The following is a 72,089-nucleotide window of genomic DNA, read 5'->3' on the forward strand; positions in this document are numbered from 1 at the left end:
CAGAGACCTGTCACTCACAGCCATGTCTGTCAATTCACTTGAGTACTGCATTAAAAGAAATACAACTTGTTACATGCCCCAAAACATAATAACAAATACCAAACTTATAATTATTATCCTAATTTAATAGCCACTATAAATAATAATTATACTTAAGCAAATAACAAATAATCAAAAGGACCGTGGTCCGTAACACCATCTTACCAGCCAAAAGTAGGGCTTAAATACATGAATCCAACAATATGTAGTACTAGAGCGGTGTCCCTTGGGCACTGGCCTATTTGAAATGATGCAAGTTGGAAATACATGCCCCACCCAGATATTTATGTCTGTGTCCCTTTCATGCCCATATATGGAATTCTTTGTCTATGCAGACGTCAGAATGATGTCAGAACAGGCCAGCTCCATATATGGAGGCGGTTCTGGACACTGCACCTGTGGTGAGGTGGAACGCGTGTGTCGAATTTGAAGTCGGTGGTTAAACGGTTATCGAGTTAGGTGTATATGATGAGCAAAGTGTGCCTGGAGGGTGAAGGGAGTCAAAAATAGAGCAGAAGAATGCTAATCTTTTGCTAACCTTGGCCTGAGAGTGGACGAGTGGACAGGGCGAGTTGGAGCCACTGCCTGGAGGAATGTTGGTGGCCAGCTACACACACACACACACACACACACACACACACACACACACACACACACACACACACACACACACACACACACACACACACACACACACACACACACACACACACACACACACACACACACACACACACACAATGAAACCCATAGACTTTCTTGCAAGCCAATAAATTACATTTAAATACTTTTTTGGTCAGTGTGTGTTACATTTCTGCTCACCCTCTTTTTAGGCCTTGGGAGGCTGTATATGGGCTCCAGCAACCCCTGCAGCAAGGCTGTGGCCTCGTCGGTCCAGTGAGCGAAGCGCATAGGCGGAGCTTGAACTTGACGCCAGGGGGTGCGACTGCTTGGCCAACGACACCCGCGCGCACGGGCACGCGCATTTTAGCGTTTTTACAATGCCCTAACCCCTAAAAATGAGTTATTTAGTTAGTACAGCAGCTCACACACATACACACATGCACTACAGCCATATAGCGAGTCATCATATCATGATAAGAGAGATGATTACAAACTACAGTCAGAATTTAGGTTTAAAAAAAAAAAAAAAAAAAAAAAAAAAACGTTTTTCTTTTTTTGCCAGGGGGTGCAGTGCACCCCCTGAACCCCCTCAAGCTCCGCCCATGGCGAAGCGCTGTCCATGGCTTTTGAATGAGACATTGGTATCACAATTAAAAGTAAACTAAAGCCCTAACAAATGGTGTTTAGGAAGTACAGCACATTTACATTTGTCTCACCCTTCAATCTGGAACCGTTCCATGAGTCCAACACACCACCATTTCCGGACATGTGGCATGGGGAGGCATACTTTGGTTAGACATAGCATTGGTTAGACATGGGTTACGGTTAGGTTTAGGTGTGCTGCCTCGTGGGAGGTTAGGGTTAGGGTGAGGGTTTGAGATAGGTTGTAGATGTAGGACTAATGACTGGTCTAACCAATGACTAGTCTAAACCAAAAACTGTCTAAACTAAGTACTGCACCCGTGGCATGTCCCCCTAAATGAAAGGGAAGATTTAAGTTGAGTTCATTTTAAGTCACAAATCAGTAGTTTACCATTTTGTCTATATTTAAAAATGTCAGTATTATATGCACGTCAATGTCTGCAATGCAGAAAGAAGAGTTATAAATCCATGTTAAATAGACAAACACAATATAGTGGTGTGTGGTTAACACTAGAGTTTAATACACTTCTAAATTCTTCTTACTTTCTTATGAATATTTTAATTACCGAAATTTAGAAAAGAAACACTACTGTAACGGTGGATTTTATTTTGAAAGATACTGACCTCAGAATGCCAAAACGGGACGCCTACTATCTTTAAAATAATAACACTTTATATATAGACAAAAGAAAGTTATTTACCATCAGCATGAAGATGCCACAACTATTTCCACTCGTCTGGTGAGGGAAACCCTGTAAAATAATTGGGAACAGCAATGCAGCATTAGTTCTTTTTACTGTGATATTGAAATGTATTTCTTTTAAAAAAGATTTATATAATTTGTCTCCCACGATTTTGCAAGCCAGTTTTTTCACCCAGTGCCAATTATCTAATGTAATCCTGGGCGCTACACTTCCTCTGCCAACCTGGGGGGGCAGCGGACTGACCTCATGCCTCCTATGTATGAGGAGTCCACTCCAAGCTGCTTCTTTTAACCTGACAAGGGGGAATTTCCTTGGCCGGACGTAGCGCGTGGAAAGAACACGTTATTCCGACCAGTTCCTTTCCCCTCCATCAGGCGCCCTGGAGGCAGTTTAGAGACCAGGATTACTGCATGTTTTTGTGAGGGTACCTACCCTAGGGGACACGGGGAGAACATGTGAGGGTACCTACCCTAGGGGACACGGGGAGAACATGCAAACTCCACACAGAAAGGCGCTTTCGCCAACCCCACCTCGGGTATGGGCACTGATGACGCGGAGGAGGGAACACGCCCACAGCATCCCCAGCGGGAATCAAACCCAGGACCTTCTAGCTGTGAGGCGACTACCGACTGTACCACCGTGCCCCTATTCTTTTATTTATTTACCTGTGCATTTTGTCGTGTCTATGCAAGACATTGATTGCATAGGGCCTAAATGTAAGACAGCAAGGACTTTTTTGGTGCTATCCCTTTTGGAGTGTTTGACTGTACCCTGTTGCCCTTTGTACATTTCTGTCTAAAAAACAGATAGACAATTTAAAGTGGACAAGAAAGACGTGCATGCGAGATGCAAGAGAAATGTACCTGAATGTCTGTCCCGAACATGGTCGTCCATTTGCCTGGAGCAATTCGTTGAGCTAGGTCACTGTTAAAAATAAATCAGAAAATACAAATTACCCACTGCAGTGGTTTCTGAAAAAAAGGTGTAAGGAAACCGAATGAAATCCACTATCTATAGGCTGATTGATATGTCATTTATCACTCTGGCAATATAATTTGCAAGACTACAGTACTACTACTGCACAAGAGATTTCATAATATTTGGTTCCCTTACATTCAGAAAATAGTAGTTACAACTATAGGGATGCACTGATGTATCGAACAGGTATTGGCCGATATGTGCCGTTATCAGTCAATATCTGTATCTGCAAATAACCTGACATTAACCGATGGCAGTAGCCAATATTAATCTGTTGTTGATAAGCATACATTTTGTTATTTGTTTTGTTACATTCCCCTTGTATGTCTAGGGGTATAAGAAGAGGATGCAACACTGCTGGCACGAAGAATTGTTGTTTATTCAACGTTGGAATGATAAAGGTATATAGATATAAACAATAGTGATTACAAATTCACTCCAAAACAAAGGGGCAACTAATAAGACAATCAAAACTATCTAGCCCTATGCTAAAGTCACACAACACTCTGACCTAACTCTAACCAATAAAAAGGAAAAGAGGGGTTACACAAGTTCAAACTATCTAAGCTGTCTACCCTAGCTACTGCCTAACAAAGATTTACAATAAACACGCTCCCATACTCCGTACATTACATTATATTATATTATATAATCTATATCTCTACATATAGACATATAATTATAATCAGTTGTATCTTTAGCACCATGTCACAGAATCAGCTCAGGGGCTCCACACAGAGATTGCCCCTGGCCTACGGAATCACAGAATCACAGAAACATAGTCAGCTCAGGGGCTCCACACAGATATAGCCCCTGGCCTACGGTTACACACAGTTTCATGATGTTGAGCTTTCCCTAGCTCCTCTGGACAGCGTGCTCTCAGTATGGGGAAACTGAGAGACACTGCCAATGACTGCGTGTCACAGGTGCTGCTAAGTAGTCTTCCCAGGTCCGTCCTCCGAGCACGGATTGGCTCCTGGTGACGAGGGGGTGGGCAGACAGGTTGATGGGTCTCCGCCTCCACGCACCACAGCAGATCAGACCTGTGACTGAAAGTGTTGATCAGCACTCTGTACAATGTAACCTATTCACGATATATTATAAGTATATATATATATATAAGCATAACCATGTTATCATATAATATATATATATAAATACAATCATCACGTTACCATCTCATAAACACATATATATAATCCCCGATTATGTAACACCCCCACACCCAAAACCAAACACAGTTTGAACAACATTTCCGTTCTGGGCACAACCCTCCCAAACGCATAAAATACAGAGTACACCAGAATTACCTTGGTTTACATTTCTTTCTTGAGGTAGCCTCAACCACACTCTAGTGAGGAGCACGCCTATCAAGACACCCCCTGCACTCTATAGTGAAGTTCTACATAATATTTACCATTCAAACATAACCAAACCGCATTTAGGTTAAGTTATCGGAACCAATCTCATAGGGAGATAATACAACCTGCAAACTGTGCATACTGACAAATCACTTCATGAAAAATAACAGAGAGGGAAGATTGAATAATGACTCTCACAACCGATCTCAAGCTAGAGTAGCTATTCTGTAACAACCACCTCATGAAACTATCCAGTCGTTCCCACGGCAGGTTCCCACGCAAGCGCTGCCGTCTGCCAGAACAGAACCAAACTGAACATACAAGGTCAGGGACCTATACGAGTACGCTTGCATTTTTATCTTACACGAATCCACCTCGGACTCACGAACAATGGGAACTAACCCAAAGTACCGTGGCGTTTCAAAATGAGTGCGATACCAGCACAACTAAACAGAGAGCGACAGTAAATATATTACTCGATTTTCTGCACCCTCATTTAGCATACAAGCTCCTCACGGGTTAGGCCAATCTTCCCGTGGCAGCAACACATTCAACACATACGGCAAAGACATACGGATCGCTGAACTTGAAGCTCAGCTAGAGATGAAGGTATGTATACTTTATCTCCAAATGTTTCAGAAGCTTCATTAATGCAAAATGCTTTCTCCTATTTTGCCATAACCATTCACTCATAACCATTCACTATTCCTCTTTCAGAATACGATGCTTGGCCTGGTCTTCAACACTGACCAAATTCAGAGCCTTGAAAACAGGTGAGATAATCACTACATCACTACTTACAGTACTACAGGGCAAGGTGGTAGCAGAAGCAGTTTTACCCAACACATTCTTGGGTCAAATGCAGTGTATGTCAGAGTATGACTAACATCAATAAAGTTCACTTATAAAGTTCAGAAAACTAGTAAACATGATGTAATATCACTTTTACATCATGATCAGGTTGTGGACAGTAGTGCATTCTAGTTGAACATTTCGACCTGTCTGGGCCAAGCAACAAGCTACATGTGGTGTACTGTGTGACTTACATTGAATTTCCAATACTTGAAATCGTAATGCTGAAATCGTAAGATCATGGATGGATCAAGTTGAGATATCAGGGGTCTGAACATAGGGGAAGATTGGGAGATGGGATTACAATTTTTAAACCATACAACCATACCAATACAGTCAACAAACAGTCGCTGCCAGTGCTTGCCTGTTCATGTCTCTCTCAATTCCTTTTTCTGTTATACTGTAGATTTCAACCAGCAGAGTCTGCAGACAGGGTTAACAAATGGTCATCTGCAACCATAGCTAAATGCTTAAAAGTCCGAGTTGCCACCGGGATCAGTGGCTATGAATATTTAAGAAAAGGTATGAGCCCTAGACTTGTTAGAACATATTTGCATTTTTCTAATAACGAAGAGAGTAAGAGACTACAAAGTACAAACTTCGCTAATATATCTTTACACACTATAGAGATGAATTTGCCCATGCCATGCTACCGGACACTCAGCGCGCGCCTGGAGGCCATAACATTCTCACCAGGAATCCAACAGGAAATCTTGAATTTAATGGCACTGAAACGGCAGGATCTTCCTCCCAGTGCCCGTCTTGCTGTCCTTAAGGTGCCTTAAAATGAAAATGTTTGTTTGTATAGTTTCATTAGTGTGATAACAACAAATGCATACAGTATAGAATATACAGTATAGTATTTCCCAAAAGACACTTACAGAACAGACATACTCATGAGTCATGACTGCACACTGTTGAACTTACACTCGTGTTGCTTATTGACAAGAGTTTGTTTCACTCCCATATCCTATACCGTATTGTTTCATCTGCACATTTGATCTTTTAATGGAAAATATCTTTTTTGTAATAGATTGATGAAATGGCCATCAAAAAGGAAATCCAGTATGACCCAGGGAGCAAAGCTATTTTGGGTACAGTGACCTTGCCTCTCTGAAAGGAGATGACAGCAACAAAGGTGCTGACCACCATTCTGGCCTCCTTAACAAAAGACTTCAAACAGGTTGTGGCGTACGACTACACTGGGCCTTTGGTGTCAGGGAAGGATCTTTGGGCCGACATGAAGTCCATTATTGTGGCATGTGGAGAGCGGGGCATACAGGTCGTTGCTGTGGTACGTTCAGGCTTTGGCCTTTCATTTACCACCACTGTATAATGAACAAACCGGTTAACCCATTCTGACCTGAGATCAGATTCATAACGAGGTTTCCGCTGGACACACACTGGTCTGATGAACCCATTCTGACCTGAGATCAGATTCTAAAAAAAAAAAAAAACGTTTTTTTTTTTTTTTTCAAAAATAGCAGACCTACAAGCTCGTATCGCGCCACTCGGTGGCGCGATATGAGCTTGTAGATCTGCTATTTTTCAATAGGTAAAGCATAACATGATGCCAACACCAAAATGGGTGCCCGGTCAGAATGGGTTAATGGCTTTGTAAAGATTAATTCTCAGCTTTGCTATTACAATCATGTCAATGAACGTTCTTACCTTCTATATCGCCTTCTAGTGTTCTGATATGGACTCGTCCAACCAGGCGATGTGGCGGGAGGCTGGCATTCACGTTGGTCAATCAATGGACAGGACGTATATATATCCCATCCATATTTTGAGGGAGCATACCTTTTCTTTTGTCCCGACACCCCCCACCTGCTAAAAGCCATGAAAACGGCACTCTGTAAGCATGATTTTGTCATACCAGATGACATTGTCAGGAACAATAGTTTGCCTGGTGATACAGTGAGTACATTTACTGATTGGATGCTACTCTGATCAATTACCAAATACCAAAAAGCAAATGGCAAATTAATGATAATTTTGACATGCAACATCATTCATAAATGTTCACCCAAAATGAGATATACTTACTGAATTATTGAAAAGTGTAATTTTTACTAAATCTACCTACTTCTGCTTGAAATGTTTTCCAGGTGTCCATATGTGCAGTTGAGAAGGTGATCTCTGTGCAGGCTGACACTGCAGAGAAACTGGTGCCTGGTCTGACACAAAGAGCCATATCGACAGGCAACAGCTTTGAGAAAATGAAAGTATGTTGCACTAACAACACACATTTACGCTTTGGTTACTTTGGTATACTGTAAACACTGACGGTCATATTCATGAACAAAGGCCTTACATTCAATGATTCATGTTTAAGTGCAGACAGTATCTAAAATGAGGTAAATCTGGCCTTGAGTGTATCAAATACTACAAGTGTCTTCTCTTTCTCTGACATACAATGACCAGGTAGATCTAGATACAGACAGACAGGGTATGTGCAGTAATTTCCATACTTAACATTTATGTTCTCTTCAGGTCCTACCTGCATGTAAGGTCTATTCACACAGCACTGCAAGTGCCATCCGTATGCTGGTGCACTGTGATAAACTCCCAAATGAGGCCTTGACCACAGCCTGGTTTATCGATATGGTGAATGACTGGTTCGACCTGATGACATCGAGAGGTCCCCTTTATGGTCCACACACACACACACACACACACACACACACACACACACACACACCTTGTGTCGCCAGGTGTGGCAATAATTCTATCCTCAAGTTTGCAGATGACACCACAGTTATAGGACTAATATCCAACGATGATGAGAGGGCCTATAGGAGGGAAACTGAAGAGCTAACCCTATGGTGCCAGAATAACAATCTCTCTCTAAATGTCAGTAAGACTAAGGAAATCATCGTTGACTTTAGGAAGTCTAAAGTTAATCATAGTCCCTTATCCATCAATGGTTCATCTGTAGATATAGTGGACAGTTTCAAATTCCTGGGTGTACACATCACAAACACACTCACATGGTCTCTAAACACCAAAGGTATCCTTAAGAAAGCGCAGCAGCGATTGTACTTTCTGAGGCGCCTCAGGAGATTTGGCCTGAGCACCAAGGCTCTTGTTAATTTCTATCGCTGTACCATAGAAAGTGTTTTGACAGGATGCATCACAGTGTGGTTTGGTAACGTGACTGTTCAAGATAGTAAACAGTTACAGAGAATTGTGAAGAGAGCTGCCAAAATTATTGGCACTGAATTGCCACAGCTACACTCAATTTATACCACACGCTGTAAGAAAAAGGCAGAAAACATCTTAAAAGACAGCAGTCATCCCGCCCACTCCCTGTTCTATCTCCTCCCATCCAAAAAACGCTACCAGAGCATCTCATCGCGCACCACCCGTCTCAGTAATAGTTTTTATGCTCAAGCAATCAGGTTGCTTAACGAAGAGATGAAAGCGAGACGTAGGTAGTCATGTGCACTGTACGCAGTTTTTAAACTGTACACTGTTACACTGTATGGTTTTTTGTTGTTGTGGGGTTGTTTGGGTGATTTGTTGTCTTGTTGTGTTGGGTTGATGTTTTTGTGTGTAATAAGGCTAAGAGTGCTCCTGGCACAAGCATTTCATTGTATGTCTGTACCTGTATGGATATGCATGTGACTAATAAACCTGAACCTGAACCTGAACCTGAACACACACACACACACACCCCTTCTTATCTTGAACTTTGGGGATTTATAAATATACAGTATACCTACCCGTTTCACTGAAGAACACCTGTTTGAGAAATCAACTGAGCCCAGGCAGTGCTTGCTCCTTCTGTTTGACACTAATGACATGTGTTTGATTTATGCAGCACTTTATCCACCTAACGCCACTGCCGGGCCAAAGGGGAAGTTGGAGAGGCTCCAGGAGTTCATGGGAACATACAATGCAATCTTGTTTCACAACAAAAGAAAGGGGACGCAGCGTAAGTGCCTGAAACAAACAACCAAAAGCAGAATTAATGGCAGCAGTTATGGGACTTACAATACTAAATTAATCTGTTTTTTTCACAGCCTGGAAGCCATCTCAGACTGGGGTGAGAATGGCAACCACCACCATGCTGGTGATGGGGTAGTGGCAGCATGTAGGAATGGAGAGTGAACACCCTGGTGATGGCAGGTGCTGCTCTCTTCCCAGAGGAACTGGAGCAGCAACTGCCATCTATTCCCCCGTCATTTCTGCCATCAAACAGGGTCTGGATGGTGCAGATGACAGGACAAGGATCAGCCCTCGACCGATTCGAAAGACAGGCAGTGTCATACAACATCACTGCAGCTGTCGGCAACATCACTGCAGTGTCATACAACATCACTGCAGTGTCATACAACATCACTGCAGTGCCATACAACATCACTGCAGTGTCATACAACATCACTGCAGTGTCATACGACATCACTGCAGTGTCATACAACATCACTGCAGTGTCATACGACATCACTGCAGTGTCATACGACATCACTGCAGCTGTCGGCAACATGCTCCTGTCTGCATTACCTGGAGGTGTCCAGGATGGAGATCATGTGACCATTGTCCAGCGGTTGGAGGAACTGGAACATAGAGTTGATGACCAAGGAACCCCTCGAGTACCCACCTTTTTTTTTAATAATTTCATTTGATTGATCCTGTTACATCCTGTAAGTTCACTTGAAATAAAACTAGTGTTGACTAAAAAATAAAGAAAAAATAAAGAAAGAAAGACAGCTGTATCTGTGCATGGTGACTTTGATATATATTTCTTCCGACTGTTTAAGAAAACAACTTAAGAAGGGGGATGTAGTGCATTGGGCTACTGGGGTACCCCGTACTGGGAGCGTGCATGCGTCACGTGAGACCGGATGCCATGCCGCTCAGTTGTTACTTGTCATGTTACCTGAAATACTACATAAATGATTGACTCGTTGTTCTCCTAAAGTCTGGTGATCCTGTCAACGTATTCATACATTACAGTAACTCAGGTTGATCCTCTCTGACTGAGAGGCCAGATAAGCATTGGCACCTATTTTTATATAAAGCCATTGCTGGGATTCTCCCCTGACTACATTTGTTCCATGTTGTAATTGAACAATAGCACATATCAGACCCGCTCTGGTGATTTCATAAGGCTCAAGGTTCCTCAGGCCCAGACAGAGTTGGGCAGCTTTCTCTGTCAGAGGCCCAACTTCATGGAATGAACTCCACAACTCTTTAAAACTGAGCCATCCTTCGGTCGGTTCAAAGGAACGCTCCAGAACATTTTTCACCGTGATTTCTCCTGCTTCAATTGATTTATTTTACTGACTGGTTGTTCTGCATTAAGTTCTTTTGTAATTTGTCCTGATTTATAATGTGTTTGATGTATTGTTTTTTTATTGGGTTATTTTTTTTTGTGTATTTTGTGTGTTGTAACCTCGGCTACATTGTAAATGAGGGCTAATTGCCCTCAACTGTATTTCCGAGTATAAATCACTAGAAGTGAAAGCCCTTAGTGTACAATCCATGTTCTGCATAAGGCAGCAATGACTACAATCCATTTTAGGAACGGTAGCCTCACATCATGCACTGTCCACTTCCCTTAATTGTGACATTTAGGTAAATGTTGTGTCTTGGCGCCTTCGACATATTTGTGTACTTTATGTGCTCACAAAGTGCGTGGTCGTGTAAGTTCATCACTGGATTTTCACTGCACAAATTTAGGACCGACGGGTAGCCTACAAATCTCCTTTCATTTGTTCAAAGTTTCCTGCAACTCTACATGGTATTTAATTTGGGGGATTTATTTTCCTTTGGATTCAAGTTGTGTCCAATATGAGGATCGGACGTTCACAGATCTGGGCATGGCTTCTATAATAACATTACATAGTCCACACATTTAGGTCCCTCGACACATCCACTAATGTGGATGTTGGTGATTTTGAAGAATTGTGTGCAGGCAGTGGATATGGGCAGTGTGAAGCCCACTATGTACATTATTGCTTATTTCTAACCTGAAATGTTTTCAGATAGGCCTACATGTTTTAGTATACAGATTAAAGGTTTTATGACATTCAAGTTTTCTTTGGGATTTTTTGGGCCTTTTGAGCTACAATGAAAACAGGCAACACAGTGAAAACAGTGACATCTGCTGGCAAATCCCATTGACATAATATGTCAGTAAGTGACATCACTTACTGCAAATCCCATATATTATATGGGATTTGCAGTAAGTGATGTCACTTACTGCCGGCAAATCAGAGCACCTGTTTGAGCCAGAAAACCCCAGATCACAGAAAATCTACTGAATGTTAAAAGTTCATGTTTTTTGGGTGCAATTGAGATTAGAAAACCTAAAAAAAACAAGAACAATTCCAAAACCTTTTTTTTTAATGTCACAATCCCTTTAAGTTTAACATGAGTAATACGCAGTCTGGACAGGGACACGCCCCCACATGTACCTACTGCACACAACACCTCAAACGTGGACTCTAGAAAAGTGACATTTTCATGCCTATAGGACCCCCAGATTGATGTTTGGCCACAGGCCCATAACATGTACCAGGGACCCCCAGATCGATGTTTGGCCACAGGCCCATAACATGTACCAGGGACCCCCAGATTGATGTTTGGCCACAGGCCCATAACATGTACCAGGGACCCCCAGATTGATGTTTGGCCACAGGCCCGTAGAGAACATGTACCAGGGACCCCCAGATCGATGTTTGGCCACAGGCCCGTAGAGAACATGTACCAGGGACCCCCAGATCGATGTTTGGCCACAGGCCCATAACATGTACCAGGGACCCCCAGATCGATGTTTGGCCACAGGCCCATAACATGTACCAGGGACCCCCAGATCGATGTTTGGCCACAGGCCCATAACATGTACCAGGGACCCCCAGATCGATGTTTGGCCACAGACCCATAACATGTACCAGGGACCCCCAGATCGATGTTTGGCCACAGACCCATAACATGTACCAGGGACCCCCAGATCGATGTTTGGCCACAGACCCATAACATGTACCAGGGACCCCCAGATTGATGTTTGGCCACAGGCCCATAACATGTACCAGGGACCCCCAGATTGATGTTTGGCCACAGGCCCGTAGCAGAGAACATGTACCAGGGACCCCCATGAACGAACACTCGTGTTGATTGTCTTTTGTGTTTTAAGTAATGTGACACATTGTTTTTTTGTGAGCTTGTAGATCGGCCATTTTAGCAGCCAATACAAACTAAAGGTATGTTTAGTTTAAGTAAAAAAAAAATAGCAGATCTACACCCTCATAGCACGTCACATAACGTGCTATGATCTTGTATAGCTGCTATTCATTTTCTTTTCTTTTTTAAGTAAACGCCCTTTGAGAAGCACCGTTCACGGACCTGACAACCTGCCACACCAACTCAGGTCACATTCTCAGTAATACTTCGGTAGACTCAGATCCGTATGGGCGGGGAAAGGGGATACTTGCATATTTAATTGGCTGCGGTTTGCCTTCACACTGTCATTCGCAGCAATTGGAAACGCAGCAGGGGGGACCTTTATCAATGTGTTCCGTTCATAAACTATAGCCTACACAGTGAAATCTATGGTGATAAAATTACACTCATAACGTGCATGTGTCGTGCCGTCTGGGACCCCCCCCCCCCTCTCTCTCTCTCTACGCACGCAGCCGCCACACACTGTTCTTTTGGGCATGGAGGCACAGCGCTGCATGAGCGCACTGATATAACTCCCCAGTCCCACACAGTGACAGCACTCCATGTTTACGGCACGCACAGACAGACAGACAGACAGAATATTATGTAGGCTATAATGCACTGCAGTGTTTTTATGTGTTTTCTTAAGCAATTGATTAATGTACACGTCCTCATTTCGATCAGGGCTTCAGTCTCCTTATTCGACCACGTCTATCCACAGTAACGGGACATCTTTGCGCTGCGTAAAATATGCCTTAACCGTCTCCAACTGTGTTCAGCTCCTCACCCGCCACATTATGTTTGCTTCATTTCCTTTATTTACTGCGGATTGCATTCACACCTGCACCGAATCGTAGTCAAGTGCGATTCGAAGCGAAGCGAAACCCACGTTTTTGGGCGGAGTAAAATGCGGTTATTTCCTGCGCATTAGGATTCGAATGAGCCTTCACACCTGCCAAACGAAGCGCACTTTCTGACAATGCGCAGCAGGATTCGTTTTAATCGCAGCAAAGCTCTCTGGTATGAATGCGACCTCAAACTCAAGAAGGACAAAAGGCTTCCCAACACAACACAGAGTTTATACATATATATACATATTAGAACGATGGGACATAGTTCTACTCCTTTGTGGTTTTAATGTCACTGTAGTTTAGATACCTCTCACTCCATATTAGAACGATGGGACATAGTTCTACTCCTTTGTGGTTTTAATGTCACTGTAGTTTAGATACCTCTCACTCCATATTAGAACGATGGGACATAGTTCTACATATTAGAACGATGGGACATAGTTCTACTCCTTTGTGGTTTTAATGTCACTGTAGTTTAGATACCTCTCACTCCATATTAGAACGATGGGACATAGTTCTACTCCTTTGTGGTTTTAATGTCACTGTAGTTTAGATACCTCTCACTCCATATTAGAACGATGGGACATAGTTCTACATATTAGAACGATGGGACATAGTTCTACTCCTTTGTGGTTTTAATGTCACTGTAGTTTAGATACCTCTCACTCCATATTAGAACGATGGGACATAGTTCTACATATTAGAACGATGGGACATAGTTCTACTCCTTTATGGTTTTAGTGTCACTGTAGTTTAGATACCTCTCACTCAGGGGTGGCTCGTATCTATGGGCAAGGGGGGCTGAGCCCCCCCTATCTTATGGAGTAAAGATGAGAAATTATTATTAAAATGTTTTAGAATAGATACTTTTATATTCTGGTATAATCTAAAGCAGCAACAGCATCAAATAGTTACAAGAAAAACACAAAATAGCCCAAAATGGGCTGATTTATTACAGCCCAAAATGCTTCCATTGGCTTTCATTGCGTTGAATGATTGACAGCTGCCAAGACACGCCTGCTTGGTTTACTTGCCATTGGGGCTACAATCTCTCAGCCCCAGAGCCAATAGAGGGCTGTGCTCAGCCCTAAGGCCCGCCTCAGACCGTGAGGTCATTGGCTATTGACCAATCACAGCACGTGGCCACCTGCTCGTGTGTGGTTGTTTATGATGTGAAAGAAGTAGCCTATTTTAAATGAAATAAGTTTATTATTTACTTTATAATCCGTTTTGTCCCGTGTCCGTGGAGGGGAAAATGAAGTTAAGAGACTGGGAGCATATCGTCCATTTTGGATATAACAAAAGGAAAGGAGACAAAATACGTTTTGTGAGTTTGAAATGCTTGCTTGGGGCAGACAGCTGAGTGAGCTGAGCGCACACCGGACCCACAGAAAGGTAGAGTGGTCTGCTTCATTCATCTCACAAAGTTAAGAAACATAATCGCTGGTTTAATCACATTGAAAGTGGCTCGAGCTCTCATTGAGTTGGGAAGAGAGAGAGAGAGAGGCTGTGTTTGTGTGCGTGTGTTAGTGTTGTTTCGGTGCCGTGTGCGTGCGCACGTACGTGCATGTGTGTGTGCCTTGCAAGTTGCTTGTTTCGAAACGGCACCGACGCGCGCGCGCAACGCAACTGGCGCAAACGGCCCGTTTGCGCCAGTTGCGCGCGCGCGCGTGTGTGCGTGCATGCGTGCGTGCATGCGTACTGTTATTATTAATGACAGTATAAGAGCAGCTATCTGTACATACAAATACAAACAATGTTCAGTGGAGTGTTTGTTGTGGGCATGCACTTCTGTTGTTGTGGAGCATTTGCTGTAACAAAGTATAGGCCTGTAGTAGTGTCATTGCTGTACTTTGATATCTGGAATATGATGCTATTGCTGCAGGTTGAACTAGTTGGGTAGCATAGTGTAATAGATTTTCTGAGTAGCACTGCATGGGTATACTGGCTGGGTTGTTGTGGAATGTGATGTTGATGCTGTTGTTGCTGTAGACCAGTATTCTGTGAACATGCTGTAGTATAGGGTGAACAATGGATAGCATGTTTTTGTATTGAGTTGTACTTGAAATGTACTGTAATTCTGCAAACTGTTAATAAATCAATCAGCATATACTATCGTATATTGGCCCGTAGCATAAGATTTCTTCAGCCCCTCCAACCAACATCAGCTAGAGCCGCCACTGCTCTCACTCCATATTAGAACGATGGGACATAGTTCTAATCCTTTGTGGTTTTAATGTCACTGTAGTTTAGATACCTCTCACTCCATATTAGAACGATGGGACATAGTTCTAATCCTTTGTGGTTTTAATGTCACTGTAGTTTAGATACCTCTCACTCCATATTAGAACGATGGGACATAGATCTACTCCTTTGTGGTTTTAGTGTCTGTAGTTTAGATACCTCTCACTCCATATTAGAACGATGGGACATAGTTCTACTCCTTTGTGGTTTTAATGTCACTGTAGTTTAGATACCTCTCACTCCATATTAGAACGATGGGACATAGTTCTACTCCTTTGTGGTTTTAATGTCACTGTAGTTTAGATACCTCTCACTCCATATTAGAACGATGGGACATAGTTCTACTCCTTTGTGGTTTTAATGTCACGGTAGTTTAGATACCTCTCACTCCATATTAGAACGATGGGACATAGTTCTACATATTAGAACGATGGGACATAGTTCTACTCCTTTGTGGTTTTAATGTCACTGTAGTTTAGATACCTCTCACTCCATATTAGAACGATGGGACATAGTTCTACTCCTTTATGGTTTTAATGTCACTGTAGTTTAGATACCTCTCACTCCATATTAGAACGATGGGACATAGTTCTACATATTAGAACGATGGGACATAGTTCTACATATTAGAACGATGGGACATAGTTCTACATATTAGAACGATGGGACATAGTTCTACTCCTTTATGGTTTTAATGTCACTGTAGTTTAGATACCTCTCACTGTTGCAGTGAATTGCATTACAATTAGAGCTGGGACTCGATTAAAAAAATGAATCTAATTAACCAGAGGCTTTGCGATTAATTAATCTAGATTAATTAATCTAGATTAATCGCATTGTAATCGCATATCAATAATCAACCCGAGAACAGCGAGAAACCTTTTTTTTTAATGTTTTTAGGTATCCCAGTGAATCAATGAATAGTGACTACAGGATACCACTCATTTTCAACATTTTACTGTCATTAATATACCTGTTGTGGAAATAATAATAAAAAGTCACCCCATTCTGTGTTGCCTAGAACTGGAGGTCTGAAAAAAAATAGTAACAGTAACAAGTACATCTCAGTGACATCACAAAGCTGTACTTACTTCATATTGTTACTGTTTTTTGTCAGACCTCCAGTTCTAGGCAACACAAAATGGGGTGACTTTTTATTATTTCCAGTTTTCAGTACTATAGAAAAGCGCCCAGTGAGAAAAGTTCCGCGGTGAAAATAAAAGGTGCGATTAATTTATCTGTAGTTAATCGCGATTAATTTTTCTGTAGTTAATTAATCTAAATTAATCGCAATTAGTCCCGGCCCTAATTCAAATACAGTGAAAATGCATTCATTCATGTGCTCTAACATTACACTGTTTTTCCATTGCCATCCAGATGGTATTTAATTTGAGTTTTTTCCCACCAGGCACCATTATTAATTATTTTGTATTTATTTCGTACAAGTAAATGACAGCAGGACAAGAGATAGTAGAGAAAAGGGAAATGTGGATTATATGTTACTATTCAAAGTCATTTTCAGTTGCCCTGCATTACTTGTTATGTCAAAAGAACTGCTGCGAGGTACAGTGGGTCTGTGACATATCCACTACATCCATTGTTTCAAAATGTGTACTATTTTTGTATAACAACTCCATGGGGTGTTTGCAGTTACAGCAACTACCTGTAACTCCTACTATGATATTGTCTTATATTTGTCTTGTATTATTGTCTTGCATTCAAACAGTCAATAGGTGTTTTGCTTTTTTTTAGCTTTTGTTTAGAGCAGGCGTGCCCACACTTTTATGACGTGAGAGCTACTTTCAAAATGAACAGCTCAACGAGATCTACCCACCATTGCTGAAAAAGTGAAAATAGTTTAAATATGTACCTGAGTGGGCTTTAGAATAGCGGCGCCGGCATTACATATACTCATATAGGACAAATGCACTTGGAATGGGAAATAGAGGAGGAGAAATCTAATAGTTAGGGGGGTTTCATTTGTAATTGTACAATGCAATACAGCAACACTGTTGAAAAAAAAATATTGCATTGTGAGTTTGAGCTTACAGGTCCATTTTGTCAATCAATCAAGTCACCTTTAACTCAAGTGGCAGATTCCAAAAATAGTTTTTTATATATTTAAAATAAATATTTTTTAGGGACATGTCCTGTGATCTACCTGTAGGCCTACAGCCTTTGTGATCTACTGGATCACGATCTACCTTTTGGGCACCCCTGGTTTAGAGTAACGTGTGGTAATTTCAGCCAATCCCATGAAATACCATTTGGAAGGCAATGACACCTTGTAATGGAGGAGCACATAACTGCAAGATACATTAAGATGCACATACAAACAATATTTCACATTTATGAGGGCCGATATAGACCCCTCTTATGTGTTATGTCCATCTTTTGGTGTATGTAACCCAAATGTTGTCCTAACACAAACATTAAATGCCATTGACAATGAATGACCAATTTTGAGCGTTTGTGTAAACAGAAACATTGCAAAATCATTGATTAATGCAAGAACAATGGCTTCCATAATAGCTAGCATGCTAATTTGTTAATAGAAAGCCCGCAGTTTCTATTAGCTTGGATTCACCACCGATGATGTCACTGGTAGGCAGGTCTATGAACTGTCCACAGCCCTTCTGAGTGAATATAAGATATAATATAATATCATGAGAATTAGTGAGGACCAATGATATGATGATAAGTTGAAAATGGGTTAAATTGACGTTGAAAAACCTCTGAGTTGCTTTAAAAATCAAGGATATAAAAAAAAATCAACACAAGCATTTGATATCCCATCATCAGATTCAACTTTATTATCAACGTAGGGGCAATTTGTACATCAAACATAAGCAGTTTACAGAAAAGGTTAATAGAGAAATAAGTAAACCAAGTCAGAGTCAATCAATCAGGATCAATGCAAATTAAGTTGTCGGTGATTTTCCGATCACTTGGCACCCGCTCGCATTCATTATGACATACACCTGCTGTAAGTGCTGTTATTAAAATGTTTTCCTTAAAAATACTAAAATAGCTCAAATACAACAACTCATGGTCATAAGTGCATAAAGCATAATTCATAATAATTTCATGATGCAATAATTAATGTGGACCATGATTGATTGACTGATTGACGCATGATTGCCTGGCATTGCACACAGATGGTACAAACCTCGTGTCACTCATTCAGACTCTGGTCTACACAAGGAAGCAGTACACTTGCAGCAGTGTAGTAAAGTTTAGCACTGCTAAAGTTATAAAGAACAGAGATTAAGGAGACATGGTCAGAGACATTCTAAAGACTCACGCAAGCATCAAGAACCTCTTTTCACAACAAGCGGCTAACAAGGTATTTTACGTTAGATTTGTCTTTGATGTTGTTTGTTTTGACGGACACGTTCACCTGCGCATCGTGCTACATTTGTTTGATCAATATTTGTATCGTGACGCACTTCGCTGATTGTTTATGTGTTTATTATTTGTGTGTGAACATAGTTCTCATGGCATGGAACGGAGGGATGAGAAGAATGCCTGACAATAAATGCCCGTTTACAAAGAATCCCACCTGTGTCGTAAATGTTGTGAGAAGAGCTACACCTGCAATACGCAGTGTGGTACACACCACTCTTTGAATTGCTTGCACTGCAAACATCCGTAGCTTGATCAGACGGATTAATACGATATCAATACGCATCTGTTTACGCATCAGTTACACTGTGGCGTGTTTCTCTTTTGTGAATGAGGACCAAAGTGCGTGGTCGTGCTGTAAGTTCATCACTGGATTTTCACTGCACAAATTTACCGACGGGTACAAATCTCCTTTCATTTGTTCAAAGTTTCCTGCAACTCTACATGATATTCAATTTGGGGGATTTATTTTCCTTTGGATTCAAGTTGTGTGCAATATGAGGAATGGACTATAGAAAAGTGACATTTTCATGTCTAGCCTATAGATTGATGTATGGCCACAGGCCCGTAGCTGAGAACATGTACCAGGGACCCCCATGAACGAACACTCGTGTTGATTGTCTTTTGTGTTTTAAGTAATGTGACACATTGTTTGTGAGCTTGTAGATCGTCCATTTTAGCAGCCAATACAAACTAAAGGTATGTTTAGTTTAAGTTAAAAAAAATAGCAGATCTACACCCTCATAGCACGTCACATAACGTGCTATGGTCTTGTATAGCTGCTATTCATTTTCTTTTCTTTTTTAAGTAAACGCCCTTTGAGAAGCACCGTTCATGGACCCGACAACCTGCCACACCAACTCAAACTCAAGAAGGACAAAACACAACCCAGAGTTTATATGCTCTCTGGAGATCGTTAGCCAACCTGTTTCACCTGGTGCTCACAGGTGATGACACTCAAGGCCAATCGCTCTCATCAAGGCTTCAGGGAGAGGAGGCCGAGGAAAAGGACACCACACAAATGAGAAAGAAAAGGAAAATATATCAGGGAACAAAATAAATGGCCTTGGAAATGCCTGCCAAACTGAAAATAAATATATTGGCTATTTTACCTATTTCTGAATAGTATACAGTTTAAGTTATTTGTCAAAACTGTGAAGTTCTGGCTTATAAAGCCTAGACGGGAAACAGAAATATGTTTTTATATTTTCCAATCTTGTTTAATGCCCCCCCCCCCCCCTCCCAAATAATTAAGTATTTTACCACAATTATTTGAATGACAATCACACTAAAATGTCATGTCAAGGATCTGGAAACTGTAAACAACCACATCAGAATATCAGATACAACAGGCCCTTTCTCATTCCCCCTTCTCCCTGGCCCTTAATTAGCCCTTCCCCTTGCTGATGCGCGTTCATGTGAGGATGAAGGGTTTTCTCAATTCTCTTTGGAGCGAGGGTTATAGACCGATTCCGTACCGGTCTCATGGTCGCAGCCTACGTATTTCCTGTAGGCGGACTCGACGTAGCTGCGGGAGTAAAACCCTCACCAGGCGCACCTCTTCCACTACAGTGAACGGCAGAGTGACTGATGTTAGTCTGCCTCAAACTTTACTCCTTTACCTGCTTTTTTACTAACACTAACATTACAAAGATGCCCAGAACATCGAGATGAACCTGTGTATTTTATGGCTGCTCCAACAGTAGTGGCAACATAAAAAATAAAATAAAACGGAATGTCTAATATCCACCGCGGTGGCGGAGACCAGAGCCATTGAGTAATGGTTGAGACGAAGCAGTGAAAGATACATAACGCCAGAGTACTTTATACCTCATACTTTAAATGCTTAGTATGAGGTATAAAATACAGCAGCCTTGTGTTCATAAAACAGAAAGATTTGGTATTGGTATTTGGTATTCCACTGTAGTGGAAGAGGTGCGCCTGGTGAGGGTTTTTATCCCCGCAGCTACGTCGAGTCCGCCTACAGGAAATAGCCTACGTAGGCTGCGACCATGAAACCGCTACGGAATCGGTCTATAGGGCCGAGGGCGGGGGTTAGAATCCCCAGTTTTAACTGCTTCTGTGTTGTGCAAAAGCAGCCGACAATCACGATGTAGCAGTTCTCCCGGAGCCAGAGTAATCACCTGGTGGATTCTCATTGTTCCCGGCACCGCTGGTATTTTCTTTGGCATGTTCTCCATTGCATCCTACTAATAAAAATACAGCATCGTGGCTACGAGTGTGCAGCCTTTTTCTCTCTTTTTTTACTCCATTGCATCCTCAACATCTTCACCCTTGCTTTGTTGTACTATTTTACTTATGAAAGCCATTTATCTGTTAGAAGGGTAGGCACTATAAGCTTATAGGCTTCAGCCTACACCTTTTTGGTCAATGTTTCTTTTGCAAAGAAAATGTATTGATTTGATTTGTTATAATGACCAAAACAAATAAAACTCTACTCTAACAGTTTCACTGTTTTTAACTGTGTTTGCCTCAGTCAAGGCCCTTAATTGTACAGCTCTTCTGCATCCGGGATATCACGGCCCTTCGCCACCATCATGTCAGCTGATCGTTTTAAGGCTCATCTGGTGCTCCTTTGCCGTGACTAGAGCCATCATGCATCCATGAACCCTCTTCTGTACAATGCTGCACTGAAAAGGAAGACGTTTCCCCGTTGTTTGTACTGAGTACACTGGGGCCATCACTTTAAAAAAAAAGTGCAGCACAGACACATGTGGATGTTTGGCCTGAAGATAATCCAGCACTGGATTGAGGTGTTGCCATATTGCTGGAGGGCTTTTATGTCTGCAGGGGGAGATGGCGCTCCAAATATCGCTCACATAAGCCTTCATCATGAGTACATACAGAGTAGCTACAGACACCTGGTGCATGTAGCGGGTTCTGCAGATGTGGTGAATGAAAGACTGGTTGAAATACCACTATTGGTAAGAGCTGTAGTCCATCCACTGACACTGACACACCCCAGAGCATCTTCTCTGTATGAACCCAATGTAACTCGGAGGCAGGGTTGTTTTCGTCGACTAAAACTAAGACGAAAAATGTTCGTCGACTACCATTTTTCACTGACTAAAACGAAATAAAAACGAATCTATGATGACTGAAACTAAGACTAAATATACTGACCATTTCGTCAACAAATAAAAACTAGACTAAAATGTTAGGAAGGGACTAGTGGACAAGAGATCCAGTTTTATGCTGGGTTGCATGCTGAAAATAGCATATCATACATAGCATAAATGTATATCTGCTATTTTCAGCATGCAACCAAAGTGTAAAACATGTCATTACAACGACATCAAGGCCTGTCAAAACACATTTTAGTCGACTAAATCAACTGTAGATTTAGTCGACTAAAACTGTATGACATTTAGTCGACTAAAACTAGACTAAACACTAGAACATTCCAGGTGACTAAAATTAGACTAAAACTAAGTGAAAACTATTCAAGAGACTATGACTAAAACTAAAATAGAAATCTGCTGCCAAAAACAACACTGCTCGGAGGGAGTCCTCGCCAAGGTCTGTCCGGGGGAAACTTCCACTGAAGGTTTTTGGCTTGTTCGAATAGGGGTTGATAAGGATGCATATAAAATAAATAAGAGTGGACTCCGTCAATAAATAGCACATAAGTGGAGATGCTCAATTTCTTCAGCACAGAGACATTTAACTTCATGGAGTGCACAACCTATCTCTGCACTTTGACAAGTCAAATATAAACCACTATCATTGCTCTTCTGCATGCTGTGGTGTCATTTACATGGGATGAAAACCCCATGTGCATCTTAATGTATCTGGCTGTGCTCCTACATTTTTTAGGATTGATTTTAAAATTATTTTACTTGTCTATAAAGCTCTCAATGGTCTCGCACCTTCCTACCTACATGACTGCCTGCCTAAATATGTCCCAAACCGCCCCCCTAAGGTCTTCCACTGCTGGCCTGCTCGCTTTGCCTAAAAAAATGGCAACAAAAAAATACGGGGAAGCAGCTTTTTGCTTCTACGGGCCGGCGGCATGGAACAAACTCCCACTGTACCTTCGTCAGGCAGCCTCTGTAGACATTTTTAAAGCTCAGCTCAAGACCCACCTCTACAACATTGCTTTTAAGTGATTTTTATTTTATTTTTATTTTTTTATTATGCTTGTTTTTAATGTCGTTGCCTTATTTTATCTGTTCTTATCTTTGTACCATATTGTCCTATTGTTTTAACTGCTTGCCTGTTTTAATGCTGTTTTGTTTTGCTTTTATTATCTTTTCTGCTCTGTAAAGCACTTTGAGCTGCATTTATGTATGAAAGGTGCTATATAAATAAAGATTATTATTATTATTATTATTATTACATTACACGGTGTGATTGTAATTGTAACGACTCACTGAGTCTAGGACGGTTATTTTAAATAAGGCAAGGTGAAAACAATGGGTGTAAGAAGTGCTGTAAAAGTGCTTAATACAGAGTGAGCAGGGCTGTGCAGGTCCTACAGCAAATACTTCATCAAAATATCCTGACAGAAACCCCTCCCGAATCTGACTACCTGACTGTTATATAGAGCACCGAAGTCCTGACGTAACTCGCTCATCCCTTCCATTCCCCTGGTTCTAAAGTCCTGACGTAACTCGCTCATCCCTTCCATTCCCCTGGTTCTAAAGTCCTGACGTAACTCGCTCATCCCTTCCATTCCCCTGGTTCTAAAGTCCTGACGTAACTCGCTCATCCCTTCCATTCCCCTGGTTCTAAAGTCCTGACGTAACTCGCTCATCCCTTCCATTCCCCTGGTTCTAAAGTCCTGACGTAACTCGCTCATCCCTTCCATTCCCCTGGTTCTAAAGTCCTGACGTAACTCGCTCATCCCTTCCATTCCCCTGGTTCTAAAGTCCTGACGTAACTCGCTCATCCCTTCGATTCCTTCTGGTTCTAAAGTCCTGACGTAACTCGCTCATCCCTTCCATTCCTTCTGGTTCGCGGAAGTAATTTCTCTATGGAGAATAACATGGGGTGATCTTAATATCGTCTACTATAAGCGTTGTGGTCCAAAAATAAACAAGCTGTCTCGGCGTTATTGTCGTGGAGGTGTCTCTGTATTGTTTGCGACAGTCAGTCACTCATATATGATACAGTCTGCTTCTAGCGAAAATCTAACTAATTCAGCAGCAGTAACATTAGAGTTTTCTCTCAGTCAGTTGATTCTTCATATCCATATGAGTGAAGCGGCCGGGATGGCAGGTTTACTTTTCAAACACAGTTCTTATATGAAGCAATCTAAAAATCCTCCTATGGCGATTTCAGTGCAACTAAACAAATACATGAACCTGGGGACTGACGCCCTCTACTGAAAGTGACGTCAGACTTCGGTGCTCTATAGCAAAATGAAAACCTAACTGTCCGTCTGCTGTTTGGAGCAACCTACAGACCATTCACCTTTCTCCATCCCACCTTTGTGGTTAATGAATATGCCCTTTAAACCTCCATATGCCTCTTCTTGCTGTACACTCGGGTCACAATAACAGTAAGTGTTGTTACTAAAAGGGACATGTGAACAAGTACAGTAGGCACAAGTAGCAGCAAGCACAAGATGCTCACTTTCTTTAGCACAAAGACATTTAACTTTGTGGGTTGCACAACCTATCTCTGACTAAAGTTAAATATAAACCACTATCATTGCTCTTCTGCATGTTGTGGTGTTATTTGGTGGTGTTATGCATCTTAACCCATTCTGACCGGGCACCGCCATTTTGGTGTTAGCATCATGTTATGCTTTATCTATTGAAAAAGAACGTGTGGTTACCTTGTAACCTATGTTCTCTGAGTGAAGAGACTATCTCTCCACCCAACATATTTCATATGTATGGGGAATGTCCCCACCTCACTTGTGACGTGGATATCTCTTTAAGACACACCAGTTGTACTGGCACGCACGGGTATATAAGGCCCAGGTGTGCGTGATTACACTGGTTTACTTGATCGACACCGCTTCTGAGCGACATCGAGGTGGAGAGATAGTCTCTTCACTCAGAGAACATAGGTTACAAAGTAACCACACGTTCTCTATCGTATCAGAGACTATCTCTCCACCCAACATATTTCATATGTATGGGGAACTCTGTAAGACACCTCGTGAGGAAGCGAAGCAGTCCCAGAACCCCAAAGACAACACCAGTGGGCTCCGACCCAGCACATACTGAATTTGGAATGATTTATCATGTATGTTCAATGTAATGTATTTACAACCCCTGGAACGGCCGGACAGCCAGACGCCATCCGCCGCCAAATGCTCAGGCGCTAGGCGCCACTCAGAGCCCGGCCCCGCAAGACGCTAAGGCCAGAGACCACAGGGGTGAAGGGCCGCCCAAGCCAACCCACCAGACGCAAGGTTGGCTTGACTGGTGAAGGTGACAATGACACCCACCGCTGAGTAGCATGCGATACCAACTCCCCGAAGGGAGCGAACGCTGCATGTTCAGCCGGTATAACCGGGTGAATGTACATTAGACGGAGTAGGCTATGTCGCCGCTGTGCAGGTCGGTCAGGGACGTACCTTTCCACAGCGTCCCCAGGTGGAGTGTGCCTGCCCTCCAGGCGGCACTGGTACTCCTACCTGTTTGCGTGCTGGATAACCTCTGTAATCCATGCACTCTCACTTGAAGCACTCAAAGAGCTGGTTCGTTACTCTGTGGGCCTTGTGTGGCCCTGGCATACGAATCTAATGCTCCAATAGGGCAGAGTGGGGACCGACTCCGTCTCTGTACGTCGACTGTCTGTATGACGATGGTAGGACAGAGCTCAATCACCTGATTGAGACGTGCCCTTTTGTGAACATTGGGGAGAAAGGCCGGTTTGGGGCATAAGACTATACCATCATCCGGCATAGGCCTGCAGAGGTCATTATGGAATGACAGAGCCCGCAACTCCCCCATTTCTCCTTGCAGATGTGACGCCGACAAGACTGCTGTCTTGAGCATGTCACGCTCACTGACTAAATGTTGTAGAGCCTCCAGAGCTAACCCCAGATGGGCCTGATTGGGTCCCTAACCTGAGCTCCTCTGGGCCTCAGGGCACCCTTCAACACTTGGTCAGCTGACTGTTGGAGCCCTGTTCTCCGAACCGGAATGATCCTTATGTCACATCACAGTTTTACAAGTCAAAAGTGGATGGCCTTCGTCTTTGTGCATAGTTCCCATCGCGTTTATGCTGCGGAGCTAAGCACACACCCAGTGAGAAGGGTGCTGGCTGCCACACTGATACCACATAATGGTAAAACCTGATAAATGCTGACAGCGTCAATCAAGAGGCTGTCCCACAGATCTCAGATTTGAGGGCACCTCACCATAAGCCCATGCGGCAGCGAGGCCCTGTGTGGAATGTGCACATGTTCCTGTTGGGGCTGGCCTGCCTGCCCACCTATATGCCTGCTGGATTGTTTCACAAGCCAATGAGTGAAGTCCAGTCTTGGAGACTATCTGCCTAAGACAGTTAGGCCCATTTACCCTGCTTCACCACCCTGCTTAGGAGGGTGGGAAGGGTGAAAATCAATAGACTGACTGGCTCACACTCCGATCAGGCCGTAGGGCAAAATGCAGGGATTGATGGCGACAACACCTAAGCATTGCCATGTAGGAAGCGGCAGCACCCCTCACTGACAGGGACATTCTTGTGGCTGACACTGCAGTGCTAACAGCAAGAATGCTGTCCTGTCTCCACGGGCTTAATTGGCTCATGCCGTAAGGCAGACAGTACCACTCCCCGAGGAGGGACTGCTGGCCTATTGTGTGAGGGATGAACGGTATGAGGACCAACTGGGTGACTATTGTGTCGCCCTTGTGTGGGACAGCGGCCCGCCATGTTGCCAGATCCCTGGCCTAGCCACACGATTACCTCTGGATGAGGAGGGAGCTCAACCGGTCTCCAACACACAGAATTACACCCAGGTGTTTAAACGGCCATGCCGTAATACAACCTTATGGTGGTCCTGCTCACCCCTGACAGTCTCGTCACATTCTGCTGTGTGAACAGCAGTGTGCATTCGCTGGAACAACGTGGAACGTGTAAACTGACGCTGTCAACGATACGCCCACGTAGTGCATGACTGTGAATGACAGATAATGCACTGGCCGCATGTTCAGAAGAGCCGGAGGCACAAAGTGCACCATGATTGCCCTCAGCCCTAAGGGGCGGAGGCACAACCTGAGGGTGGCCCGACTCACTAGAGCAAGGGACAGAGTCCCTGCTTTGCCCTCTAACACATGCCGAGGAGCGCTGCGGACTGTGAGAGTTGACGCCTGCAAGGCCTCTTGTTGAGGTGCCGGCCTAGGTACCCAAAGTGCTGCAGGTGCCTGGCCACGTTGTTGTGGCACTGCACCTCTGAGCGAGCACACACCATTCAGTTATCCAATTTAGGATGCAAAGGCCCTCCCGCCAAGGACTATGTCCAATCGGGGGGCTAGACATATGCCGAATGGGAGGACACGGGACTCGAAGGTTCTGTCATCTAAGACAAGCCGGTCAGTGCGTCAGACCCGGGATCTGAGAATAAACATCCCCGGTCGAGCATGGCAAGCCAGTCGCCTTGGAGGATGGCCTGTAAGACCCTCAGCCCTTCCTTGCCAGGAGTGCTGTAAGCAGCACCCCACCCTCCCGAAGACATAGTGGAACCCACCCAGGGGTCCACCTGAATTGTCTTCCAGGACAACCGCTGTCCCGAGAGACAGCGGGTGGGGTCTGGGGCCTTAACTGTCAGGACTGAGGGATGGGCTTAGCCCGCCGAGCACATTTTAGCCATACCCTGCCGGTTGGCCTGTAGGTCCCTGGGACTGCCAAACCTGACTGGGGTTGCACAGCCTGAGGGGTGACCGAGGCAGGCTACTCATGGCCTTGCCAGAGCATTCCTGCACCTCCTGTGCACCTCCACAGCCTCCTTGGGATGCTGTAGCAAAGCACTGGCCTTTTTGCCAAACATGGCCGACGGCTCAATAGGCAGCGTGGGGGAGCTTGTCCTCCTATCGCAGCTTGGCCTGGGGCTGCCACAGACGGCGCCTCACCAAAGGGCATCAATAGCATTGCCCGCTGCCTGGGGAGCCTGAAAGCCGGTCGCTGCAGCTCCTCAATAAGGTCCGGGCCCTTATGGTCACATAAGCGCCGTATATAAGCCGGTGCTGAAGCAGTGACAGAATAGCCCTGTGTTAGCTAGCTGCGCCTAGATAGCCATAGTGCATTCTCGGGATGAGAAGGAGCTTACTTTGTGGTTTCGACCCAGTAACTGGATTATACCATGCAAGTTTACACCTATAGGTGCGTGAACGGCCTTGCCGTGATGCACCGTACAGAGTATTCCGCCCGACAGCCGCGGCACACTCGAGTTGCCGAAATTGGCGAAACTACATCACGGACGCGTGAGCTGACACTGTCAGCAATACGCCGTATATACAGTAGTGTGCAAATGGCTGTGATTTCAGGGCTTGCTCCTGGCAGACTCAGCACGTCCTGTCTGCGTAACTGAACCAAGTTCCACAGACGGAACTACACCACGGTCACGTCAACTGACACAGCAATACGCCGTATAGTGCGCTACTACACCTGAACGCGGAAGCTGGCTGCCACGGCAGCGATACGCTCATCCTGTCTATGACAGGACCCACGGTTCGGAGGATGAGCTTGCTCCGTGGTGTTCCCCGTCCGTACGGGTTCTACCACGCAGTCTACACCGGAGTGCGTGAACGGCTTTAGCTGCAATACACTCAAGTGAGCTCTCTCTCACGAGGTGAGGCAAAAAACACAGGACTAAAGACGCGGAAGCCGCCCCAGCGACAATACGCCTGTATACTATACAGTGTATAGTGTGCTGTGTTAAATGAGCTTGCTCCGCGGCTTCCCCCGTCCGTACGGGTTCTACCACGCAGTCTACACCGGAGTGCGTGAACAGCTTTAGCTGCAATACACTCAAGTGAGCTCTCTCTCACGAGGCGAAGCAAAAAGACAGCACTACAGATGCGGAAGTCGCCCTAGCGACAATACGCCTGTATAGTGCGTTTTAATGCTATAGCCTGGCCGGGCTGTTGTTTTGATTGATTGATTTACTAACAGTTTGCAGAATTACAGTACATTTCAAGTACGACTCAATACAAAAACTGTTAACAGTGAGTGGACGACACCATAAAGCATAGGGCCCACCATTTTCAATTCATCAAAACATTTAGAGACGTACGAATATACACAACTATTCACTGCGCACTCGCAGGTCCACTCCAGCCCACAGAATATGCAGCATGGATGCGTGAATTGACGCCATGCCAATAATACACCCGTATAGTGCGTTTTATTCCACTGCCTTTAAGGATTACCGGGCCACTGGTCCTGTCTGTGTCACTGCACTCAGATCGACAGACAGGCTACACCACAGGAGCGTAAACTGGCGCCCCACCAGCAATACCCCTGTATAGTGTGTTATATGGCCGTCGGATTCCTTCATTCATAGCCTCCTAACCTCAACTGGCAAGAGGAAGAAATTCATACAGGAGTCAGGATCTTCATGAGCTGCTATCGCATGACCAGGGAACCCACAGGTCACCCACTGGTCATGGCACATATGCCATGGGCATATGTGCCCCACACAGCCCCAGAGAAACCCCTGCTGTTTCCATTTAATTCAATACCTATATACACTATTATTTTAATATGTTATATTAAATGAATACAAATTTAACTGTTTAAACATGCTCAAAAAACGGGGAGTATAGTAATGTGCTTGAGAAGTGAGGGCACAATTTACCCTATGTGCAATTTACACTGCTGTCTCTCAGTCACATATTGATATTCATGTGTTGTTGTTTTGTTTTGTTTTTTCTCTTGGTAACATGTTTCATGTGGACCCCAAAAGACTAGCTGACTGCCATGGCATCAGCTAATGGGGATCTTTCCAAATAGAAAAATAACTAAACAACAGCCACTGAGTTTCTATGTCTCTCTCTCTCTCTCTCTCTGGAGGAGGTTGCACCTGAATTTCCTAGCTGCACTGAGACACAGAGTGTTTGAGTTGGAGACAAACACTCTGCTCCAAACGTTTTGCATTATATAGTGTATATACGTATGCCAAATAATAAATTCCACTGTTTGGTCCACTAGAACAGTCCGCTCGACTTTCCAGGCAACAATTTACCCTACGATATATCACCGTGCTCTGGAGACCAAACTTTGTTTGTTGTGGAATTAGCTCGTCCTGTCTATGACTGACAGGACCCACGGTTCGGAGGATAAGCTTGCTCCGTGGCTTCCCCCGTCCATACGGGTTCTACCACGCAGTCTACACCAGGGTGTGTGAACGGCTTTAGCCGCAATACACCCCAGGGAGCTCTGTCTCTCACGAGGCGAAGCAAAAAAACACAGCACCAAAGACGCGGAAGCCGCCCCAGCGACAATACGCCTGTATACTATACAGTGTATAGTGTGCTGTGTTAAATGATAAGCCTATAGCGGGGCTGATGTTTCGCTGCGCCAAACGCAGGTCCACTCCAGCCCACGGAATATGCATCACGGATGCGTTAACTGACACCAAGCCAGTGATACAAACATATAAATGCGATTATTCCGCTGCTTTACAGGATTACGGAGCCAATGGTACTGTCTGTGTCCCTGCCCACAGGTCGACAGACAGGCTACACCACAGGACGCGTAAACTAACACTATGTCAGCAATACGCCTGTAACGGTGTTTTGGCTGGTTACCCTGTTTTTGTTTGCTATACGTACAAACGAGCTGTGTGACAGCAATCCAGAGAGGAGCGATCCACGCCAGCTCTCTAACCTGCCTCCAGCAGTGGATTAATCCGGCTGCCAGAACTCGTGAGTAGTTGCTTTTCAAAAAGTCTAAAAAATGCAGTTATTGTTGATAACTTGCTCTGCACTTCCGTTGAGGAGACCACGTCTTGGACTGCTCGGTGGAGATCAAAAAAGCAGTGTAATCACGCACACCTGGGCCTTAGTGCAACTGGTGTGTCTTAAAGAGATATCCACGTCACAAGTGAGGTGGGGACATTCCCCATACATATGAAATATGTTGGGTGGAGAGATAGTCTCTGATACGATAGAGAACACTCTTTCCAACTTTTCAACTTTTTTTTCCAACTTTTCTTCTCTTCTCACTGTAGGCAGTATCGTTTGGCTGGGTACAGAATAACGCTGGAATGGGTCTTACAAGGGGAAACGCTCGGCAGACATTAACGTATTCCTCTGCCAGCGTGTGTGTGCCAGCAGGTATGATGTATTCCATTACTTCACACTTTTTTCCTTTTACATTTTGGAAAACATGCAAACAAGGTACCCCATTTTTCCCGTGTCCATTCACCAGGTGAGACAGAAATACCCGAGCCCAGATGGTACATACAGAGGATTCGTTCCCACTGAGGACCTCTTTCATGGACTGTGATGGTGAGTAAATCAACTCAAACTCTTTACAAAGACCAGTGGTCAACCAAAGTGCTCTACAGTCAGATCAAATCTGTCTGTAAATACAGTCATAAACATCAAGGGACATGAGATTTTCTGAGACCCTGTTTGTTCTGTAACTCTTGAGTGTACATGGCACCAGATAAACATGCAAGATACACTACAACTATACTTTGCATACTATAACATACTGTAACTTGTAAACAATTGGGCACATGCTTAGATTTCTGGTAGGAATACAATATAGTGACTATAATAAACATCTGTAATGCTTGAAATGTTTACAAAATATGTCAATACTATCTAAAATAAATCCATATCCATGTCCATGTCATGTGTATTTTATTTTGGTTTTATGATGTACTGAATGCTTTGCCCCTAGACAGACGTATGTCTAGTAATGTTGCAGGGTCAGGCATTCTAGTTTTGGCAATATTTTCACGCAGTCTTTTTTCTTGTCTATGTGGATGAAGAAGTTCAGAGTAGACGACTGATCTGTCATCTCTCCTGGCCAGCACACAGTCCATGAGGTCATCACGGAAGAGATGGGTGGTTTTGGTGTAAATGGGCTTGTTGATCCACTCATCACTGGATTTGCTGAATGCGTTTCTGGAACGGTCTTGACCTGTTTTGAAAACAATACACATAATAGACATATGAGCATATGTAATCTGACACCACTGCCATAACAGGCATAAGTAATCATTACCATACTTCAAAATACTACTTTTTTTTTTTTTTTTTTTTAGCCATTTATGGCCTACCGCCTACTAGTGTAGTAGACAGTGTGCAACAACTCGACAGAGTGCAGTTCTAGTTATTTGTATGTGATTGTATTGACAACCTGAACCTACAGCAAATAAAATTATAGTTCTCATTTTTACCTGAAGCTGATTTGGCCTGCTCTCTTCCTACATTCTCATTGTCGTCCATGACAGCTAACTCTGTAAGCCCCAACATGGAACTGTATCGGAAATGTATTCTTTTGGGGGTGTATTTCAGCATTGACGAATGGAAGTTCTCCAGTGAACCTGTGTAGAAAACATAGGGAATTACTCTTCATGTGACCACCGCACTCTGGCTTTAGGTGCGTTACCCGTTCAAAACATATCAAATAAATAATGTATTTCATTTTGAACAGGAGACAAACGTTTCGGTGTGGAGAGTGACTGAACTGATCTCATCTCCACACGGATGAAGGCTGGATAGCCGAAACGTTTGTTTCTGTTCAAAATGAAATATTTTCTTTTGAACTGCAGTCTTGAACTGCAGTCCACTACCATTATTTTTTTGAAAACATAGGGAAGAAAACATTGTATTTTATAAAGGTTATGACATTTGTGTATACAAAGACTACCTGTATGTCGAAACAATGTCAGTTGTGTCATGTCTTTGAGCATGTTTTTGTCCAAGACAATTGCTTTGAGTTTGTGGAATGCATCTGAATCTTCCTCAAGCCACTTCTTTCGTTGTTGATCATCTTCTGTCATGGGTCGGTGGTAACAAGTGTACTCAATGTCATCTTCTTCCCACCGGTGGACACCACGAATGTGGTGAAGCACAGATTTCCACCGACGCACCAGTTCCTATAAATATTACGTAAAATCATTATTTTCCTTGTACTGCTAATGGTAACATAATTTACTGTAATTTATTTGTCTTTCAAATGGTGAGGTAAATTTAGCAGTAGAAATTATGCTATATGTCTGGAGATCAATCCTATTTCAGGTTTTCACACATCAAAGTCCAATAACCAATGTCAAGCTATATATTTATTCCTTGAGGGCACAGTCACACTATACTTTTATTCTACCTATGAGGAGGGATTCTGCCAATGCATTTCAATGGGAATGGAGCGGTTTTCTGCCATTTGTGGATTTCATTCCAATTGAAATGCATTAGCAGAATCCACCCTCAAAGCTAGAATAAAAGTGAGGTGTGAACAAGCTCTGATCAACTGAATATTAAAATGTGGGTGCATTTGATCCGTCTGTGTCAATGGGATACAGATAATAAGAACATAATCAAACCTCATAGTCTCTGTTGCACGTTTGACAAGACCAATAGAGGTGGTTGAAGATGGACTTCACCCATGGTCTCAGACATTCTGTGGATTTTCTTTGAGATACAGCTCGAAGCTTTTTCTTCAAACCTTGATTCCCACAGCAAACAAACATTGATACTCAAAACTAAAAGTGATAAAGATCACGTATTTCTGTATGCTAGCATGTGTGTCTCTCAACTACATACCGTATTTGTATGATACTTACCCTTGATGACATGCCACGGGTCAAATTCATGATGAATGTTGCCGTAGTTCTCTCTCATGATTTTGCGGACAGAAGTCGATCTGTCTGTTGTGAACACATCGATCTCCAATCCAGCTTCGTGTATCATATAATCCAAGCCTCTCTGTAATCCGATGACCTCCATCTCAACAGAGCTTTTTGCTTCAGACACCTACAGTAATAATTATAAATTGTAACTGTTAGCAGGGATTCTCAACTAGTTGGTTTTTGTTTGGAATAGAAAAGGATGGTACTATACCTGGACCAACTCAAAGTGAACAATTTCATCTGTTTTACAGTCTTGGAAAGAATAGGTTGTATATTTGGCGCAGTGACCTGTTGACGACAAAATAATAATAATAATAATTATATATATATATATATATACACACACACACACACACACACACACACACACACACAGGTATATATATATATATATTGCCTGTGTGTATGCATGTATGTGTGTGTATACACACACACACACCCAACACAACTAGTACAGTCCTCACCTGGACTGTCACTCCGCCCATCTCCGCAGAGTTCTATGGGCTTTCCGCTTGCTTTCACCTCTCTGAGGCGTTGCATTAGCTTCTCATGGTGCTTCTTGTAAGCATTATGAATGACAGGTATCAGGTAGGTCGACTGCACTGAGTAAAACATGTTGTTTTTGGGAAACTGGAGACCGAGCATTTCTGCCCATTCTGCAATGTCTGTATAAGTTGCACCAGTAAATAGAGTAGAAGCACTCATCAACAAATTGCTTACAGGAAGGCCTCTCCTATTACTACAGGAGGACCATTGGCCTGTGTGATTAGAGTCCTTTAGGCAAGTCCATTGTACAGACATTTTGGTGGCTTTTCTTTCTATCTTTAGATCAGCTGGATCAATAACTGCACCACATTCACGGCATTTACGGAACATTTCCAGTATTTTGGATTCGGACACCATCCATTTTTTTCCTTTCAAGCCTACTGGTCCATTTGAACTAACAGATGATCTTCTGGAGCTAGATGTAGATGTTATGGTGCTTGGTACAAAGCTGACATCTCTGGAATCAATGGACTCACCAAAGGAAGAGTCCATCTCGCTCAAATTAGTTTCCAATTCTGCACTCTGAAAATATATAAATAATAAACAATTAAAATTCCCAGCAAAATTATTGATAGTTAGGAACAGTTACAGTTTCATTTGGTTTCATGTATACACTCTGGAGTTATAGGGGTCCCTGGGCCCTGGCCTGGCCTACTCAATCAGTGGTTCTCAAGTGTCATGGAAGTCTAGGGGTCCTTGACAGTATTCCAGGAGGTCCCCACTCCCCGGCAAAACATGAAAGGACTGCTGAATTTGGCTATATGAAATCAGAATACGAGGACAAAGTATTTCTGAAATACTTGGGTAAAATGTTTATTTCACAAAGTATTGGATAATCAATTACCAGCAATGCTAGACCAGAAGTGGAGGGTTGGTTGACCTTTGAAGTTTGTAGTGGGCTTGAAAGGACCCTTTTTAGACCAACAGATCTTGGTGTGGAAAATGGAGATACTATAGCACCCAAAACGTCTTGGTTTTCCTATAAAAAAAAAGAGTTTTATATGAAATGGTTTGACATGGTTACATTCATAGCTATCATATGTAGTGCCAATAAACAACAACTCACCACTGCTGTATGTAGACCAGAAGTGGAGGGCCGGTTGACCTTTGAAATTTGTAGTAGGCTTAGACCAACAGACTTCGGTGTGGAACGTACCAAAGGAGATCCTATGGCACCCAAAACATCTTCGTTTTCCTAAAATAGAAAATAAAAAGAAGAGTTCTTAGCACAGTCCAAAAACAATGGTTTTATTACAAAATCGTTTTATTATAAAAAAAGGTTTGATATGCCATAGCAATCATATGTAATGTGAATAACAACAACTCACCACTGCTGTATGTAGACCATAAGTGGAGGGCCGGTTGACTGTTTGTAGTGGGCTTAGAAGACCAACAGATTTCGGTGTGGACAGACCAACTTCTCCTATGGCACCCAAAACATCTTCCTTTTCCTAAGCACAGTCCAAAAACAATGGGATTTATTAGAATAATAAAAAAAAGTGATCGGTGCCTTTCATCACAATGATAACATCTGATGATGTCAACATGATGTCCAATCATATGAGCACATTCCATGCTCAAACTGACAGAAAGACAGACACACAAAGCTGTGCATAGTATCGGCTGCACTGCTCAAAAATGTTTGATACGTTTACATTCATAGCTATCATATGTACTATGTAGTGACAACAACTCACCACAAATCTCACTCTTATAACTGGGAATGCCCGATACACTGCATGTCTGGCAGGCTTTGTGTGTGACACTCGAAACACACCACTATTGGAAAGCTTCTGTTGTGGGCTATAGACAATCAGTTGCAGGCCAGAAGGTCCAATAGAAGCAGGCCCCTCGTCATCATCTATAATGGGTTCATTGTTCCCACCACCTCCTACACATGTCTAAGGACAAAAAGAAATAACAAGACAGAATTTTTATTGATATTATACTGTCAAAGTGAAATTGTTTCATTACTAAAGTAGTGTTTGTTTACCTAAAAATATATATCAGAAGGGTGGTTTGATGTAGTCACCACTGTCAAGGTGACAACAGCATCAAACCACCCTTATTGAAATATATTTCTTCTGCTACAAATGTATCTTGGAAAAATAAATAAAGTACTCTATAAACATGCAAATAGACACCCATCAATCCTATCACTCTGTTTCACACATTCCAATCAGCCTATTTGAATGTCGATTGCATGTATACAGTCACAAGTCAAGTAAGTTGCAGTGCCAAAAATAATAATAATTAGGTAGAGGGTGATCAGATGAGTATTTCACATTACAGTGATGCAATGTAACACAAGTAAAATAGTAATAAAACTGACTATTATGTGTCTGATTCCATTAGTGTACATATACAGTAGAATCAAATAGACATATCACAGGTCTGTGGCCTGGTAAAATGCTATGTATTCCTGGGTTCCTTGGACATTTACTTTGTCCATTAGGTCCTTGACAGACAGATACATATATATTACATAAAATAACTGATAGGTTATTGTATGTCTGTGTCTCAAAGCAACGCGATTGAAACATAATAGCCAATAAAGTACATTCAATACAGTTTGTCTGTAACAAAATAAACAACTACAAGTACATACCAAGACAATATTATTTACCTCGTCCTCTTGCCTGACAGCCAACGCTCTTGGAACAGCTTCTGCCTTCAGATGAAGCTTCACGGGTTGTACTCCCTTGTTCATCTTTCTTGGATTTTGAATGTAGTCTTCATTATCGAAGTGAGCACCACAAACCCTCAAATCTTTAGCGCGCAGCTGTACTTCTGAACATTCTACGTCCATTTGTAGATTTACGAGCCATAGTTTGAGAATTGGCAGAGATTTCAATGGAAGTCTGTGGAAGCTGAGCGTGTCAAACGGGCTCATTATATTATCACAATTTGGATAAGCGCAACGACGAACCATGACTTTATCTGGTGAAAAACATGAAACGACAAAAATAACTGAACGCAGTATTAGGCTACTAAACTTCAAACTAGTAAACTACCAATTGTTTTCCGACGTGTCTGTGTAGCTGTAGCATATACTGTCTGGTCTGAACGAACGTGCTGCTGGAGGCTGCCATGTTGTCTTGTCGCAGCTCAACGCGTCAGTTTGTCACCTCCCCTTTCACAAGAAAAGGCCCGTGGTATTGGTCAGATATAATTTCATAGGGTGTAGGAGGGTTATAGTAAATAATAATAAAGAAATCGCCGTAAAATTTGGCCAACAAATACATATTTAGCCCCCTGTTCGAATGCCCCCGCCCCCCTGTCCAAAAATCGCGGAAATCGCTAAAACTAAAGAAAGCAGTACATGAAGAAAAAACACCACCCAACTTTTACTTTATCTAATGACAACCTATAATATGAACCTCGGTTGAAAAAAACTAAAGTTGTCCTTTAAGCATTCCCCATCAAAACTAACCAGTTGTCAAAAAGGTGCAAGATGGCTGACAGTAACCATTGTAGAACACACCATTGTTTGCTGACCTTAGCAAACCAAGTATTTAAACATTTACTGGGAAATGTGTGTAACCCAGATTTTCTTCTGAATTCTTCTCAAGAATAGTAATTAATGAAACCTGACTCAGCTTTTCATCCCTGCTAGCGGTTGGTCTGTCAAATATCTCTCAAAAGCTTGAATATGCAAGTCCGTAGTACTGTAAGTATATTCTATTCCCCTGGAGCCATAGCCAAGTCCGTAGTACTGTAAGTATATTCTATTCCCCTGGAGCCATAGCCAAGTCCGTAGTACTGTAAGTATATTCTGTTCCCCTGGAGCCATAGCTAAGTCCGTAGTACTGTAAGTATATTCTGTTCCCCTGGAGCCATAGCCAAGTCCGTAGTACTGTAAGTATATTCTGTTCCCCTGGAGCCATAGCCAAGTCCGTAGTACTGTAAGTATATTCTGTTCCCCTGGAGCCATAGCTAAGTCCGTAGTACTGTAAGTATATTCTGTTCCCCTGGAGCCATAGCTAAGTCCGTAGTACTGTAAGTATATTCTGTTCCCCTGGAGCCATAGCCAAGTCCGTAGTACTGTAAGTATATTCTGTTCCCCTGGAGCCATAGCCAAGTCCGTAGTACTGTAAGTATATTCTATTCCCCTGGAGCCATAGCCAAGTCCGTAGTACTGTAAGTATATTCTATTCCCCTGGAGCCATAGCCAAGTCCGTAGTACTGTAAGTCACTCATTCTTGAGATGAGGGACAAAAGTGGAAAAAACATGTCCCACACATAAGAGCCTTATTATTGTTAAAAATAAATTAATTTAATAAAAATAAAAGCACTTGCAAAGTTAAATGTAATACAGTTGTGTATTATTATGCCATTAATTTCATTATAATTGTTTTCATATGCCATCTGAATTAGTTAAAAGCAGGCACTGTACCCAAAAACGCCTGTATTTAGCCTGTCCCCAGCAAGTGGTCATAATTTCAAACTGCTAAAAAAGTGTCTAATACTGTCACAATCACATAAATATACATACTAAATTAAAGTAGATTGTCAACAACATAGCAAACAATATACACAATAATTTTCCATTAGATATCTCATATCAAATGTGTGTCCCACGTCTCCCGTCAACTCCGTCAGGTTTTTTAAAAGTCTTAAATTAATCAGAAAATATTGTCGACAGATTTAGCCTGAAGACTCCTTTTCCAAGACCCGTTTGTATTTGTTGCAACAGTGGAGCACCTGGTCTGACAAGCAGTCAATTGTTTGATATTTTAAACAAACAATGTTGATATCAGGGTGGTCACAGCTTTTACATGTCAACTCCGTCAGGACATTATTATGATCTTTGTTAAGAATTCCAAAATAATGTTTATTATAAAAGTTTAGGGTTAGGTTTAGCTAACAAATGAAGCAAAAACAAAATGGCTACATTGTACTACAGAGGGTTAAGATGAAAACAAATGACATTTTGTCAACTCCGTCAGACGTCAACTCCGTCAGGTTTTGTGTCTGACGGAGTTGACATGTATCTGACGGAGTTGACAAAAGTGTTCCTAAAACAATAAAATTATAGTTTTTGAATAATGGGACGTATTCTAATTTGGCACACAGTTAGAGCATGCCTTAAGGAACATTTTTGGCTATAGGGCCATCACAGATTTGTCTCGTGGTGACCATGGCAGCCATTTTCCAAAATTGCAGCCACCTGATGTTATTTTACAAGTTCTAGACCACCTAGGATCTTGATTCTGGTGACTAAGACTACATTTTCAAGGATGAGGGATACAGTGGTACAATTTAGATTTTCCCTGTGACCATGGCAGCCATATTTCAAAATGGCCACCACCTGCTGTTATTTTACAATAACTCAAGTTCTACACCATCTAGGATCTTGATTCTGGTGACTAATCATACATTTTCAAGGATGTGGGATACATTGGTACTATTTAGATTTGTCCTGTGACTATGGCAGCCATTGTTTTTCAAAATGGCCGCCACCTGCTGTTATTTTACAATAACTCAAGTTTTAGACCACCTAGGATGTTGATTCTGGCGACTAATAATACATTTTAAAAGATGAGGAATACAGTGGTACTATTTAGATTTGTCCTGTGACCATGGCAGCAATTGTTTTTCAAAATGACCACCAACCTGCTGTTATTTTACCAATAACTCAAGTTTTAGACCACCAAGGATCTTGATTCTGGTGACTAATCATTACATTTTCAAGGATGAACTTTCTCTGGGAGGGGTCAGGGCTTATTTCAGGTGCAGGTTGAGTTGCTACTGACAGGACATTAAAAGGAGGTGGGCTTTCTGGCCTTTGACTTGTCCCTTTCAGGTACAGATGCACAGTTTGACTTCACTGGCCACTGCAGTGTGGCGTTGATCTTGGTGGCCTCCTGCCAGTGTTTCTCCATCCTTCTCATGACCTCTGTGTTCTGGGGCTCTGTTATAGTCAACTTACATTGTCTTGGCTGGAGATTGCTTTCCTGCAGGGTCCAGCCCAGTCTTGTGCAGATGGCTGCTGGCCCACCTGGAGGCCCCAACCTCACTTGTTCGGTTGGTGTGATTAGGTGGGGTGGTCTTCCCCAATCAGGATGAAGGGTTTAACCCTTTCAAACGGCAGTCTGGCCAAGTGTCTGTATTTAGTTGTGAGGCTAGATACAGGATACGATTTCTCACCCAGCCCCAGGTGACTTGAGGTGAAGGCTCCTTTGATTTGGTAACATTGCTTTGGTTGACATGCTGGGGACACAGAACGACACTGATGCCTTCAGTGTCTGCACATCCTGCCTGATAGTCCTGAAGGCAGATCTTCTGTCTTCAGTCTTTCGCTCACTGTTCACTGCTCACTGTTCACCTCAAGCAGGTCTTCAAGGTGTTTGCCTTTGCACAGGCTATATGGCTAGGACTCGTGCTTCAACCACTCAGAGAACTCCAACATGGTGTTGGTTGCTCCTGGGCCGCAGAGCATTGTGCGGCAGAATTCAGCTCTCATCTCTGGTGGCAGCTTGTTGAGGAGTCGTGCAACATGTGAGCCGCATCTAAGTTCTGTGTCTCCCTCTGGGCCTAGGGTAGACACTTGCTATTTTCCGTAACACTAATTGGTGGGGCTGTCCAAACTTGTTGTTTAGTTGTCAATCGGGTCTCTGTTGGTGAAGTCGGGTCTTGGTGGTCTAGAAGATGAGTTAGTCAGGGGATATTAATACAATCTGGTAATACATTCCTTATCAAGAATTTTCTTCACCAATGTGTTTGGAAGGGTGTCTACTAACATATCCCACATTGCTTTATATTCAACCACCCTAGGGGAACTTTTGACAGCTGCTGAAAGTTGGGGTACCATCAACAACCTATATAAGGCAAAATGTTCATTATGCTTTAAGTAGCATGTGACATGTCAAACTAGGGAGTTTTCATGATTCTGAATGCATTCCAAACATTAGCTATGCACGAAGAACACTCCTTGGGCTGAAAACGGCCATAGCCGTCATCACAAAATGAGGTCAGCACATTTGGGCAAGTGGATATATGGCCGAATTTAGCCCAAGGGATTTGACCCCTAGTTTGGCCATATAGACTCCCTAGTTTGGCCATAGCCACTTGGTATGGTACCCAACTTTCAGCAGCTGTCAAAAATGTTCAATAGAAACCAATGTGGGATATGTTAGTAGACACGTTTACAAACACATTGGTGAAAAAATTCTTGGTAAGAAATGTATTCACAGATTTAACATTATTCTGATCATATTCCCTGACTAAATTGGTAAAATAATAGCAGGTCCACCATTTTTGAAAATGGCTGCCATTGTCACAGGATAAATCTAAATAGTACAACTGTATTCCTCCTCCTTGGAAATGTAGGATTAGTCACCAGAATCAAGATCCTAGGTGGTGTAGAACTTGAGTTATTGGGAAATAACAGAAAGTTGGTGGCCATTTTGAAAAATGTCTACCATGGTCACAGGACAAATCTAAATAGTACCAATGTATCCCACATCCTTGAAAATGTATGATTAGTCACCAGAATCAAGATCCTAGGTGGTGTAGAACTTGAGTTATTGTAAAATAACAGCAGGTGGCGGCCATTTTGAAAATGGCTGCCATGGTCACAGGGCCAATATAAATAGTACCACTGTATTCCTCATCCTTGAAAATGTGGGATTAGTCACCAGAATCAAGATCCTAGGTGGTCTAGAACCTAAATCAGTTAAACTTGTCAACTCCGTCAGATGTTCGCCAACTCCGTCAGACGTTCGTCCCGTGATGTTCTTGTTAATTTCCAAAGAAATAGAAAATTCGATGTTAAATCTTTTGTGCTTATGTATTGAAACACCAACTGAAATGATACGTAATGATGTTTTTTTTTTTTTTTTACATGGTTTTCATGTTATAATATTGAAAATAAAGGTTGAAATGACGGATTTTAGAAATTGGATATTTCATAATAGTGTGATATTGGAACAAAACAATATTAAAAGAATTGTATTACTTAACTTGATTACTGAAAGCCATTATAAGATAACTGAGGACTTTATATTATTGTTGAAATTATCAAATTCAATTAAAAGGGATTTTAGTGTGTCTGACGGAGTTGACAAGAATCAGGTATTAAGTGCATAAATGTCCCATTTTAGAAAGAAATGTTACGCGAAAAACCTGTTCCTTCTCAAGATTGGTAGTTGAGACCTGTGTCTACAAATACATCTATTTGATTTGAATGTATCTTAAAAAAAAAAAAAATCTAGTTTGAAAAAAGTTTTGTCCCTTATCTCAAGAATGGGTGAAGTATATCCTATTCCCCTGGAGCCATAGCCAAGGCAGGTTAACCTCCCAGAGCCGCAGTCACAGCAGGAGGACGCTTTATACAATAGGCACAGCAAGACCGCAGGTTCAAAGGTTATGTTGTGTCAAATCAAACACACTTTATGTTGTATAGAATTCTCATGCAAAAAAATATATTAATATATATTTTTTGTATTTTCTGTCTTTTGTATTAGGTGATCATCAGTACACAGCTCATGTCAGGAGACCCATGGTTTAAAACGTAAGTGTTTTGCAATATTTCATTACTTTTAAAGGTGGCTAAATATGGTTTGCATAATTCTAACTACTGATTATTGCAAGAGAAAAATAAATATATAAATATGTTGGCATAACACAATGTCATGGCACAATGTCCTTTTAAGCATTTTGATTTACAAAACCTTTCCACAATATATTGTCATGCCAGGTTTCTGAAAATAGCCAATCTACAAGCTCTCAATGTGTCATGTTTTCTGTGTGTCTGTGTGTCCATGAGCTAATCTCGCAAGCTGCTGGACTGTTCAGCTAAGATTGGGAACATCTTTAAGGTCACAATACCTGGTTCAAAAGTAATTTACTTTCCTATGAGTTGGCCCTTGTGACTGTAAACAAGTGATATGCCATCCCTAGTGACGGTTGGGTACACCCAGAGCCGTATAATAGGTCCCGTAATGAACTGTACAAACAAACAAACAGCTACAGGGAGCCGGAGCATCGCCAAGGAGATCACACACACAGACGCCTGAGACGGCCGGGACATGTGCTGAGGATGGAGCACCATCGCACCACAAAGGTGGCCTTAACCCATTTAGGCCCGACATTGAAATTTAAAAAATGTCTTTTCTGAAAAAAACATGTTTCTATGTCAGTTGTTCTCAAACATATTGTCAAGGAACCCCAAATATATATATGACATTGGCCTCTGACCCCCATCTGAAAATATGTAGTTCCAGGGACCCCCCCATCTGAAAATATGTAGTTCCAGGGACCCCCCCCATCTGAAAATATGTAGTTCCAGGGACCCTCTCAGTAGCAAAGATTCGAGTTAAAAACTCGCTCTGAAAGAACATATATTCAAAGATTTCAGGCACATTTTCACGATTTTTCAAAAATAGCAGACATACAAGCTCGTAGCGCGCCTGTAGATCTGCTATTTTTCAATAGCTAAATTATAACAATGTTTAAAACACCAAAAGGGGTTCCCGCCCCAAAATGGGTTAAAGGGGGCATGACAATATAATTATTGTACTGTACATCAAGTTCATGTCGTGATAGCCTGGCCCAGCCCGTGTGGTTTCTGGTGTAGAGGGGTGCGTGTGCCAGTGAGACAGATTTATGCAAAGTGGTCCAAAGAGCAAACTCAAACACTCTAGCAAAGACTCACTTTTAAAAAGGCTTTAATTTAACGACAGGCCATTAAAAACAATAAAACGCCAAAGATAAAATTATTCTTGACTTTCAAAAGAAATGTAAGATCAAGGCTTATTAACAATTTATATAAATCAATCAATTAATCAATGTGCTGACCACATAAGATATAACATTCCTGGATCAACTCTAGCCACATCCCTGTGCTAACCCAATAAGCAGAAAGTCCCCCAAACATAGGCGGCGGGTGCATAAGGCTAGGGAAGGCTTAGCCTTCCCAAAAATTATGCTGGGTATTTTTTTTATATATATAATATATGTGCGCAGCATTATAGAAGGTGTCAGAACTCAGCAGCGCCAGTGCCCGCACGGTTCACAGTTCACACCACTGCAGCAACACTGGCACGTTCAGTGGAGTGACTGCTGTCTCTGTGCCGTCTGTGGAGAGCCATGAGCCGCGACTCCCGGAGGGGCAGCAACACGCCAACACCGCCGGGTAATCTACACTGTCACTGACTGACTGACTCGAGACTTGAGAAAAAGACGTCCAAAAGTCGTTGTCTGTGTATAGGCTAATTCATTGGTAAAAGTATGCTAAATAACTCATTTTTAGACCATCTGGGAAATAAATAAATAAATAAATCCGCGGCGGCGGCCTCGCTCCGCTCGGCCGCGAGAATCCCCCCCCAACGCAATTCTATAGCCTACCCAAAGGTAAAACGCACCCGCCGCCTATGCCCCCAAAGTAGGATTCAAAAAGCAAATCTATGTGAACAGTGATCTGCACCGAGTTCCTCAGTCACAGCAGATGATGATAGTCAGGTCTTGGATATAAAGCCAGAGCAGGACCCTAACCCAGGAGACAGGGTTCTCCTCAACCAGGATGTGGACCATCATCTGCTTGGTTGAACCTGTTGAGATGCTGTGAGGTGTGATCCACGTGGCGAGGCCGGCCACACAACGTGCACTTTTGTTTCCATGCATGCTTTGAATCCCGATTTATACTTGGTTGCACGCTATAGTGTCACAGACCGAAAATAGCCCATCTACAAGTTCACTGTTAATCGCATTGTGACACGTTGTAGATTGGCTATTTTCAGACACATTGCGCCACCAAGCACAAATTACTTTTCTCAGACGTGGAAGTCAGTCACGCAGAAGCCAGGCCTTCCCCTATACCTCGGGGTCCTCTTCCCCGGGATGGTCAAAGTCCCGGCGTCTGAGAGTCAGGTCGTACAACCATTTTATCCTGCTGGCCTGTAGATGCCTGTATATTAATCCCATCATTCTTATTCTCCACAAGGTGAGGTGACCCACACTGTCAGCTCTCCAAACCGTCACCTGTCCATCTCTTTCTACCCCCCATGAGCCCAATGAGGGAGAAGTGATATACTTTTAGCAGATTAGAGAAGCCGCGCGTCACAAGGGTATAACTTTCATGTTGTTCTGTCTCGGGCCCTCAGTGGACCAAACACCAGGATGTGGGGTTAAGCCTAGACCTCCCGACAGCCTAAGGTGCTCACTCATCCAGAGACTGATGTTCCAAGAGGGCAGACAATGACCAAAAAAGGGGGAGAAATCTTCTCTCCATGAACATTCAAATCCTCGTAAGGGAACGTCAGTTAGCTGGTGCTACTACAGTCCCCCTTCTTTGGTTCTGTAACATCGTCGAAGCCGTCTGCCTTGTTTTTGTTTTACCTTCTCCCCTTTTGTTCGGCGTTCTATCCATTTCTAAGGCTCTGGGTACACCAAGGAAAAGGGATGCAGGCTTTCCAATGAAATTGCCAGGACGGGCAAAGCAAAGTTCATGCAAAGTTCATACAAAGTTCATAACTTCATACTCTGCCTTTGACCTAAAAATTATACAGTAGCTTCTGTTTATAATTATGGAAGCATACCAACCCAAAAATAGGTTAAACATGTTACCGCCGGCACCACCACCTCATCCTAATAACAAAGTGACAAAAAAGTCACTTTATCAGTTTAAATGAACAAAACACTGTGGAGCAGAGCTGCTGTGCCGACTTCCTTTTCTTTGTAACTGTATCTGTCTTTGTCTAGCACCAGCGAGGGACTGGGTGTGCGCAACCCTCTTGTTGTTTAAACGTTTTTTATACTGTATATATTACCATGGCAATGCATAATAATGACTACAACGGCACTCTGTCGAGTGCCAACTTGCGCGTTGCACTCAAGTAGTACTAGTGCGCAAGTACTCCCGACTGCTACGAACTTACTATCAGCCCCTCTGTAAAATATTGAAATTAAATACTAAAACAACAAATAAACCTTTAAAGAAATCCGACATTAATATAAAATACAATTATTTTGTTTAAAACAGTTTTAAGTTATAGAATATGACCACCATGACATCATACATACATACCACTTTTGGTCCAACCGACCACAATACTTGTGCGCTCTGCTTGTGCAAGTAATAATAATGCATTTTCATGTGGGGGTAAAAATGTCATCCAATCGGGAGAGTAAAAACTAGTAGTAGTAGTGACTCATATTACTAATAGTAATTTACTACCAATACTACTACAAATAGTATTAACTAATAACTTCATGTAACTTTACGGCTATTTCTGAAAGATGTAACTAATAATGTAGGCCTATGTTCTTAACCTTTGCAGCCATGTCCTGGAAACATTGACTGTTGGTGACACGTTGGTGTTGACTGGCAAGCCTGGACCTAGTTCACAACAAAGCAAAAAAAAGGTAAGTTTCAAGTGTGTTGTTGATTTAAAAGTATTTTTGTTCCGATTCAAAGCAAAGAATCAAACCGTGTGAAGTGAGTGGTGCAACTCTGTGTGTGAATCACACCGTGTGAAGTGAGTGGTGCAACTCTGTGTGTCATTTCTCTACCGAAACGGTAGAGAAATGAGCATTTGCGCCTGTCGTAGACATGCGCGGAGCAAGTTCAGTCAGGGAACCTCAGTCAGCGCGCCGGCGCTCTCATCCACATGATTCACTCAGCCAATCACACGCTCACCCAATCTCTTATACCGGCTACTTTAACTGAAGGTTTTGCATTCATCCTCCTGCTTGCTTGCTTGCTGCTGCTTTTTGTATACTGTGCGCTGCTGTATACAAAGTGCTCAATTCTACGACTGCTGCTAATGTCACCAGTCTCGCCATTGCTGTGGCGTCTGGGCGATTAGGCTATGCACTAAACGTTGCTTTCATACAATTCTGGTAAGTCAGTGAGTTTAATTGGTTGGAAGAACGTGCACTGCTTTTGTTCACCGACGGAAATAACCTAGATTAAGTTGAAGCTGCTGCTTAAATGTCCTCCTCTGTTGCCATTTGTATCGTTGTGCCTCGATCACACCGAGATCGCTTTTTTTTGTTAGCCAATGAATTTCACGTCGGGTCCTGTCCTGCTCACAGCACTAGTCAAGGAAGCAGCTTACTTGCCGTCTGCTCTGCTTTCCGCCGTTCTTCACATGTAAATCCAGGCCAAAGTTTATAATCCGTTTTATGACTGGTCACGCTTGGTGCGCATTCTTGTCTTGGCTGCTACTAGTCAATATGTGGACGTAATATAGATTCAAGGCAACGGGATTAAAAGCATGCATTTGTCCACAGTGTAGAGTAGGAGAGTGGCAACACGCTTTGTATAGTTCCAACATTGTTCCTTGGCTGGAACTATCCCTTGAGATAGAACGAGCACTTCCGCATTCCATTGTTGCCAAGTGAGTCAACACTAATGTCGCCACTATTACTAGTTTACTCGGAGTATGTCCGCATCGCGTCTGTCAGGTATGTTGCCACGTCTGCACATTAAAAGCGTCTTGGGCTTGTTTATTTAAGTCACTTGCCGGGTCTGTTGTTGTTTAAACCCGCGGTTCATTCAAGGCACCCTCAATTTTATATGATGATAAACTTATTTGACGTCGTTGGATTGTTTTCATAATGATTCAAGATAGTTTTGTGGCTTGTTTTCGTTGACCCAGCTGCTTGTCTCTTCCAATATGGCAACACAAGTTCTCTGATCAGAATGAAACGTCCAATGCAGCATCAGTTAGAAGTAAATGGAGTTGACCAGAGCAACTGAGAGAGCATTGAGGTTGCTCTTGGTTGCATAGGCCCACATGGCACTTGGGTCCCAAGGAATATTTCAGTGTGAATTGTACCGTATCATGCACCTAGTGTTGGGCAGAGCCATGCTGGATATTATTATTTTTATTTTTTGGCTGGAGGAATCAATATCATGCCATTGATTCATGCTAACTACCTATAAACTAATTGATCCTGCTGTTCAAATAAATGATTTACCTGGCTATAAGGTGGATGCTTGCACATTCAGGAATCTCAATTTTTTTTAGTAGGCCTATTATGAGGTATTTAGGATGCGAATTGATAGTGATAGTGGGTGCCCCCCCGCCCCACTGGCCCCAGTGCGGGAGCGCACTCGTCCATTTGTTTGCATTGCACAGTGCGCTATTTCCGAACGCGCCCATTGTGTCAGTGGGTGCTTCAGGCCTCAAGCACCCCGACTCGATGCCTATGCCTACTCTTGGAGAAATAGGCGGCAAGGGTTACAGCAGAGCCATCTAATAGAAGAGTTACGATGAGCGGGCAGAAACCGAGCACTGTTCATGCAGCCTGAAAGGCGGACAAGTGGAGTTTCAAATACATTGTTTTCAACGACGGCAGTGCAAATAAGAAGCTATTTAGGCATGTGTGCAACATGACATGTTTTAAAAGTATTATTCAGGACGACTAAAGTCTCTGTAATGTGTTTGTCATACGATTACTACAAACAATCTAAAATAATGGATTTAAGAATACTAAAGCTGGGCTGTTGCCTGGGTCAGGCATTTCTGCCTACTTCTGTCCTTCTACCCATTTGTAGAAGAAGAGCCGCGCCATTGAACTGGCCCCATGAAGTGAACTGAGTTTCGTAACTCCGTCTTACTCTATGGGTCTGTTTTACAGGTAAGTACTTATGGTGCTCCAGGGAAGTGTTTAACATTAAATAAAACGCACAGTCTGTCTTTAAAGACAGGAATTGGCTCATTGCTAACATTTCTGCTATGCTTAGCCCAGGAACAGAGGCGTCGTGTTTCCTATGCTCAGCCAGGAAAAGAGGTATGGCGTTACCACGCTGCTAACACTGCTGCTAAATGATTGATTTGAATTCTATCAGTGTTACGGCTTAGATGATACTACACTGTGACTGAAGCTAACTTGCCTTAACGTCAACTTTAGCTATATCCATGTCTTTTTAAAGCGATTCATAGCTGTTCTCATGCTGCTTCTGTCTCCATTTCCTGAGCGACAGCCTTTATACTGATGAGATGAACCTTGGATGCTGGGAAGGTCCTCCCTGTGGGTTGCCGCATACAGTCTTCATCGCAGCTGCAGCCATTATCGGATAGGCTCACATTGGTGGTATACGTGGTTCTGCTGCTACTGAAACCATGAGGCAGGTCATCAGTTAATCAATCCGCATCTTCACCTAGGCTGCTTTTGTTCTATTAATTCTATATTCACATGCAGTCGCTCAGCCACCTAAGTAGTGTTTCGGTTGAAACATCTGTATCCTTGATATGTTGACATGGACGCAGCTCCTTCTACGGTCTTGGGGGAAGAGTATGAAGGGAGATGGGTTGCAGATAAATGGCTGAATTTAATACTTGCCGGCAGATGCAAGTCTTCCGTGTTATTTGAGCTACCTTATAAGCAGCGGTAGCATGCTTTGGTCGGATAAAAACCTGGGATGGGAAACGGATCAGTCATAATGAAGGGATCTGCATCACCCATCAATAAGGACGCTCCTCTGTTCCATCTATCGACACGTTACTCAGTGGTATAACTTGGATCTGTGTTATGGATTATTTCATTCTAAGAGCTGTCTAATTCCAGGTTCGTCAACGTAGAGATGCTTGTCCTGTTTAATTTCATGTTCTAGCTCAGAGGCCATGCTGATGGTTTCGAAGCTGCCTGGTAACCTTAAATCAAACCATGGTAAATTATTCCTGCCTTCTCTTAATTGCAGCTGCAAGCTCAAGAGGTTACAGCATGTTGCAGGGTCCTATTCATCTTTCCAAGTTGCTTTCTGTGTATCCTATCATAGTAGTGCTTTTAGTTAATTGTTTTAAATCTCAAAGGCATTATAACTGGCGTTCAGCTTTACTCCAGATTTTCAGTGATTATTTGTTTAATACCTTCTATGTGGTGAATCCTATGCATGATATTTCCACTTCTGACTTTGCTTGGATGCCCACCATAAAATCACTCAAACAACTCATTTCATTTGTGACAGCAACTAACACTAGTCTTGTCCTCTCTCTTCCATGCCTCATTTTCTGCCATGCTGTCCATCCGCAATGTCATGAGCCCCTATTCATGATGGATTCCGGGAAGCCATGGCCGGTCCTGCAAAAGCTGCTTCTTCTGCGTCAAGGCTGTGGGCTGCCTCCTAATCGCTACACGTCACACTCTTTAGGATCGGCACAGCAGCACCAAAAGTTCCAAATGCTACACTCTACAAGCTTGGGCTGGTGGTCTTCTGCAGCTGATGAAAGCTATGCTCTGCTAAACTTGAATGCTTTTTTCAGGCTCAGAACTAATGAGCTCTGAATTATGTTGGTTACATTGCTGCTGCTACATGTATTCATTATTTTGCTCCTTATGCTGCAGGATCTTATTAATACTCTTAAAACAGTTTTTCTGCATGATCTTTCTGTTTCTTAGGCCGGTGGTCTCTGCTGCTTACGAAAGCTATGTTAGACTAGTCTTGAAAGATATTTTACAGGCTAAAATACTAACTAGTCGCGAATAGTGTGTTATTTGCTACAGATTTTTTCTTACTTACTACAGAAGTACAATTAATTCTTAAAACTGTATTTTGCATATTACTGTGGCAGAACTTGCAGCGTTGCCGCATCATGATCATGCATGCGATCATGTTGCACGCTAAAATTTGCAGCTCCAGGTGGTAGACTACTGGGTACTGATTTCAGATATTAATGATAACGATAGAATGTCCCTTTCGGTGATCCTGGTCGGGTTGGGTTATTTGCGCAGTGAACCAGGACACCGTTTAGGACTCCTGGATTTCAGGGATCAACAGGCGCTGTACTGTTGAACACATCGACCTAGTCATCACATAATGCTAGAACAGGCGCTGTACTGTTGAACAGGCGCTGTACTGTTGAACACATTGACTAGTCATCACATAATGCTAGCATGACCTATGCCTGATCTATGACCCATGTCTCTGCGTGGAATGGATATCGGTATGGTCTTCCTGTTTCAGGAAACAACAGGTGCTCTGTTGTACACATGTATAGCTTAGGGTTGGTGATGATCTGCTTTTTGGGGGTTTCGGATGTTTCGCGCTGTTGGGGGATTCAGAGTCCCTATGGTCGGGACTGATGCGCTTGACCTGAGTACCTAAAAAGCAGATCCAATACATCGCCAAACCATAATAAATATATTGCATTGACTATCCTATATCAATAAATATATATATTACATCCTCCTTGAGTTGTCTGACTGAAATGAGCATTTGCGCCTGTCGTAGACATGCGCAGAGCAAGTTCAGTCAGGGAACCTCAGTCAGCGCGCCGGCGCTCTCATCCACATGATTCACTCAGCCAATCACACGCTCACCCAATCTCTTATACCGGCTACTTTAACTGAAGGTTTTGCATTCATCCTCCTGCTTGCTTGCTTGCTGCTGCTTTTTGTATACTGTGCGCTGCTGTATACAAAGTGCTCACCCACCTCCACCCCAGCTACCACCTGTCGTTTTGGATCTACTGTTTAGGTACGGGGGATTCAGAGTCCCTATGGTCGGGACTGATGCGCTTGACCTGAGTACCTAAAAAGCAGATCCAATACATCGCCAAACCATAATAAATATATTGCATTGACTATCCTATATCAATAAATATATATATTACATCCTCCTTGAGTTGTCTGACTGAAATGACAGTTACCATGTTATGTGGGGGTCCCTCTACTGTACTGTCACTGTAGTGTACTGGCACACCCGAAAGCATCATATATACAGTTAATATGTGCATGTGTGTTTGTGTGTGCGTTAGGTTGCGCACAGGTGGTGAAAAACAACCATGTTTTCGTGCTCATACCCAGACACCCGGCCACCCAGTTACCAACACGCATAGTTTCAAGTGTAGCCCATCATGTGTCTCGGCAGATAAGGTCTGGCTGGTTAACTCCAGGGCACTAGAGTGCTGTTTAGATGAGTGGTGTGGTTGAGACATGCTGCTGGTGCAGATTATAGGTGAATCCCAATTGAGAGTGTAGACACTGAGAAGTGCGTATTTCGTGGTATATGACGTCACAGCACCGCGCCCGCAGTGCATCCCATTCCACAGAGCGCAAAAAGTGTCCTGTTGATACTGCACTGGGCCACGCACTATTTTTCCCCGCCCGAGCTCGCTTCTAAAGGCCACTGGGGATGTACCCTCTCGGTGCAGTGTACATCGCCACGGTGCAGCCGTACTGCGCAGGCTCTCGGCATTTCTACCCCTTCCCCACCAGCCCGCAGCAGAGCAGAGGACAGCAACAAGAGGAAAAGAAAGATGTCGGAAGTAAGTTAAATAACTTAATTACTTACTTTAAAGTTATTTTAGCGGAGTATTCAGTTGTTTAAACTTCATACATGCGGTCAATCAATCACAAAACAGCCCATTCAAAAATATCCCACAACGATGTCGGAGAATCCAGAGAGCCACAGGTCTCGCCCCGGGGGCTGCAAGCAAAGGGGATGCAACCCGCCACCAGCTCTCCCCGGTCGGCACAGGCCGAAGCGATTCCCCCCGTCCCTCCCACGGAACGAAACGATCCACATGCATGACATGAATCCACTGTGGACACCCACAGCCCACATGCAACTCGCCCCCAACCGTTCCACCCCCCCAAATGTCAACTAAGTGCACCACAAATAACAGCCACTATATTATTGTTATTATTATTATTACCACGTCGAGTCTATGGTCGAATCTGATTCAACCTGAGTCCCGATTCCTTGCAAAGAAAAAAATATCCACCGACGTTGTGCTTAAACTAAACATGCGTTGTGTGTATGTGTGTCTGTCTGTCTGGCTGTGTGTGTAAGACACAAATTGTAATTCAGACGTGCCGTGAATGAAAGTTATTTTGGGGTACACTCAGTCAAATGTTTGAGAACTACTGCTATAGAGGACTAGAAAAGTCCACACCAAAAATAGAAGATATACAAGCTCACAACACGTTGCAGTGCGACATGTTGTGACTTGTGAGCTTGTAGATTGGCTATTTTCAGTCATTTATTAATTCATGTTATTTTAAGGTGAAAGTGATCAAACTAGCAATAGAATACAAGTTTAGAAGCATATTCCAGAAACATGAACAGTCTCAGAAATGCCATGATTTCTTCAGCTGGTCTGCCTAAAACATCATTACATTGAGATTATATTTAGCTTTATTCCATGTATAGTATAATGCACTTAATACTTTAACCTTCTTATGGTTTCATCTGTGTTAAATTATGTATTGTGTTAATGTGGTGTATTGACTTCAAGTTCTAATGTTTGACATGGCAACCTGTTGTAAAGTCATCATTGGACCACAACAGAACATAATTATTACCCAAGCACAAAAGCCTTTTTTTTTTTTTAACAATAAGGGAATTCTGAGTTGTAACACTACTGCCATACAAATAACCTGTTAAGCCAGTGGTTCTGAAACCTTCATTCTCCACTGCCTTAGGAGTGCATGTATCCAAAGACGGGTGAGGAGGTGGCCTGCAGCGGTGGGCCTACAGCAGCACCATCACGTGAGACTGCCATGTCTGGAAGTCTCTGGAGCGGAGCCGGACTGCTGGCCTACAGCACCACCAGGCCTAGCCGAGGCCATACCAGACCATAGTGGTACAGCTGCACTGGGGTCTGGAGCAGGGTCAGGAACACCAGGGCCCAATGTGCAATGAATGTACTTTTTATGTATTTATTTGTGTTAATTTTCTACTGGAATTACTTGATTTTGACGTTATTTATTACATGATTGAGTCTGAGATACGGTATCCTTGTTCAATGTTCATTCATTTTTATACCGAAGACAAAATAACAATAAATAAATGTTGTATTTACAAAGTTGAATTGAACTATTTACATACTCATACATACAGTCATACAACTAGGGATGCACCGAAAGGGAAATTATTGGCCGAAACTGCAGTGAATACCGAATATAGGAAACAGTTGGCCCCCCGAAAACCGAATATCCGAATATGATTAATATATTATATATCTTTTTTCCTACCATTGCTGTCATGGCCGTACCTTAAAGCTATCTGATTTATGGCAAAATAAATGGGTATGGCAAAACAACTTAAATTAATCACACACAAACACATTAATCATGTTACCAAGATTGCCTTTTTTCACCTTAGAAATATTGCACGAATCAGAGCCTATTTGTCTTTGGACGATGCAAAAACGCTAATCCACGCCTTTGTTTTTTCTCGGCTTGATTTATACTGCAATGCACTTTTTTCAGGACTGGCTAAGAAAACAACTGACAGATTACAACTTGTCCAAAATGCAGCAGCCAGAGTTTTAACTAGAACTAAGATGAGAGAACATATTACTCCAGTTTTGGCTTCACTGCACTGGCTTCCGGTTGTTTTTAGGATTGATTTTAAAATTATTTTACTTGTGTATAAAGCTCTCAATGGTCTCGCACCTTCCTACCTACATGACTGCCTGCCTAAATATGTCCCAAACCGCCCCCCCCCTAAGGTCTTCCACTGCTGGCCTGCTCGCTTTGCCTAAAGAAATGGCAACAAAAAAATACGGGGAAGCAGCTTTTTGCTTCTACGGGCCGACGGCATGCTCCCACTGTACCTTCGTCAGGCAGCCTCTGTAGACATTTTTAAAGCACAGCTCAAGACCCACTTCTACAACATTGCTTTTAATTTATCTTTTATTTTTTGTTATTCATGTCCTCACTGTATTGCATTGCATTACTGCTTGTCTTTTAATGCTCCATTGCTCTGTAAAGCACTTTGAGCTGCATTTCATGTCATGAAAGGTGCTATACAAATAAAGTTTTATTATTATTATTATTAAATAATAATCACTACTATGGGTCCATAAAACATTTATTCAGCTCTTTTGAATGCATTAATTGCATACACTATTCAGTGATATATTTTCTGCCTAAATTAAATAACTGAGTGACAGCATTTGTAAGATTTGTGTTAGATTACACAGTAAAATAATATTGTGATAAATGTAGCCTATCCATTTAGAGCTGAGAGTTGGCCTGGTTTAACCTTTTCATTCATGTAAATGCAAATGTAATTAACTGATTAAGAGTATCATTCTGATTAATTAATTTCCCTCAGTTGAATTAACAGTTTATACTCACTTTACAGTAGGTATAGGCTATAGGCCTATATGTGGTTGGTTAAATGTAAAAGTATACCTATATTAAATGACATTATAGCAATAAACTTAGCCTATATGATCAGTGATTGATCGGTGCCTGCTAATACAAATCAAACAGCAGATGCGACGATAGTCTGTATTCTGTCCAAATGTAAAAACATTTATCATTATGAAGTGTATGGCAGTTTGGTATATCCTTCCTTTCAGAAACTCTTTGCAACGAGTCAGGACTCAAGCCAAATCAGATTCGACGTAGTAATAACAATAGATATTTTATAGAATAGCTTTTATTTACACTGCACCCGACACCCGGGGAAACAAAACAACTGGAAACGAACCGCATCACACACGGGCACCACGTCGCCCCGCAGGAGAAACGGGGGGGAAATCGCCCCGGCCCACGCCGACAAAGGAGAGGTAAAAACGGGTACAGCTCCCTGGTGACAGCCCCCAAAGCGAGACCTACGGTTCTCTGAATTCTCCGACGCCGTTGTGGGATATTTTTAAATAGGCCCTTTTATGATTAATTGACCACATACATGAAGTTTAAACAACTAAATACTCCCCAAAAATTACTTGAAAGTAAATTCCGTGGGTTAAAAAGGTAGTTTTAACTACTTTTAACAACACTGCAGTCAGTCCGTGTAAACAGCAATGGCCGCCAGTCGAGAAAGCTGGGCACGGCTTGGCTCCGCCCAGCTCCACTCGGCTCCGCCCAGCTCAGCCCAGTGGACGCCGTCTCAATCCACAGACATGCCCTCTGCGTGTGCACTATGCCACCTCCACAGGGTAGTGCCAGTGCAGTGCCCTACCCTATCCTACCTAGTACCGCACCTTGTAGGGTGAACACTCCCAATTGGGATTCACCTATGGTCTGGCTGGTTAACTCCAGGGCACTAGAGTGCTGTTTAGATGAGTGGTGTGGTTGAGACATGCTGCTGGTGCAGATAAGGTCTGGCTGGTTAACTCCAGGGCACTAGAGTGCTGTTTAGATGAGTGGTGTGGTTGAGACATGCTGCTGGTGGGGGTGTGTAAAATTAAATGCAAGGAACTGAAATGAGGCTGACTGGCATACCTGAGTGAACTACAGGAATGCCTACTGCTTCCATAGCCAGGAGCAAAGTGTTGGACAGCCTGGGTGCTCTTGGTGTGGAAGCTAGGCTCCTAGTGGCCTTTTTGTTCTGACTTTTGCTGCCACGGTGTCCATCCGATTTGGGCTTTCTCTCAAAATGCAGTTTTTTGGCCTCAATCCTCATGCGGAGTTGGATGAAGCGACGAGTAAATTTTTGGTGCACTCCATGGCATGGTGGAAGGTTGCTGGTCAAAGCCAGTGACTCCCTTTCCAATACAGCCAGTGCAGTACAGGACGTGCGTCTGAAGAGTTGCTCCAATTTTAGCATCAACTCAAACACCTCTGGGGAAGGACGGCAAAGGGCACCTGGTTTATATTATTTAAGGGACAGTAATGCAGAGGACATGCTGTCCTCCTCTGCATTACTGGCACACTCTCTGTCAGTTATTGCTATTTCACAGCTGTTACAGATTTTGTTGTTCTTTATAACACTGTGTGCGATGTAGCCTGCCAGGGTGTAAAGAATGTTCTTCTCGGTGGTTGAGAATTCAGGTGTGGTTGCAGGAGGTCCGTCTTCCATCTCCTCTCTTCGCTCCTCCACTCTGTCTGTAATCTTTTGTATTGGCTCCAGTGTGTCCAGGAAGTCAACTGCAAATTCATTGTCATCATCCTGGTAGCTCCCACTTTTCACAGGTGCCAGAAACTGCAAAACTGATATTAATCTCAGTGCCTGGTGAAATTCCACTGGAGTTGGTGTAGGATTTTTAGATCGTACACAGCCGAATACATTTTCCAGACAGTCCTGGGTAAATTTTGCCGTTAGGACAAACTTGTGTCCTCGTGTTAGCATCTCCTCCTGTATTGCCAGAATAGAGCGAGTCGCCATTACCACCCCTGTTTGTATGGGCTTCCAGCCACCAGTCTTCCCAACCTTAATATTGCAGAACAGATCAATGATGTCGTTGAGGAAGACCTTGGCTTTCTCATACTCTTCCAACTTTAGTCTGCTCAATGCCATAGTGGGATGGCGGGAGGACATCAGATCGAACCAGTGATTGACCTTCTCTAGGAACCATGCTGTTGCTAGATGGGATTGGGGTCGTCCTTCTTTCTGCACCATATATTTCAGTCCAGCACTACTTGAGTGGCTGAAAACATTCATGGCGGGGCCAACTTTCATTTTCTCAAAATGATTAGGCTCAATGGATTTCCTGGACAAGTTTGGAGCTATTTTCAGTGCCATCCCTTCCTGGAAATTAATGAGATCCTTAATGGGCTCTAGTGACACTACATTAGATGTTAAATTCTCTTTTTCCACAACATCATCTGGAATTGTGATTGTGTGTTGGACAAGGGCATTCCTCAGGTTTTTTACCAGATGGGGGACATCAGGCATGAAATACAGCTGCCTCTCTGGGGTCACAGGATGTGGGACAGATGCATTGCTGTAGTCTACCCCAAAAGCTCTCCACATGGCTTGATTAGGGCTACCCATGTCAGTGGTGACGTCAATGACATGAAGCCCAATGGCTTCGGCTCTCTCAATAATATCCAGTATAATTGGTTTGTGTTGAATTGCCACTGTAGTGGTAAGCTACAATCTGTTTCCAGCGTGTTGTAGCGCCAGCCAACATAAAAACACAGGCGTGTGTTGCTGGTCCAGTGTGATCTGGCAAAGTGACATCCCCATACAGCCGTCCTGAGCCCATGTGTAATTCAACACTTGGAGTGATGGCAAGCGTTAAAACACACTCCCTTTCCATCTCACCCATCCCTGCTGCCTTAAGGTTTAGAAAGGTAAAGACCTCCTCTAAAATCCCTGGCTCAAATGTAACCCTTTGCATTCTCGCCTGTAGCGTTCTTATTGCAGGCAGAGGGATTTGCAGATCTCTGAGGGTGTTATAGCCTGTTGGTCCTGCAGAAAACCTGATTTTTAGTGCCTTTTTGATGGTGCTATTACTCCATTTCATCCCCTTTGTATTTATTCGGCCTAATGCCTTCATCTGGTCTTCAGAAAATATTTTGGCTAATTTTCTATCTGTGTTTTTGTTTTTTCTGAGCAAAGCTGCCTTTTGCTTCCTTAATCTTTTGAATGATGCCCGTGCCTTATCAGCAGCCCCCTGTGCTCTCTGAGTAGCCCTCTGTTGCTTTTTTATTCTTTTCTCAAATCCTCCACTGTGGCCATTTGCTTCTGTAACTCTATTTTTAGAGTGGTGATTTCTCTTTGCTCATCAGGTTCTGCTCTGTCCTCGCTTGGAATTCCTGCTTCCGCTCTGTCGCTTGGAATTTCTCTCTCCACTCTGTGCTCGCTCACAGGTTCTTCTCTTTCAGCTGTCTGTCTGTCTGTCCTCTGTTTGAATTTCTCTCTCCACTCTGTGCTCGCTCACAGGTTCTTCTCTTTCAGCTGTCTGTCTGTCTGTCCTCTGTTTGAATTTCTCTCTCCACTCTGTGCTCGCTCACAGGTTCTTCTCTTTCAGCTGTCTGTCTGTCTGTCTGTCCTCTGTTTGAATTTCTCTCTCCACTCTGTGCTCGCTCACAGGTTCTTCTCTTTCAGCTGTCTGTCTGTCTGTCCTCGGTTTGAATTTCTCTCTCCACTCTGTGCTCCCTCACAGGTTCTTCTCTTTCAGCTGTCTGTCTGTCTGTCCTCGGTTTGAATTTCTCTCTCCACTCTGTGCTCGCTTGGCATTTCTTCTTCTCTGTCCTTGCTAGGACTTCTCTCTCTTTCCTGTCTGTTCTGGCTTTTCCTTCTAAGACTCTCAGCCCTTTCACATTCAATCCCTGAAATGGATACATGGCACACAGTTAGGACACAAGACTTATGTCAGTATGAAATATTATTACTACAAATAGATGTTCCCATACAGGTGCTTCTCAAAACATTAGAATATTGTGGAAAAGTTCTTTTTTTTTATTTTCTATAAAAATAAATCATATATTCTAGATTAATTGCACATAAAGTGAAATATTAAAAACTTTTTTTTTCAAGTTAAGCATCTCAATAAAGTGACATTTCAATCACATCATATTGTGAAGGTCTGATACCAATAATAACCACTGGAGGACATTTATTTATTAAATTAAAGTGTGTGTGTGTGTGTGTGTGTGTGTGTGTGTGTGTGTGTGTGTGTGTGTGTGTGTGTGTGTGTGTGTGTGTGTGTGTGTGTGTGTGTGTGTGTGTGAGAGTGAGAGAATATGAAATCTTTTTAGTTTCACAAGATAGTATTACTCAAAATGTTAATGTAACACATCTGTTTACAGTTACACCTTTATTTAATTCCTATTTATATTCAATATAAGGCTGCCTGACTGACTGGCTGGCTGGCTAATGGACTGGCTGGCTGGCTAATGGACTGACTGGCTGACTGACTGACTGACTGGCTGGCTGGCTAATGGACTGGCTGGCTGGCTAATGGACTGACTGGCTAGCGGACTGGCTGGCTGACTGACTGACTGACTGGCTGGCTGACTGACTGACTGGCTGGCTGGCTGGCTAATGGACTGGCTGGCTAATGGACTGACTGGCTAGCGGACTGGCTGGCTGACTGGCGGAAAGCCACTGGCTGGCTGGCTGGCTTGTATGTTCATGTTGAACCCATTGTAATTTAATTTCACATTTGTTATTTGAATTGTACTAAAGAATGTTCATGAAGGAGTTAATTATTATTGAATAAAAATGGATGGAAGATTTGACTAATAGATCTTAATTACTTTGTTGTGGTACTTTAAGGTTTATTTAGCATATTTAGAGTTATTTTTGCTCTAAACACATTGATTATAGTCCTGGATAACTGTCTAAAACCTTAAAATAAAAATAAAACACAGATTTTCCTCCGGAGTCACCGCAGAAAAAACCCCTGCTGATTCCGTTTGGCCTTACTTAATACCTCCATGCCATGCCCCATTGATGAAATAATTTGTAATTTGATTTTCATGAGCTGTATGCCACAATCATCAAGATTAAAACAAAAAAAGTTTTAAATATTTCAACTTTATGCACATTGAATCTAGAATATATGAAAGTTTCACTTTTTGAATTATATTATTGTATGAAAATGAACTTTTCCACATCACATTTTTTGAGAAGCACCTGTATACCTACCTACAGTATATTACCTTTTGTGTAACTGTGCTCCCTAACAATGAAGTTCTGTTCAGGTGCTGTTCGAAGTGCAGGTGGCTTCCGTCGTTTAATTGCTGCACGATGTGCAAATATACTCGGTACTGCATCGTCCCTTAGCCTTTTCTTGCCCTTTTTATTTACAAACTGATCTGCCTCAAAGTGTGCCTGTAGAGTAACGGTTGTTTCTTTTTAGATACACAAAGCTACACAAACACTACACATCAACATTATTACAGTGTCTTTACATTACCTCACATAGCTTTCTCTTGTTGACATTCTCTGGCATGGTCATACCCATCCGGCTCACGCTGACCAACCACCTCTTCCTCCTTTCAGGTTCAACTGGGAAGCCGTAAAGTTTTGCCCCTTTCTCTGACCGGCTTTTGCAGCCGACTGCCTCACAGCCAACCATATTGCAGCAGCAACTGTCTACAAGGAAAGAAAGAGCAGAGCCCAAGCATTGACTGTATTAGAATGTAAAGGCTCAATTATATGGTCAATCAATATGTTCATTGCTTCTTTATGTCCAGATTTAGAAGAGAAACTGTAAAATAAATAATGTTATACCAAAATGATGCTATAAGGCTTATACTAGTATAACCCATTTAGGCCTGACCTACCTAAAAGTGTTTAAAATAATCTTCTAAATCCAGATTTTTCAAAAATAGCAGACCTACAAGCTTGTAACACGCCACCCGGTGGCGCGCTATATACTTGTAGATCTGCTATTTTTCTATAGCTAAATTATAACATGTTTAAAACACCAAAAGGGGTTCCCGCCCAAAATGGGTTAATTCTCGATTCTCTTGTAAACCAATTAGTCCTACATCAGGGATGATCAAATCTAAGATCTAAATAACCCAATCCCCCCCCAAACCTCCTTAGGATCTATGTGTTGGAAATTGTGGAAGATGTTATGTAGTACATCATGGTCACTGAACATGTTCAAGTCTAAAAAGGTGTCAATATTCTTTCCTTCAAGACAAAAATGGTTTTATAGAATAGGTTGGGAATCCTTCTCGTGGATGCTCACTTTAACACGTAGGCTGCGGAGATGTGCAACAGGTACAGGCAGATGTACTGCAGCTGTCGAGGAATCTCCTCCTGGAAAACAAAGTCTGTGTTTATAGGCATTGTCTTGCTTTGCAATATCTGAATGCTCCTTTTTTTCCTCTCTCACTTACAATCTGAAACTCACACATACAGTATAGTATATGAACAGCTAAACCAGTAAACAGCCCAAAAAAAACATTCCCATGGCCTACTGACCTTGCGTACTTTCTGGAAGTAGAGCTCTGGCAAGGCATGGAGCCAGTAAGCCAGCTGAGTGAGGTAGAAGAACTTCACCTGGAATCTACAGGAGAGGGTGGGAGCACTTTAGAATAACATCCAATAGCAATATGGTAGGGCTCAGGGTTTTATTTGTTAAATAAACAAAGTAAAAGAACTACAACATGCAGTGCAGAGTCACCATTTATTTGGAGGAATAACATTGATTGATTGATCGAAGTATTTATTAACAGTTTGCAGAATGGTAATTTGCAGAATTACAACAGGGTCCACCATTTTCAATTCAGCAGAACATTTAGAGACGTACAAATATACACTTCTATAAAAGAACAGTAAGGAGGTAAAAAGGGAAAGGAAACATATACAGTAAGGGTAAGAGGACGGGGGGGATTCCGATTTTACGGGCTCAAGTTCCCCCCCCGTAAAATCTGATCTGTAAGTGCAGACGGCTGCACTTAGATTGCAGCCGTCTGTAAGTGCCCTTTGAGAGCGGTTTTGACGGAGTCAAGGGATTTGCATGTCTTAATGGCTGTTGGTAGGGCATTCCACATTTTGGTGGCATAGCAGCGAAAATAATTTAGTCCCTCGTTTGTGCCGAATCTGGGTTGAACATGGTTTTGTCCCTCTGGTGTTGTGGGTGTGAACTTTGTTGACATTAAGGAAGTATTTAGACAGCTACATGGGTATCTTGGTGGTGTAGCGTGCTTGTTGGTAACTGAACACATTAAGTTCCAAAGTAATTTGTAATAATTACATTCAATCATCAAATAACAAATTATTACCCATTAGACACATGACACACATGACATTTTTATTCGATTACTTCATGGTGGTATGAAAGACTATTAAATAATGTTTTATACTTGGTACAGAATTTACCATCTAAAAATACCAATCTAATGTTGATATTATAGTTACCTGAGGTGTACATGCGGGTAGTTCTCCCAAAGACTGCTAGGATGAAGAATGTACCCTTCCTGTGGGGACAAACCATTATGAGACATAGTTAAAGAAAGATCTTTACACTCTTTATTATCTTTCTCCCTCTAACTAGTGTACACACAAATGCAGGCATCCCAACGGAAATAAGCCAATTAGCTATTCTATATAGTGTTGTACTTTTTCTCTGGAGGATCAAAATACCAAAAACAAACAAGTCATCTTACTGTTATGAGTATGTACAGGGTCCAAATGCTCGACACCAGGTGGAACACGCACAGCTGACCCGACTCATTGAACTTTGTGTTCTTGCTTTTGGACAGGTGGAGACGCCTGTCACCTTCTGCAAACCAAGACAATACAATACAATGAATGGGTCACGTGATCTGAACAGGAGCCAGTGTCACTGTAGAGTAACTTTGATTGATTGATTGATTGAAATATTTATTAACAGTTTGTAGAATTTACAGTACATTTTAAGCACAAACTCAATACAAAGACTGTCAACTGTGAGTGGACGACCCAATTAAGCATTACACTTGTTTACAACAGGGTCCACATTGTTCAATTCATCAAAACATTTAAAGACATACAAACATTTAGAGACATACAAATAGACATTTCTATGTAGCTAAATTCATCATATGGGAAGCAAAAAAGGGAAAAGATACAATATACAGTGAGGGAAAATGGGGTGGGGGGGGTGGGGGGGATTCAGATTTTACAGAGGCCAGTTTCGAATTGCAGCCATCCGTAGGTGCCCTTTGAGAGCGGTTTTGAAGGAGTCAAGGGATTCACATGTCTTAATGACTGTTGGTAGGGCGTTCCACATTTTGGTGGCATAGGAGCGAAAAGAATTTAGTCCCTTGTTTGTGCCGAATCTGGGTTGTACATGGTTTGTTGCACTCCCTCTGGTGTTGTGGGTGTGGACTTCGTTTACATTAAGGAAGTATTTAGACAGGTACATGGGTATCTTGGTGGTGTATCGAATCTTGTGGACCAGACCCATTGCAAGATGCTGTACTCTGTCGTCGACCCTAAGCCATCCCAGCCAGTCAAAGTGGGCAGGGGTGAGGTGGGTTCGGGGGGTGAGGCCAAGTAGGAGCCTGACCAGTTTGTTTTGGGAGGTCTGGAGCCTTGTTTTAAGGGCCTTTGAAATGAAATCCCTTGACACAATAGACAATACACACTATTTATAGTCACTACCTGCATACACACTTCTGAGCAAAGGGTTTGTGTTTAGAGTTCATTATCCCATTATGTTAACTTATGTTGTAAATAAATCATGCTTAATTGAATGTATATAATCTATGAGACCCGTGGAGGTTCTTTACAACAAACAGCATGGCAGAATGCAGTAAGTCAGGTCTTAACTTGAACTTATGACACATGGAAATAATATCTATAAGTGTTGTAGTAATAGTAGTAAACATAACACAATGACTGAGGGCCTTGGAGAAGTTGGCAATATATCAATGATTATATATATATATATAGTGACATTTGTCTTCCTGGTTTTCAATCACTCAAGCCCTATTTTATCATTGTATCATTCAATTAGCTTATTCTATCATTTAATATCAACATTATAAAACTGTGAATACAATAATATACGTATAGTCATGATAGGTCATAGTTTGGCTGTTGGTCATTACCTGACAGCTCACAATTGTGTGTACAATTTCCCATTGCTGTTATACACTGGTGGTAACTAGTAAAATAACACATTTGAGAAAGTACTAGACTACTAGAGGACTAGTGCTATAGTGGCATAGTAAATTATTGTCGTAGGCCTACCCTACATAATCATATTAGATTATGAAGAAAACTAGACTTGACATTCTGTATTAAAATTGGTGTTATGATTAAAATAAGAACGTTCGACTCGGCTACATTGACTGAATGAGTGAAAGGCAACAGCCCGGCTTTTAATGGTCTTAAATCCCTTTATTTTAGAGCGTTTTGTAGTTATAGTACAACATAAACATTACAGAGACTTTAGTTGTCACTGTACAATACTTTAAAACAGTTGTCATTTTGCATACATACCTAAAATTGCCGATATCCGCGGCGCTCTCGTTCAAAACAATGTACTTCAGCTCCAGGCTCTGTCCCTAATCGAGCTCCCAGTAAGAGCGCTTCCGGGATCACGTGACCGGGCTGTTCTGTGCCCCCTCACTAACAGAACTCTTCTATTATACGGCTCTGGCCCAAACAACGTCTCTCTCTGAGCTAGTGAGACGTGCGGCTAAAAAAAAAGGTCACTTGCCCTCGCTGATTTAGCAAGCACTGACAATCACTTCACACGCAGCATATCACGGTATAAAACGTTGTGTAGACGTTCAGTCCGAGTCCACACGTGATTACTGCAGCTTCACTGTAGTTGTCGAGCAGACACACACAGAAACTACAGCTAAATACTATTTTACATCATAAAGTTCAAACTTTAGATCGCACAGCAAAAACGGACGCAGCCTCTGTGCTCCGCTCTCCTTCTCTCTCTCCTCGATTAGAAAATCACAGGCACCTGTACACTCACTGAATCAGACTCTCTGAAACTACCCAATTCCCCACATCCAATCACACTAGGCAAGTTATAATTGACACAATAATGACATCATCGTTAATTCAGCTTTGACCAAAATACACAGACCCATAGAAAATAAAAGCACCAGTCAATGTTACAAAATAAAACAGTTCCACCACACCAGGTTAATACCCACTATATAAATATCCACCGGGTTACACAATGATTTATTATAAGTGACTTTACAGAAAAAGAACTAGTCAAAGGTTGCTTATATTAAGCAGACATGGCAACACGGCCTGTGGGAAGCAAAGCACACGATTCAATTAAATTCAATTCAAAGGGCTTTATTGGCATGAGAAAACATACGTTTACATTGCCAAAGCAGAAAGAATACAACAATACAGTAATACAATCACAACAAAAATGTACACACACACACAGACACAGACCCCTAAGGTCTTCCGCTGCTGGCCTGCTCGCTTTGCCTAAAAAATGGCAACTAAAAAATACGGGGAAGCAGCTTTTTGCTTCTACGGGCCGTCGGCATGGAACAAGCTCCCACTGTACCTTCGTCAGGCAGCCTCTGTAGACATTTTTAAAGCTCAGCTCAAGACCCACTTCTACACTCTTGCTTTTAATTGATCTTTAAAATAAATTCTTATTCATGTCCTCACTGTATTGCATTACTGCTCTTGTGTTTTAATGTTTATGCCTTGCTTTTCTGCTTTTCTTCTGCTTTTCTGCTTTTCTGTTTCTGCCTTTGTTCTGTAAAGAACTTTGAGCTGCATTTCATGTCATGAAAGGTGCAGAGAGTAAGTATGTATTATTAGCATTACTAGCAGCAGACAACACAGCGGACCATGAAACCAAACATGAACAGATCAACCATTCAAAAGTTCAAGAAGACAAAAAACTAGGTGTCGTCATTCATCTTTACTTTACTTAAGTAACAGAAATACAAAATACAATAAATAAATGGCATTCACATGCAAACTTCCTGACACAACATTATACAATAGACTTACAGACGTGGCCTTCTGAGGGCTTGTAGTCAAAGGAAAGGCAGAAAGTGAGCTCTGCACAGCACCAAACATTTCACACACTGAGCATCAGAACACTGAAAACACACCAAGCTGAACCCAACTACCAATCAGGCTGCTGATACAATGAGTGAGTGAGTTGCAAACTCAAAACACGCCAGCAGGTGGCACACTTTTCACTTGGACACAAAAGGTTATCACATTATTTCAGAATACACTTCTATGTAGAATATAAAACACAGTTTACACATACTGTAGGGGAGAGCCGCCATGTGGTTGTAACACTTTGCACGTTTATTTTTTTTACTCAGAGATCCGTTTATCTACATATGTAATATTTTCATGCAACGGACCTACACATGTCTGCTACCATAAACCACCTCAAGTTTTTTAATTGATAAAACGGGACGTCGGGAGTTATTAAAAACCCAACGTGGACGCTGTTCCACTGTTACATTTGCAGCGCATATCGGATTAGTTGTAAATAAATGTAACAACGCTAAAAAAAAACACCATTAAACATATCGTTTTCAGCTTAAAGCAATTATATTTCATTGAAGCAACTCCTTAGCATTGTCTTCATACCATGGATGTGATAAGAAAATGTATCAAACATAAGGGAAATATCAAATAGTACCGGGTGTACCAGTTTGGGCGTTTGAGTCAGTTCAATGGGAAAATACACTGATTAAACAAACGTTTTGATTGATTGAGGTCTGTAACTCTGAGAGTGTAAACATTTGTACACGGGGTTATTTGTATAACCCATTTTATAAACGGGTTTATACAAACTAAGCTATGATGACTAAAACTATGAGACTAAATATATTGACAATTCCGTCAACAAATAAAAACTATAGTACCATGTTATGGTGGGGAGGAGATCTAGTAGGAGTAAAATACATTTAGTCGAGTCATTTCATGTTTGGTTGCACTTCTTTCAGCGTGTAAAAACCAGCCGTTACGACAACATCGCAGCGCGCCAAAATACATTTGAGGCGACAAAATAAAATGTACAATTAGTCGATTAAAATATAGGCCTGGGCCGTGGCTCAGCGGTCCAGGCACCTTGGCCGGTAGCCCAAGTCTAGCAGTGTGCTGCATGCCCCCCCCCCCCCCCCATCTCCCCCCCCCCCCCCCCCCCCCATTTCCTGACAGCCTATCCACACTTTTCATGGGCTGTGTGCAGTGCTCCAGTTCCTGTTGATTTCATTGGATATCATTGGTCATCTGACCAGTTTCATTGGCTTTCATTGGATCAAATCGAAAGGAACTGGAGCACGCACACAGCCCAGGAAAAGTGTGGATACTGTCTGTCCCTCTATAAAAAAAAATCACACCCGTGTGAACTGAGTGGTGCAACCCCCATGTTTACATCACAACAGCGCCCCTACTGGTACTCATTCTTGTGCTGGTTAACGTCACAGGGACACACATAGGTGTAGAGTGTGTACTGGTACTCATTCTTGTGCTGGTTAACGTCACAGGGACACACATAGGTGTAGAGTGTGTAGACGGACATTGCTGTTCCTTGGAGTGGTTGCACCGCTCAAAAATATAGAATGAAAGGCGAAAAAAGGCACAACAAAAACCAAACATTTAAAATAGTATTTAGTGGGCTGAAACTTTATAGACCCAGATGACAGAAATGTGACTAAAACTAAATGAACATGACTATAGCATGTTCATTTAGTTTTAGTGAAACTAAATGAACATGCTATAGCATGTTCATTTAGTTCATTTTCAAACTAAATGAACATGCTATAGTCATGTTCATTTAGTTCATTTTCAAACTAAATGAACATGCTATAGTCATGTTCATTTAGTTCATTTTCAAACTAAATGAACATGCTATAGCATGTTCATTTAGTTCATTTTCAAACTAAATGAACATGACTATAGCATGTTCATTTAGTTCATTTTCAAACTAAATGAACATGCTATAGCATGTTCATTTAGTTCATTTTCAAACTAAATGAACATGCTATAGCATGTTCATTTAGTTCATTTTCAAACTAAATGAACATGCTATAGCATGTTCATTTAGTTCATTTTCAAACTAAATGAACATGCTATAGCATGTTCATTTAGTTCATTTTCAAACTAAATGAACATGCTATAGTCATGTTCATTTAGTTTTAGTGAAACTAAATGAACATGCTATAGTCATGTTCATTTAGTTTTAGTGAAACTAAATGAACATGACTATAGCATGTTCATTTAGTTTCACTAAAACTAAATGAACATGCTATAGTCAAAAGACTATGACTATATATACAAATAACGTTTTTATTTATTTATTTATTATATTATACAACTCAAAACGCACCGTCCAAATCACCGCTGGCTCAATGCCAGGGATTAACCCATTCTGACCTGAGATCAGATTCATACGAGGTTTCCACTGGGACACACACTGGGTCTGATGAACCCATTCTGACCTGAGATCAGATTCATACGAGGTTTCCACTGGACACACACACTGGGTCTGATGAACCCATTCTGACCTGAGATCAGATTCATACGAGGTTTCCACTGGACACACACTGGTCTGATTATAACCCATTCTGACCTGAGATCAGATTCATTTGAGGTTTCCACTGGACACACACTGGGTCTGATGAACCCATTCTGACCTGAGATCAGATTCATTCAAGGTTTCCACTGGACACACACTGGTCTGATTATAACCCATTCTGACCTGAGATCAGATTCATACGAGGTTTCCACTGGGACACACACTGGTCGTATTATAACCCATTCTGACCTGAGATCAGATTCATACGAGGTTTCCACTGGACACACACTGGTCGTATTATAACCCATTCTGACCTGAGATCAGATTCATACGAGGTCTTCCACTGGACACACACTGGGTCTGATGAACCCATTCTGACCTGAGATCAGATTCATACGAGGTTTCCACTGGACACACACACTGGGTCTGATGAACCCATTCTGACCTGAGATCAGATTCATACGAGGTTTCCACTGGACACACACACTGGGTCTGATGAACCCATTCTGACCTGAGATCAGATTCATACGAGGTTTCCACTGGACACACACACTGGGTCTGATGAACCCATTCTGACCTGAGATCAGATTCATACGAGGTTTCCACTGGACACACACTGGTCTGATTATAACCCATTCTGACCTGAGATCAGATTCATACGAGGTTTCCACTGGGACACACACTGGTCGTATTATAACCCATTCTGACCTGAGATCAGATTCATACGAGGTTTCCACTGGACACACACTGGTCGTATTATAACCCATTCTGACCTGAGATCAGATTCATACGAGGTCTTCCACTGGACACACACTGGGTCTGATTAACCCATTCTGACCTGAGATCAGATTCATACGAGGTTTCCACTGGACACACACACTGGGTCTGATGAACCCATTCTGACCTGAGATCAGATTCATACGAGGTTTCCGCTGGACACACACACTGGGTCTGATGAACCCATTCTGACCTGAGATCAGATTCATACGAGGTTTCCACTGGACACACACTGGGTCTGATTAATCCATTCTGACCTGAAAAAAAATGGCTGTCGTTCTTCGATTTTTCAAAAATAGCAGACCTACAAGCTCATAGCGCGCCACTCGGTGGCGCGCTATGAGCTTGTAGATCTGCTATTTTTCAATAGCTAAAGCATAACATGATGCTAACACCAAAATGGGTTCCCGTTCAGAATGGGTTAAAAGTACCATATAGGGTATGGTATACCTCCCTATAATGACTGTTTTTTTTACTTGCTGAAAATAGACGATCTACAAGCCCACAACGCGTCGCAGTGCGCCGCGTTGTGAGCTTGTAGATCGGCTATTTTCAGCATGCAACACATTGTAAAATGACTTATACTGGATCTCTTGTCCACTATAGTCCCTTCCTAACATTTTAGTGTTTGGATTTGTTTATTGTTTATAAGGATCCCCATTATAGCTTTTGCCTTGAAACAAGCTAGTCTTCCTGGGGTCTGACACAGACAAACATTTAACATTTAACAAAAGGCAATACTTACAATTGTTTACAAACACTATAACTCAAAATAAAACATAGTAAAACAAAATATAAAATAAGAAATTAAAAAACATAGGAGAAATTAAAAAACAAAGAAAAACATAGCAAAAAAATCACTTTCAACAAATACATACATTTTAATTATCTTCCCATGGGTTACTGCAGTATGGTTTACATAAGGTGTTCTTTGTTTGTTGATGAAATTGTCAGCATATTTAGTCTTAGTTTTAGTCGCCATGGCTTACTTTTCATTTAGATTCCATTTAGTTTTCTCCTTTTTTTATTTTTTTATGTATTTTTTATCCCACAATTTTGTCACCCATTTTTCACCCCTGTGTCAATCATACAATTTACAATTTACAATTTAGGCATTTAGCAGACGCTCTTAATCCAGAGCGACTTACATTTACAGTAAGCAAGAACAAAAGCATGGGAATACATCACATAAAAGCATTTATCATGAAACATGTGTAAGCTAAGAAAGTAACAGTTGAATATCTATATAATGAAACTATACATACACTATACATATAAACTATACATATTTACTACTATGCTATACATATGTACTATGGCGTGCTAATATACAATACAATTATAGTGCTGTCTACATAACATGCTATAAGTCTGTGTCAAATGCTATCTAAGCCAACAGAAATGCTATCTAAGGGGTTAGGGTAAGTGCTATGGGCCATGATGGAGTCTGAAAAGGTGGGTTTTCAGGCTACGGCGGAAGATTGGGAGTGATGCTGCAGTTCTGACTGCAATGGGAAGTGCATTCCACAGTTTTGGAGCCAGAAGGGAGAAGAGTTTGGGACGTGTGGAGCGTTGTTGTCCCTGTGTTTTTAGTGAGGGTACTTCCAGTTTCCCTGCGTTGGCTGATCTGAGTGTGCGGGAGGGTTTGTAGGGTTCAATCATACTTGCAAGATATGGGGGAGCCATACCTTTGGTTGCTTTGAATGCCAGCATGCCAGCATCATCTAATGTGATCCTGGGCTCTGCACACCCTCCACCAACCTAGTCCCCATATATGGGGGACAAGGGGAGACCAACCTAGTCCCCATATATGGGGGACAAGGGGAGACCAACCTTGGGACAAGGGGAGACCAACCTAGTCCCCATATATGGGGGACAAGGGGAGACCAACCTAGTCCCCATATATGGGGGACAAGGGGAGACCAACCTAGTCCCCATATATGGGGGACAAGGGGAGACCAACCTAGTCCCCATATATGGGGGACAAGGGGAGAGCAACCTAGTCCCCATATATGGGGGACAAGGGGAGACCAACCTAGTCCCCATATATGGGGGACAAGGGGAGAGCAACCTAGTCCCCATATATGGGGGACAAGGGGAGACCAACCTAGTCCCCATATATGGGGGACAAGGGGAGACCAACCTAGTCCCCATATATGGGGGACAAGGGGAGACCAACCTAGTCCCCATATATGGGGGACAAGGGGAGAGCAACAGACTTGAACTCATGCTTCCTTCATGCCTGAGTGTCCAAGTTGCTCCTTTTACACCTGACAGGGGGGAGTTTCCCTGGTTGGACGTAGCGTGTGGAAGGAACACGTTATTCCAACCAGTTCCTTTCCCCTCCATCAGGCGCCCCGGCTGGCCAGGGGGAGGCAGTATAGAGACCAGTTCCTTTCCCCTCCATCAGGCGCCCCGGCTGGCCAGGGGGAGGCAGTTTAGAGACCAGGATTGCAATTGATTTATAAAGCAAATATCTCTGCACTGGGGAAATTGCCAACATAACGATATACTGTATGAAATATTAAATGTATCCGTTT

This window comes from Protomyctophum parallelum (assembly GCF_964188405.1).
Source record: "Protomyctophum parallelum genome assembly, chromosome: 9".
Taxonomy (NCBI): Eukaryota; Metazoa; Chordata; class Actinopteri; order Myctophiformes; family Myctophidae; genus Protomyctophum; species Protomyctophum parallelum.